General features: G+C 40.7%; 1 protein-coding gene, 1 long non-coding RNA gene and 1 other non-coding gene across 4 annotated transcripts; 2 read left to right on the top strand and 1 right to left on the bottom strand.

Annotated features, from left to right (window-relative positions):
- Nucleotides 1-6442: 6442 nt before the first annotated feature.
- Nucleotides 6443-6515, bottom strand: trnak-cuu (transfer RNA lysine (anticodon CUU)). The gene has a single exon. It is a non-coding gene; the product is annotated as a tRNA-Lys (tRNA).
- Nucleotides 6516-31976: 25461 nt separating this feature from the next.
- Nucleotides 31977-46150, top strand: LOC127442993 (uncharacterized). Its single transcript, XR_007897573.1, has 4 exons — nt 31977-32078; nt 41567-41822; nt 42101-45252; nt 45370-46150. It is a non-coding gene; the product is annotated as an uncharacterized LOC127442993 (long non-coding RNA).
- A 4863-nt stretch (nt 46151-51013) lies between these two features.
- Nucleotides 51014-66827, top strand: LOC127442921 (gastrula zinc finger protein XlCGF8.2DB-like). 2 transcript variants are annotated; one of them, XM_051701313.1, is made up of 3 exons: nt 51014-51136; nt 56879-57120; nt 57374-66827. In XM_051701313.1, exons 2-3 carry the CDS (start codon nt 57036-57038, stop codon nt 58459-58461), a joined length of 1173 nt encoding a protein of 390 aa, XP_051557273.1. In that variant the 5' UTR covers nt 51014-51136; nt 56879-57035; the 3' UTR covers nt 58462-66827. The 2 variants fall into 2 exon arrangements, with proteins under 2 accessions (XP_051557273.1, XP_051557274.1); XM_051701314.1 differs by lacking the exon at nt 51014-51136 and having other exon boundaries at nt 57037-57169.
- Nucleotides 66828-72089: the final 5262 nt, after the last annotated feature.

The raw sequence follows: 72089 nt of genomic DNA, 5'->3' as shown, positions 1-72089 counted from the left end.
GAGGGATGCGCACAAAATGGCGGACGTGACTCTCGTGGAGAGTATGTCACACAAGACTTCCGGCCAGAGAATATGGCCGTGAATGTGGGCGGAGGGAAACCAGTCAATGGCGTCTAGTAGTTTACCGCGTGTATCCGTTTGTACGATAGCTTAGGGACAAAGCTGAGCTTTATCACGAAGCTATCTACTAGCCAAAAATGTGTGCGAGAATGTTTGTGAGGGGTCGCGTGTGTGTGTGGTTAGTACGAGAGAGAGAGAGAATTAAGTGACGGCCCCAAAACCGGTTTCGCGATCATGGGAGAGAAAGCAGCTGTTAGTTTATCACTCAGAGACGCAGTGGACGGCTCGTAAACCGTCCCGCGGTCTTTGGTTCTTTAATGGATAAACTCAGTGTGCCAGTCTCACCCGTGATGGCGGAAATGCACAACAGACTAATGTGGTTGGACTACAGAACAGCAGATCTCATTCGTGATAATTAATACCTTGAGTATTAGCCGCAATGAGCGGACTCGGTGGTCCGTAAACTGCACAAGCAATAACCTTGATACACAAGAATAAATTTGTAGTCTGTTTTGGACTCCCTTTGTTTGATTTTGGCACGGTTTTTATCAGTAAGATTTATGACTTGGTATGTGGGCCTGAGTTAGGTTTTACGACTGTGTTAGGCCTGCCTTTGTCTTCTATCTGAATACATGAGGCCCAACAATTATAATAATTAGAAGAAGAAGAATCAAATAAAAAAACTTTAAATAAAATGCAAATACACATCATTTTAACAATAATGTGAGGAAAAATGTGTAGAATAATAATAACAATAATATATACTGTATAAATATAACAATATTACGCAAGAAAAATAATCAATCAAAAGAACTTTGATGCAGTTTAGTCAGGTGTTTCCCCTTCTAATCTTCAGTGTGTGCTCTCTTCTTGCCATAGCCCCGTGTCTGCAGAGCTGCCCTCCACTCTGCAAATGGTTCTGTATCTGTCTCCTCACAGTGCCAGTTTCCAAAATACTGGAGATGAGATGGTGGTTTCCTTTCATTGTTGCACTTCTTGCAAAGGATGACATCAGTCTTAAGTAAATATTTCCTTTTTAGTGATCCCTTCTGCTCCCTTTCCTGCTATAAGAATGGGGATTGTGCATGCCCTCAAAGGTTGCAGCAGCTGCTCTGTCCGCATTCCACCTGGACAATCCATCCAACAAGCATGCCTGGAAAAATGTATCGCTGGCCAGAGTGCCTGAAATTACATTGACAGAACACAATGTTACTTTAAATCCATAATTTAACAACTTTAAATGCTGTCTGTTGGACAAAACAATGCATTTACCTGGAATGAACCAGTTCAGGTGCAAGTGAAAAGATTCAAGTGAAGTGGAACCTCTGGCACACCTGTATGTTGGCAACATATGCCCTCCCTTCTTCAGTGTCCCAGTCTGCACATAGAGCTGTACACCAGCAGGATCCTGAATGCAGGCCACACGTTTACTCTGAGATTTCCATATCTCAGCAGAATTAATGAGAGGCACACCCATAGTGTCACATCCCCTCTCACCTTCGAAGGACTGGATGAGTTGGGTGATGAGATGGACAGTCTCACTTGTTCCATGTGTGCTTCTTTTGCAGTGAAGGGCCAGTTCATTCTTGCTGATGCGACGTTAAACTTTTTTCGCATGAGCTGTGATTCAAGCTCTGCACGCTTTGCCTCTTTAAGCCTGTTCAAGTCCTCGTGGTCCCAAAAGAAAATACAACGGCTGAGGCGAGTCATAAAACTTGCATGCAGCTGATGTGAATCTGTTGTGCAACCCACAGCAATCCTTCTCATCAAGTGCCAGATGTCTAGTCTGACCTCCATGTTCCTCCACTCCTCAAACATCCTTCTGAGGTAAGTGGACCCGCAGCAGTCTCGGTCGACATACAGCAGTGCAGGCGGAGGCACTCCAGCATCCTTGTACCTTTTAATGATACCACTAACCATTAAGGCCAATCCGAAGCCTTCACTGGCTGTAAGCACAGACATTATGACCTGCCCGTGCTCATTGCCGACACTGCTGACCCAGGTAGCAGTTCCGGCACTGTGACCAGCAAGCTTCCGTGCAACTTTCTTGGTGGAGTCCATCTTTAGCACACATCCAAATTGTGAGGTTATGCTGGCTTTGATCTCTTCCAGTCTTTGGAGCACATCCTGAGCATACACCTGCATCAGCCACCAGTGCTTGGGTACAGGAAGCATAGCAGGTGGATCTTGGAAAGTCACAGGCTTCACAAGTCCTGAGGTGACTGCATTGCGAAAAGTCTGGCAATCTGTCAGATACTGAGTAGTCTTTTGCAGCCACATCTCAGAGTGCTGCTCCTCCAACATCTTCTGTATTTGACTGCTACTGTTCCTCAGACCTCTCTGATGCATAAGTCGGACCACTGTCATGTCACATGCCAGCTTTAATGTAAGGATGCAAGGGAACTGGAGCCTGTGACTAATGTCAAGCTGTGACATTATGTCAAAGTTCCAGCTAATCACTCTCCTCTTACATTTCCTGCATGACAGATACTCAGAGGCCATGAAGTAAGATGTTTTAACATCAATGACCTGTCTGATTTTCTGATGCAGTCCGGCTGATGTAAGCTCCTCTTTCACACAGTCTGAATGTGGACATGTCGCCATAGCTTTCGTGGCATCCAGAGAAATGTAACGTTCTGTCCCTGGTACTGCAGTTATGGCAAAGGGACACTGGGGAGGGTACAGCCACATCCAGTCCACCTTGGTGAAGTCCATTTCTGGCTGGTTTTGTGCTGACCACTTAAACAAAGCCTTCGATATCCAAAGCTGATCATCAGGTGGCAATGTGTGAGTCTAGCCCACAGGAAGGCTAATTTTTTTTTACCTGTGCAAAACAAAAATACAAACAATAAATACATAAATTACTATTGCGTTTTACAAACACATGAAATAAAACCTCCAAACAAAATATCATTCAAATGTTTGTGTGATTACTGGACACTTTGGATTCCACCAAGTCCACCAGTTCTACCAGTTCACGGTCCTCTTGCTCAGAGGCCAAATCAGTGGTTCTTTCCACAACTGGCACAGTTGGTTGAGGTGCCTTTCTAGTTCTTCCAATAAAAGCTGAAGAATACAGACACCACAATTGAAACATTTAATTAAATCTGCACAATATTTACTTTACACTACTCAAATGGTGTGTTAAAAAAAAACTATTGATACTTCAAAAGACTGCTTACTTGGTTGGGCCACTGGTGATGTAAACAGCGTTCGGATTGTTTTGTCAAGGCTCTGTGGATTGCGTGTTTTGCCAACAAGAAGGGAACGGACAGAAGACACGGAAGGTGAGGACTGTGTGAAGCTGGAGGATTCTTTTGAGATGGGGATTTGCTGGGAGCTTTTAGAAACTATATTCTTGGTCTTAACACAAATGGCCTCACATCCTTCTTGGAAATCCTCGATGTACTCAGCAAAGGCTGCTTTATTGGCCTGGTGGTTTTTGGAGTCTTTCACTTCTGATGGTTACCTCGTCATACTTGCCACCAGGTATCCAGCATAACCCAGTGCATTTTCAGCAACCCACTTGAAGTTCTGGCCTCTGAAGACTCCAAACTGCAAACTGCAAACTGCTAATTTTCTGGAGACAGAGCCTGAGAAGGCTGGCACCCCATCAACTTTGAAAACAAATTTGTATATATACACTTGAATATGTGGCTGTCAGATTATACAAGGCCCCCTTAATAGGGCCCTGTGACTATGAGGGCCCCCAGCCCACTTATAGGAACCTAATTTGAAATTTAAATTTTCTGACTGTTATTTCATACTTTAGGCTTTATATGTTTAAGCTTTATGCTTTGTATAAAAGGGCTGTCGAACAAAAACATTTATTATATTATTCATTTCTGTAAGTGCATTTCTCCCCAATATTACAAAAAATAACTGGGCTTAGGTGGTTTGGAAAAGAAGATATTTATATTTTATTTTGTGTGGTATAAAATACTGTCCTAGAAACGTAAAGTTTGTCGAGACAAACTATGTTGGTTTGACAAAACCTGGTCTGAAATTTTAAAGTAGTTTTAAATGCTTAAAGTTGGATATGTGTATAGGTCTTACAGTAAAAGAAAGAAAGAAAGGATCTTAAAGCAGATTAAAGGGCTTGTAAGTTACACATAACCTAATACAGTAACCTAATGAAGCTTACGTAATGAAGGTCAAACAATTTTTATAGTGTTGGCAAGCAAGCAAACAAAAAACAAATCCATGTAAATGTTCCTTATTATTTGTTTTGTGTATATACAGAAAATTTATTTTGGGGCAATAAATTACGTATTACATCCTAAAGGCTACTTTAAAAGTACAATACACATATACATGCATTTATCTACTGTATATATATATATATATATATATATATATATATATATATATATATATATATATGTATATATATAGAGAGAGAGAGAGAGCGAGAGAGAGAGAAAGAGAGAGAGAGAGAGGAAAAACTTACCTCAGTTTCTATGGCATCCCAACACAAAGGATTTTTAGTAATAATCTCGAATCAGAAGAAACACAGAAGAAACACTTGTGCACTTCTGCTGATTGGTCAATTCCTCTTTGCAATTAGGTAGCGACGCATGCCACATTGGTCAATTCCTCAAAGAATCCAAGTAGCGGTACGGGCCATGATTGGTCAATTCCTTGTTGCAACCAGGTAGTGACACGCGCTTGATTGGTTAATTCTTTGAATATTCTTGGTAGCGATGCAGGCCGTGATTGGGCAATTTCTGGATATCACTACCAGAAATGAGCTCTACTGACAGGTTGATGGGGGAGCTAGCCAGACCTACTTCTTCTCTCTCTGTGTGATGTCATTTATTTGTAAATCTTCAAAGTACATGCCTGAAATTAATCCTTCCATTTCACAGGTGTCTGACAATAGGATCTTCCAAAGAAAGGTTGGGTTTTAGACTAGGGCTGGGCTAAGATTTACTTTTATTTGTTTTCCTGGCATTTGTCTTTCCACAATTCTGTACACTGTGTGATGACACATTTGAGGATTTGTCAAGTCAATCCTGTGAACTCCAAAATGGAGTTCTACCAAAATGTCAGAACATTGGTATAAGTAAAGAAATGCAAATGCATTAGCATGAGATTTGCTTCCACTTTGTTGGTTTCGCTGCTCCATCTGCTATAATGTGATGTCCCTGTGCTCAGGCTATGACTTTTGGGGCAGTTAAAAGCTCTCCTCGTCCCTGGGTAGGGTTGCACCACCAACCTTTCGGTTAACAGCCGAACATGCTAACCGATTGCACCACAGAAACACATGAGTTGCAATCTTCTGGATTATGATGTGACATCAGTGGCATGTGTCTCATACTTGACGGGTTTGAAAGGAGACTTGGAGAGACAGATTGGTTAGTGGGGATTGGTAAACACATAAACAGCAGCACCTTAGCACTGTGCTTATTTTTAGAGATACTTCTTTGGAAGCAGATAGCTGGAGACCTGTTACCTTTTCTGAATTTCTGAATAAGTACCCAGAAATATTTCCATTCTAGAGTGTTTGCTTGGCTGGGAGAATACATTTGCACTAGTCCCACATACCTGTGACAATAGATAATAGTCATGCCCAAAGTGGAGCTCGAACCCATGAACCTGAGATCAAAAGTCTTGTGCTCTACTGCCGGTTCTCTCTTGGCATATATGCCATTTTTTTGTAAATCTTCAAAGTACATGCCTGAAATTAATCCTCCCAATTCACAGGTGTCTGAGAATAGGATCTTCCAAAGAAAGGTTGTGGTTAAGACTAGGGATGGGCTAAGAGTTACATTATTTGTTTTTCCGGCATTTGTCTTTACACACTTCTGTACAATGTGTGATGACCCATCTGAGGATTTGTCAAGTCAGTCCTGTGAATTGTTCAACCAAAATGTCAGAACATTGGTATGAGTAAAGAAACGCATATGCATGAGGTTTTCTTCCACTTTGTTGGTTACGCTACTCCACCTGCTATAATGTGTCTCTGTGCTCAGGTTATACCTTTTGTGGCAATTAAAATCTCTCTTAGCCCCTGGGTGGCTTGAACCACCAGCCTTTTGGTTAACAACTGACTGTGCTAACTGATTGTGCCACAGAGACACACAAGGGACACCTCTTGGATTATGATGTGTCAATCAATGGCATGTGTCTCATATGTGATGCGGGTTTGAAAGTAGACTTGGAGAGACAGATCGGTTAGTGGGGCTTGTTAAACACATAAACAGCAGAACATTAACACTGAGCTTATTTTTAAGAGATACTTCTTTGGAAGCAGATACTTGGAGACCTGTTACATGTTCTGAAATTCTAAATAAGGTTCCAGAAGATCAGAGAGTGTTTGCATGGCTGGGAGAATACATCTGCACTAGTCCCACATACCTGTGACAAGAGCTAAGAGTCATGCCCACTGTGGGGCTTGAACCCACAACCCTGAGATTAAGAATCTCATGCTCTATCATCTGAGCTAGCAAGGCCTACAACAGGTCATTTTTTTTAAATCTTCAGATTACATGCTTGAAATTAATCCTCCCAATTCACAGGTGTCTGATAATAGGATCTTCCAAAGAAAAGTTGGGGTTAAGACTAGTGCTGGGCTAAGAGTTACTTTTATTTGTTTTTCCAGTACTTGTCTTTCCTGAATCGGGACATGCATCAGGTTCTGAACCAACAAGTAGGTTGAGTGGTGGCTCAACTCGAGCAGGGGTGTGCCGTAGACGGTCAGATTGAGTTCCCAGAAGCGGGGTAAGTGTTGGAAGAACGCCTGTGGGCCAGGTATCTTCTGTCCTTTAGAGATCACCAGGCAGATGGGAACACCTGCTGTTCGCTCGGGGATAGTCATATCTACCTCACTAGCAATCTGGCATGCCTGGGGAATGGTCTGGCCTTCTGGTCTGAGACAGTGCAGTTCTGAACTGCACTGTCTCAGACCAGAAGGCCCTCCAGCGGGTGGTGAAAACTGGTGGCAAAAACTGCCCAATACATCACTGGTGTTCAGCTACCCTCCAGCAAAGATATTCACCACAAATGCTGCCTAAGGAGGGTGAGAAGCATTATCAAAGACACCTCTCACACCAACCATGGTCTGTTTACTCCTCTCCCATCTGGGAGACGCTATAGGAGTCTTCGCTGTCACACCAGCAGACTCAAGAACAGTTTCTTTCTCTCAGCTGTCAGCCTACTGAACTCTAAATTCAGGTGCTGAACACTACATCCCACTCGGACCACTTAATACTTGTAAAATGTTAAAAAAAACAAAAATAAAAATAAAAAACCTGTACTGTACGATAACCTGTTTCCACACTGTACATTTACAATGTTTCTTGCCTCTTGATATTCGCTGTACATTGTACATTTACAATGTTGCCTCCTGATATTCTTGCATATTTTTTTGCACATTCCCTTGCACATTTCTTTGCACATAAGTTCTACCTCTTGATACCGTTTGCACTGTTATGGTCACCGGCCACACACACACACACACATATATATATATATATTTACATATACCTCATTCTGTACAATGCACCTTCAGTGTTTATACTTCTTCATTTGCACCTTTTACTGTATTCATAGACACTTGCATTGAGCTGGTCTCTGCTTCTCTACCTCTTAACTTTGCACTCTATAAAAAATATTTATTGTATATACTCATATATTATATACATATTGCTATTTGCACTTCTGGTTAGATGCTAACTGCATTTCATTGGCTCTGTACCTGTACTCTGCACAATGACAATAAAGTTGATTCTAATCTAATCTAATCTAATATCATGAGTTCTACCTCAGTGGTCAGAGAATTCCAAGTGGCCTCGGTGTGTCAACCTGAGCCCACATGTTTCCACGACAGCAGTCAATGAGCAGAGCTTGTTGGTTCAGTAGGTCCTGGCCAATTAATAGTGGCTTATTAATGGGACATATGTAAATGGGGTGTATCGGCATCAACCCTTGAAAGGTAATGTCGATCCATGCCCGTTTTGTGATAGACAACCTATCTTGCATGTAGCTTGTGATGCTTACATTGCAGGTCTCTAGCCACCTCTGCGAAGGAGTTGGAACCCATCAGACTTATTTCAGAACCAGTGTCGAGTAGTGTGTGGGAGCTGATGCACCCCCCTACCACTACTGATGTGTATATGCATTGGGCGTTGCCCTTATGGCCCAGATTGCCCAGGAAGGTCAGAAAAGGAGGGTGTGGTGTGTTAGGAGTGACTGTTGTGGGGAGCAACTTTACCTCCCCTGTTCCCCTTTCCCAACCTACAAAGAAAACACTGGCACTAACAGGAGGGGGTACATAGTCTAGTCATGCTGACAGGGGGGTCAGTGCCGTGTTCCTTTGAGGAGTTCGGCAGCCCTGGTGAATGATGGAGCACATCAAGCTGCGTTACTGCCTCCATCAGGCATCTCCTGATTATACCCTCTATTTCCTGTCTCAAACCTTGTCCTCTGGGGGGGGGGTTTGAAACCTTGTCTTCCCACTCACTTTCTTGTTTGGGTTTCCGTTCGAACTGTACCTTTCCTTTCGGCCGGCGGCGTTTTGCTGTTTTGGCCCGGTGTGACCCTGGGGGTGTGTCTGGTCACCACCCCCCTGGTCCTGTTGCCCACCCTGCTAGCGAGGTGGTTGGCACCCCTGGGGTCCTGTTCTAATGTGAGGCATCTCGTTGCCTTCAAGTGCTAGGTCGGCATTTTCTGATGCTCGGATCCTTGATCTTAGATGGGCAGCTTTGAGCTGCCTGTGCAGGGTTTCATTTACCTCCTGCATCTGGGCATTATCATCCTGTGCCTGGACTCTCTCAGCTTGGGTGCACCTAACTTCTTGGCACAGGCTGAGATTTTCCCTCTGCACCGCTTGGTAGCTGTTCTGCACCTGGGTGAGCTGGGCCTGGTGCTCTGCGGTTTGCAGTTGGGTTTTGCGGTGATGAAGAAGGAAAATTTGGCCCACGAGTTCTGGGATTGTGCGCTCTGGCTTCCCGACCGGGTTGTTGACATAATCAAATAGTTCCTGCAATGCTTCATCACAATGACTAACATTGTAGCCGTTGAGGTTATTTTTGTCCTCTATGGAGAGACGGAGGACAGCGGCATCCACATCTTGCAGTGCTGGATCGTCTGACCTCTGAGGTGCTTCAGCTCTGGCCACGTGGGGTGATTGGTGACTCATTTTACCGGGGCAGTAAAAATGCTCGGGACACAGTGGCTCTGATAGCTTGTTGTGTTACAGTTGCTATAATGCTGACATGAACACACAGGTGAGAGGCTTCGACCTGTGGCTTACTGATATGCAATGTGCGAATTTCACTTAACCTCTCCTTGGTGGACATTAATTAGGTGACCTGACACATCTCTGTAACAACCAGGCGAAAGCATTAGGAGTTAAATAACAACAACAGCAGGCTTGGAGCAGACTATCGTAAACTTACCAACCCCTAAGAGCACTTTCACACCACACTGGCTTATGCTTGGCAGGTCATGAGAGAAGTCAATTGTCAAACAGAACCAAACTTTGAACTAATGATTCAAGTTATTACTTTGGATTCTTATGCATACACTCTGTGACAAAACTGGCACATGGATTCCTCACACGGAGCACCAATAATGTTGGGTGCTTCGTTCAGGAATGTGTTTGGTTGTTAGCAATAATTAATAATTATCAAAGATAATTATTATTAAAATCAATAGAACATTGATTAGAATCAACATTAGCTTTTTAATACTTTAAATCAACAATCATCAAAGATAATTATCAATTATCAAAATCAATAGAATATTAATTATTATCAAAGATACTTATCAATTATTAAAATCAATAGAACATTGATTATAATTAACATTATCTTATTAATCCTTCAAATGAACAATCATCAAAGATAACTATCAATTATCAAAATCAATAGAATATTAATAAGGATTAATATTGCTGGGGCACCGCCCTGGAATTTGGGACTAATAACCAGACAGTATAGCAGTCTCAATATTGGATTGTTCTCTTAGGAAAGTCGATGTCCGGAGAACATCGACATTCAAAAGGAAAAAATGACGGCTTGAATCGGAGCAATGACATCCCCTGCCAGCCCTTGACACAGGTGCATGCTGAACAATACCAAAACACACAGATTTCAGGCCAGATAATGTGGCCGCGAATGTGGGCGGAGAGACTGGTTAATGGCGTCTGCCCGTTTAACACATGTCTCTGCTGGTACTATAACTTAGGGAAAAAGCTGGGCTCTATCGCCAAGTTATCTGCTTGCCAAATGTATGTGCGGGTATGTTTGTGAGGGGTCATGTGTGTGTAGTTAGTACGAGAGAGAGAGAACAGAGTAACGGCACCGAAGCTGGTTTTAGCGAACGTGGGAAAGAAGGCAACTGTTACTCAGAGATGGGGTGAATGGCTCGTAATCCATCTGCCGCGGTCGTTGGTTCTTTAATGGATAAACTCAGTGTGCCGGTCTCACCCGCAATTGTGGAAATGCACAAACAACCCAACGGGGTTGGACGACAACACAGCAAATCTCATTCGTGGTAACAATAAGTTACATTAATACCTTGAGTATTATTAGCATCAATGAGCGACTCGGCGGTCCGTAAGCTGTAAGCTACTAGCAATAGCCTTGATACACAAGAATAGCACACTATAATAATCTATCTCTGCCTAGACGTTAACCTCTTACTTGAGTCCCATGAGGACACGTGTAGAAAGTGTGTTCGTCCATCGTTTGACTTCCTTGAAGCTCGGGTGATGACGAGAGTCAATTTCCTCACTCTGTTGGGGGGCGGTACGGTGGCTAATTCTCAGGGGGTTGGCGGAGATATCAGCGAAGTCGACTCGTTTGAAGAAGAGAAATCTTCTTTCTTGGCTTCTGCAGGCAAATGAGCGAGACGCGGATTGCTCTACATTCTCCTTCAGATCTGTTTGCGTGCTCGGTGGAACACAGAGAAATCTCAGCTCATCCATCGAGATGGAGATTGTTTGGCCAAAGTTCAGGTACGTACATTACTTCCTTGGGCAGCGAGGCTACACCTGGGAGCAGCAAGGCTGCAGTTGGATGTGGCAAATACTGTCACTGGAAGCAACGCCCAGAAGGATCTCCAAGGTTTTATACTCTCGAAGGTCTTTCAACAGCACCGGTAGCACAGAGTAGTATTGATTCAATATGATACCCACGTGCCGACGCGGCATTTGTCGGCTGCTCACATTTGCGCTTATGTCTGGGTGTGCTGTAGAGTGCGCTCATGTCGAGTTGCTACTTATCTATTTTCCTGGAATCGTCCCGTTTTTTGGCAGTCTGTCCTGGAAAAATAAAATTCCATTCACAAGATTTTCCTGATGCTTTCACCCATATGAGCACTTGTTTATGTGCACTCTATTCAAGAAGAAGACACTGATCAAATGTATCCTCCCAAACTGCTCTTTCATATGCAGCAAACTTCTTTAGAAGTCAGATTCATTTTAGTGCATCGATTCGTTTGGACGATTCATGTTTATGAAGCTCTCCTAAACCGTCCTCTCCCTCTCATATGAAGTATTGGGAAGTTTGATTCATTTTAGCGAATCGGTTTGTTTGGAGGATTCATGTAAATGAACCATATTAAAGGGTTCATGAAATGCTCATTTTTATAGTTTTATTATCTTCCCTGAGGTCCTCTGTTAATATTAGTAGTTTTTTTTTGCATTAAAACATTCATAATTTAGTAATAAATTATCATATTCAACTCTGTCTTTGGCCCTCTGTCTGAAACACTTGGTTTTGGGCTAAGCGCCTCCTTAAAACTTCAACGTAAACGCCCACTGTTATGATTGGCTAACATTGTGCAGCCCCTCAAATACAGCCATATTTGAAACTCAGTCGGAAGAGAATGAACCAGCTCAACAACATTATAAATCTAAATATCAGGGTTTACATATAAAGCACACCCAACACATGCATCTAAATATATTAAACTGTTCATCTCAAGCACAACAGTTAACACTCACACCCCGTCTACACAGGACGCGAGAGTTGCGTCACGTCAAAAGCAATAGAACCCATTATAATCAATGATGCTGTCTACCATGGAAGCTTCCATTGCAAAATGGAACAGGACGTCTGTTTACTGTTGGTGCAACACGACGCGCTGACAGTAAACAGATGTCCCGGTTCCATTTTGCACTGCAGGCGGTGGCGCTACTACTGCCAACAACACAAATAAACAGTTTAGAAAGTTCGAAAGATCGTGTCCATGATGCATTTGTGCTCAGCTGAATGACAGAGAGAATCTCCTCTTCAGAGTTGTAACTTGACACCGCATATTTTAAAAGTAGCCCGAGATATGAATCAAGCGGTCAAAGACGTCTGTCTGTGCATGTTTATGTAGAAAAACGTTTAAATCCAGACAGGCACATGAAGGTAAGTCCATTTTGGATGAATCTCCCATGACAGGCCCCATCTCTCTCCTCTTCACTTGTGTGACTGACTGAGCACCAGTGGGCAGGAACAAGGGTGCAATGACTGAAAAATAGGCATTCCATATGCAGATGGCTTTTGTCTTTGTGACATCACACGTTCCACAAATTCCAAATGAGAAGTTTTTACTGCTTGGTTTAAATAAATGCTCTTTTACTATTAAGGAGGAAGTTTACAGTTCTGAAACTTACAGTATGTTTTTATAGTACAGTGACCTCTTATATGCCAAAAGATCAAGGAAAGTTGTATTCCTCATGTCATGACCCCTTTAAAGGATGATTCATTTGAGTTTTACGCAGAATACCCTACTCGTAATTTCAACCAAAAAAAAATCACTCGTTATTTGTTGCTGAATATTAAGTTAAATGCTGTTGTTCACCACTGTTTTCAATAAATGTATTTACATAAATATGTTTACATTTATTTACACTGGTGTATCTGTTCAAATGCTGCTTAATATTGATAATTATGTTTTGTAAAAAAGGTAATACTTAGTGTAGTTAGGCCCTATTTTTAGTAGCTTGTAGTGTATTAACAATTTTTTTAAAAATTGCTCAGCGACAGAATAAGCAAATATGTTGTATTTATACATAATACAATTATTGATATTATATATATATATATATATATATATATATATATATATATATATATATATATATATATATTCATTGTACATTGCACCTCAGGTCCCTAGATGGGCTTTTTTCCTTAGAAAAAAATACAATAAAATAAAAATAAATAAATAAAATTAAAAAACAAAAGTAAAACAAACATTTGAAAATTGAAAAGAAAATATTAACTATAAAAGTTAATATTTACTGTATCCAATATTACCTATATAAGACTGAATTATATGGCTTTAAAAATACCAACATGAATGGGTCGGATTTTAATTTGTAGTACTTTTACTTTTTGATACTTAAGTATTTTTAAAACCAGGTACTTTTTACTTTTACTTAAGTAGTATTTTAATGGATGACTTTTACTTAAGGAATACATTTGTGTGGTATCTGTACTTTACTTAAGTATGTAAATTGAGAACTTTTTTCACCACTGCCTGCATGTCTGATTTACCTCCGTGGAACAAAACAACTTTCCTTCTCTGCAGACGAGCACAGGGGTGGACAATGAGGATATTTAATTTCAAAGAAGATAAAAACAGTGAGCCTAATAGCCGAAAGACATTCCTGGGTAAAACGGGACATCTGGTAACCCCACTTTGAGAACCTAAAAAAGAGATTTATTTTTTTGGGGTTTGATGTCACATTTTTTAATGCTATACACATATCTGACACAACATTAAAACCACCTCCCTAATATTGTGTAGGTCCCCCTCGTGCCACCAAAACAGCGTCAACCCGCATCACAGAATAGCATTCTGAGATGCTATTCTTCTCACCACAATTGTACAGAGTGGTTATCTGAGTTACAGTAGACTTTGTCAGTTCGAACCAGTCTGGCCATTCTCTGTTGACCTCTTTCATCAACAAGGTGTTTCCATCCGCAGAACTGCCGCTCACTGGATGTTTTTTGTTTTTGGCACCATTCTGAGTAAATTCTAGAGACTGTTGTGCGTGAAAGTCCCAGGAGATCAGCAGTTACAGAAATACTCAAACCAGCCCGTCTGGCACCAACAATCATCCATGCAATTATCTAATCAGCCAATCATGTAGCAGCAGTGCAGTGCATAAAATCAGGCAGATACGGGTCAGAAGCTTCAGTTAATGTTCACATCAGCCATCAGAATGGGGATCTGTTGGGTTCAGATGGGCTGGTATGAGTATTTCTGTAACTGCTGATCTCCTGGGATTTTCACACACAACAGTCTCTAGAATTTACTCAGAATGGTGCCAAAAACAAAAAACATCCGGTGAGCGGCAGTTCTGTGGATGGAAATGCCTTGTTGATGAGAGAGGTCAACAGAGAATGGCCAGACTGATTCAAACTGACAATGTCTATGGTAACTCAGATAACCGCTCTGTACAATTGTGAAGAGAAGAACAGCATCTCAGAATGCTATACTGAGATGCGAGTTGGCGCTGTTTTGGTGGCATGAGGGGGACCTACACAATGTTAGGCAGGTGGTTTTAACAGGGGCGGGTTTACGATTTCTGAGGCCCCAAGCAACCGACCAAGCTGGGGCCCCATTTTGAAAATTTTTGCTAAAAAAATGACATAAAATTTATTTTAAATTATAATTTTAAATTCATCCTATCAATCACTGTAGCCAAGTACATTCAAAATGTTTAATTAAATAAAAATCTAGTTAAAGATAATTAATGCATGTTTTCCAGTTTTTCCAAAATACAGTAATAAAAAAATCAATATTTACCTACATAAATTTATACAAAACAATTTTTTTGAACAGGGTATGCAAAACGTCATGGTTACTTGCGTAACCTCCATTCCCTGATGGAAAAAACGAGACGTTGTGTCGATGTAGTGACACTAGGGGTCACTCTTGGGAGCCCGAGACACCTCTGGTCTTTGATAAAAAGGCCAATGAAAATTGGCGAGTGGTATTTGCATGCCACTCCCCCGGACATACAGGTATAAAAGGAGCTGGTATGCAACCACTCATTCAGGTTTTATGCTGAGGAGCCGAGACAAGGTCCGGCCATTTCAGCGGGTAGTTCAGCGTTGTGGCAGGAGGGACACAACATCTCGTTCCCTCCATCAGGGAACGAAGGTTACGCAAGTAACCATGATGTTCCCTATCTGTCACTCACTCGACGTTGTGTCGATGTAGTGACACTAGGAGTCCCTATACGAAATGCCACAACTGGCTGAACTGTGTTACGTGAACTGGCGGTGTGTGACGGGCACACCACTGTGTGCCTCGTAGCCAGCACAACAGGCCGACACATAACCTCCCCAACATAGTTATGAGTGTCGAACGGCCCTTTGGGGACAAGTCAACTACCCAAAAGATAGAGACAGGCTAACCCAGTCGTGGCCTCTTTTCCCCTTCTTTTTTTTCCACTCCCTAAAAAAGAAGGGGGATTATCCAACTGGGCCGCCAGGTCTAGTTGGGGGGTGTCCATCCCAAGGGGAGGACACCGCGGAGACCACACCTCGCCCAAAGAGAGGGGGGGATATTTAAGTGGAAAAATGTCACATGGTCTTGACGACCAAGTGGAGAGTCTCATGGAAGATCCTACCCAACAGTGGAGGAGTAACTGCAAACATGAAGACTGAGGAATTAGCGAAAGATATACATTGCATGGGGTTTACCTTACAGGGAACCGCCACATGCAGAGCACCTACCCCAGAACAGGGCTCTTAGTAAGCACGTGTACTGGGCCAGCAGCAGGTCTCTCCAAAAACTCGACTGCCACAGGGCTCGGAGGAAGTCAACCAGGGAACATAGTTTGTGAACACTACTGGGAATTAATGGCGCACGTCTTCAGCTCAAAAGAGGTGGAAGGCGCCATGTGCAAGCGATACACCTGGCCGGCTATCCTGGGCTTATCCACTTGTATTGTGTGCCACTACCTGGGACGAAACCGGTTCCACCCGGAGGTTGTAGAACCTTGCAAAGGTGTTGGGTGTTGCCCAGCCTGCTGCTCTGCAAATGTCTGTTAGAGAGGCACCCCTGGCCAGGGCCCAGGAGGCCACTACACCCCTGGTAGAATGGGCTTGTAGCCCTACCGGGGGCGGCATGTCCTGTGCGTGATATGCCATAGCTATGGCGTCAATGAGCCAGTGGGCGATCCTCTGCATGGAGACAGCGCTTCCTTTCCGCTGTGCACCAAAGCAGACAAAGAGCTACTCAGAGATCCTAAAGTTCTGCATGCGATCCAGATAGATGCGTAAAGCGCTCACTGGACACAGCAACGATAAGGCTGGGTCTGCCTCCTCCTGGGGCAGTGCTCGCAGGTTCACCACCTGATCCCTAAAAGGGGTTGTGGGAACCTTGGGCACATAGCCCGGTCGGGGTCTCAGGATCATGTGAGAGTAGCCCAGACCGAACTCCAGGCACGTTTCGCTGACAGAGAACGCTTGTAGGTCTCCTACCCTCTTGATGGAAGTGAGCACAGTCAGGAGGGCAGTCTTCAAGGAGAGTGCCTTAAGCTCAGCTGACTGCAAAGGCTCAAAGGGGGCACTCTGTAGACCCTGAAGAACTACAGAGAGGTCCCATGAGGGAAAGAGGCGCGTTCTGGAGGGATTCAGCCTCCTGGCACCTCTCAGGAAACTGATGATCAGGTCGTGCTTCCCTAAGGACTTACCGTCGACTGCGTCGTGGTGTGCTGCTATGGCGGCAATGTACCCCTTCAAGGTGGAAGGTGACAGCCGCCCTTCCAACCTCTCCTGCAGGAAGGAAAGCACTCATCCGACTGCGCATCCTGGGGGTCTTCCCGTCGGGAAGAACACCACTTAGCGAACAGACGCCACTTAAAGGCATACAGGTGCCTCGTAGAGGGGGCCCTAGCCTGAGTGATCATGTCTACCACTGCAGGTGGTAGACCACTTAGGTCTTCCGCGTCCCATCCAGGGGCAAGACATGGAGATTCCAGAGGTCGTGGGTGCCAGATGGTGCCCTGTCCCTGAGAAAGAAGGTCCTTCCTCAGGGGAATTCGCCAGGGGGCTGTTGTGAGGAGCGTGAGGTCCGAGAACCATGTCTGGGTGGGCCAGTAGGGTGCTACCAGGACGACCTGCTCCTCATCCTCCCTGACCTTGCACAGGGTCTGTGCAAGTAGGCTCACTGGGGGAAATGCATATTTGCACAGGCCAGGGGGCCAGCTGTGTGCCAGCACGTCTATGCCGAGGGGGGCCTCGGTCAGGGTGTACCAGAGCAGGCAGTGGGAGGATTCTTGGGAGGCAAACAGGTCCACCTGTGCCTGTCCGAATCGACTCCAAATCAGCTGGACCACCTGAGGGTGGAGTCTCCACTCTCCCCTGAGGGTAACCTGCCGTGACAGTGCATCCACTGTAGTGTTGAGGTTGCCCTGGATGTGAGTGGCTCGCAGCGACTTGAAGTGCTGCTGACTCCAGAGGAGGAGACGGCGGGCGAGTTGTTACATACAACGAGAGCGCAGATCGCCTTGACGGTTGACATAAGCTACTGTTGCCGTGTTGTCTGTCCGAACTAACACATGCTTGCCCTGGATCAACGGCCGAAATCTCCACACGGTGAGCAGAATTGCCAACAACTTGAGGCAGTTGATGTGCCAATGCAGTCGTGGGCCCGTCCACAAGCCGGCGGCTGCATGCCCGTTGGAAACAGCTCCCCAGCCTGTTTTGGAGGCGTCCGTCATGACCACGACACACCTGGAGACCAGTTCTAGGGGAACACCTGCCCGTAGAAACGAGAGGTCGGTCCAAGAGCTGAAAAGATGGTGACAGACCGGCGTGATGACCATGCGATGTGTCCCATGGCGCCATGCCCATCTCGGGACTCGAGTCTGAAGCCAGTGCTGAAACGGTCTCATATGCATCAACCTGAGCGGGGTGGCTACCGCTGAGGATGCCATATGCCCCAGGAGCCTCTGAAAAAGTTTCAGTGGAACCACTGTTTTCTGTTTGAATGCCTTCAAACAGACCAGCACTGACTGGGCGCGCTCGTTCGTGAGGCGTGCTGTCAAAGAGACTGAGTCCAACTCCAAACCGAGGAAAGAGATGCTCTGAACCGGGAGGAGCTTGCTCTTTTCCCAGTTGCCCCGAAGCCTTAGTCGAATGAGGTGTGAGAGCACCAAGTCCCTGTGTGTACACAACATGTCCCGAGAGTGAGATAGTTGAGAATGCGAATGCCCACTTCCCTTAACGGGGCAAGGGCTGCCTCTGCGACCTTCGTGAAGACGCGAGGAGACAGGGACAGGCCGAAAGGGAGGACCTTGTACTGATACACCTGACCCTCGAATGCAAACCGCAGGAAGGGTCTGTGTCGAGGTAGGATCGAGATGTGGAAGTACGCGTCCTTCAGGTCTACCGCCGCGAACCAATCTTGATGCTGGACGCTCGCCAGAATGCGTTTTTGCGTCAGCATCTTGAACAGGAGTCTGTGTAAAGCCCGGTTCAGTACTCGCAGGTCCAGGATTGGCCGCAACCCACTGCCTTTTTTCAGTACGATGAAGTAGGGGCTGTAAAACCCCAGAGAAGAAGGAAACTGCTCTTTTGATGAACTGTTGGGTACCGCAGCCACTTGGGCATGCGGCGAAATCAAACAAAAAGGCAACAAAAGATTCTCCACCCGGCCCTCCACTGGGGGATGGAGTGGTCTTCTTACCAGCTCCAGGTGAGTGGGGTTCTTCGACCCTGGGTCGCCCGTCTCAGGGGCGCTTTGACGACCTCCGTGGGTTCTTAGCGGCTGACTGTGAGATGGGTGGTATCTGCTTCCTGCGGTGGGCTCCACAGGGGGACGCCCTTGGCGAAGAGCAGACAGAGTGCAGGATCTTGAGCCGCGCCAGTTCCCTCATGGGACCTCTCTGTAGTTCTTCAGGGTCTACAGAGAGCCTCCTTTGAGCCTTTGCGTCTGCTGCTTCACTGTCGATAACTGTTGGGCAAAGTCCTCGACGGTGTCGCCGAATAGGCCAGCCGGGCAGCAAGGAACTGTGTCTTGTCGGCCTCACCCATCTCCACCAGGTTGAGCCAAAGGTGGCGCTCCTGGACCACTAATGTGGCCATCGTCTGCCCAAGAGACCGCACCGTGACCTTCGTCACTCGGAGAGCGAGGTCGGTCGCCGAGCGCAGTTCCTGCATCAGATCTGTGGCGGAACTACCCTCGTGCAGTTCTTTTAGTGCCTTGGCTTGGTGGACCTGCAGGAGAGCCATGGCGTGCAGGGCAGAGGCGACTTGTCCAGCAGCACTGTAGGCTTTAGCCATCAGGGACGACGTGAAGCTTGGACGGGAGCTTTGGGTGTCCGTGCCAGGTGGCGGCGCTCTGCGGGCATAGGTGCACCGCGAGCGCCTTATCCACTGGGGGAATCGCCGTATAGCCCCTGGCCGCCCCGCCATCAAGGGTAGTGAGGGCAGGGGAACTGAGGAATCGGGGCCGGGCAGTAAAAGGTGCCCCCCACGATTTCGTCAGCTCCTCGTGCACTTCTGGGAAGAAAGGCACTGGAGCGGGGCGTGGCTGCTTTGAGCTGAATGAGTGGTTGCATACTAGCTCCTTTTATACCCGTATGTCCGGGGGAGTGGCAACAAATACCACTCGCCAATTTTCATTGGCCTTTTATCAAAAACCAGAGGTGTCTCGGGCTCCCAAGGGTGACACCTAGTGTCACTACATTGACACAACATCGAGTGGGTGACAGATAGGGAACCTACTACTTCACCCAGTAACATTTTGGAATTCAGTTGTTATTTATTAATTTTATAAACCAACAATTATTTATTGTTGTCCAGTTTGCCATTATAATATGATATAGTGTTTTTATTACTTTGAGGATTTGTTCTATACAACAGTAATATATTCCTGTCTTATTTACTTTACTTTCACCTTGAGCTTATATTCTGACGCTGAGGCTGTATTTTATGTAAGCATTGTAGGCAACATTCATAAATAACAATAAAAATACAAAGCACAGCGGCCCCACAGCACATTAGAGCAGAAAAAAAAAAAAAATTGCCGTTTATCAAGCGCTGAAATTTGCTTGTTGCAGAACAATCTGGAATAATTGTAACAGTCCCCTCTTTGCAATCTGAACTTGTTCAGAACATTAAATCTTTGTGACACGTGTGCTAAAAAAAACTGTCTAGACATAGTTCAACGACTGATACAGAACACAGGTGTCTCGGCATGCATTTTTGAAACTTGAAGCTCTTATTAACATGACACAGTGTCTAAAAAATGTGCCAATCCTCCGTGAGACACTGAAGAAACAGCGAGATGCGGTGCAGCAGGTATGGACGTTCATCCAGCACATTTACACAGGAAAACAATGGCAAAACAGAGCAGAAACAGGAAAAACACGTTTGTTGTGAACAGCCCCTAACTCATCCGTTTGCGCATATCGCGCATATAGCGCGTGCGCGCAACAATTTTGGATGTCCTATATTTTTTTTCATAAATTACAAACCCGAACCCTACTTAAAAACACTCAGCTGTCCCGACCCCAGTGGCTTCTAACGTGAACCGCTCCAAGAGCGCTGACAACAGCGTATTTGCGCGTGTTCCCAGAACAAAATGTCACCCCTCAAGCATTTTTTGCAGAGCTTTCCTACCGGGGTGGGGGCCCCACCGACATCCGGGGCCCCATGCAATTGCGTGGTTTGCGTGGTGGTTAAAACCGCTACTGGGTTTTAATGTTGGGCTGATTGGTGTAAAGTTAAATCAAAATGACTGAAAAGAAACATTAAAACTGCACTTTGTATTTTTTCCTCAAAAGGAATCACTAAAAAAATTATTTGCAGTTTTTAAATATATCGTGGCTGACAGTGAATAGTGATTTTCTACAATTGCATTCTTGCATTTGAATAATTTGAATAATTCTGCATCCAAGCCCCTAGGTGTCAAAGTCAAGTCCAAAACAACAGGAACAAAAGCTGTGTGCACCCTTAAAATAGCTTGATACTGTGCTGAAACTCTTGTCATCTACAGAAAGATATGAATTGTATAGATTTGCAAATCACATCCTTTAATCCATTGTTGTGAACAAACTGAAAGAATGTGTGAGGAGAGAGCGTGATGAATAATTTTTGAGGATGCACCTTATGCTTTTTTATATAGATAAAGAAGAAACACCGATTAAAATATAAAGTGCAAAAGAGACAGATGTACTTTTCACTTCACGTTATTAACAAAAGGTGGCTAACTAAATTAAAACAATTAAAAAAGAAAATATTTGTAAACATAACAGAACATATTATTTAAGTCATTAAGTCTAAGTCTAATTTATTAGAATTTCTGAATGCAGAATTGATTAACATCACCTGATATACGCTGATGAGCCAAAACATTATGTGGGGCTTTACTGGTTGTTTAGATCAGTGTTACTATCAGAAATAATTAATAATTATTTCTGTAGTTATTAATCAATATTTAAATTAATTAATTGGATCTAACTCATTAAAACCTCATATGGGACTCCAGTAAATGTAGTGTGCTACGTTTAGGTGCAAGTTTGGTTATTAGTAAATAATTTATAATTATCAAAGATAATTATTAATTATTAAAATCAATAGAACATCAATAAGGATTAACATTTATGGGGCACCACCCTGGAATTAGGGACTAATAACCGAATATTAAAACAGTCTCAATATTAGATTGTTTTCTTAGGAAAATCGACATCCGAAGAATATCGATTTTTGGGAAAAAAAACAATGAATGAAGGTTTGAATCCGAGCACTGACATCCCGTCAGCATGACACAGGCATATGCAAAACAAACCAAAACACTTCTCTTTGTAATATAAACAAAGTTTATTTATGCAGTAATATCAATTAATAATTAATACAATGCAGTCAATAAACTTCTGACTTACAACTACAAACTAAACAGTGATATGATTAGATATGGAAATAAAATAATCCTATAACACATAAGGTGTGTGTGTGTGTGTGTGTGTGTGTGTGTGTGTGTGTGTGTGTGTCAGTGTGGTTAGTGAGAGAGAGAGAGAGAGAGAGAGATTATTAAGTGACAGCCCGAAAGCTGAGTTCGCGATAGCTGGAGATAAAGCAGCTGTGTTCATCACTCAGAGAATCGGTTTTACGAGCGGGGCTCGTAAACGTCCTGCGTTATTTGACTCTAATGGATGAACTCAGTTTCTGTCTCACCCGCGATGGCAAAAATGCACAACAATCCAATTTGGTTGGACCACAATACAGCAAACAAATTCTGTGATAATTAATACCGTGAGTATTAATAATGAGCGGACATGGCGATCCGTAAACTGTACAAGCAAAAACCTTGAAACACAAGAATAACACGCTATAATATTCTATCTCTGCCCAGACGTAACCTCTTACTTGAATCGCATGAGGACACAGGTAGAATGTGTTTTCCTCCGTCCTTTAACTTTGACCCGGTTCCTTGAGGCTCGTGTGATGACGGGAGGCCGTTTCCTCGCACTGTCGGCGGGCGGTACAGCTGTTGATTGTCGGCGGGCTGGCGGAGAACTCAGAAATGTCGACTTGATTGAAGATGGAAGAGAAACCTTTAATCTCTTCACTTCTGTAGGCCAACGGATGAAGATGCGAATTGCTTGGCGGTCTCCTTCGGATCCGTTAGAGTGTTCGGTTGAACACAGAGTAATCTCAACTCATCCAGCGAGATGGAGATTGTATGGCTACAGTTTCAAGTCAGACATTACTTCCTTAAGCCACGAGGTTGCACCGGAGAGCAGCAAAAAGCTACGTCCGTATTCGGTGAACGAAGTCGCTGGAAGCAATTCTGGAAGCATTTCAGAATTATTTGAAGTCCTGATGATGTCATGTTTGAGGGACGTTCTGTGGTGTGCCTCATCCAATAGGAGTTGAGAGCTCGATCCTTTAGAGGGCAAGGCTTCATGGATCTGTAGTCTGTTTTGGACTCCCTTTGTTTGATTTTGGCGCGATTTTTATCAGTAAAATTTACGACTTAGAAGGTGGGGGCTTGAGTTATGTTTTTATGACTGTTAGGCCTGCCTTTGTCTTCTATCTGAACACATGAGGCCCAACAATTATGACCACATTCCTAATATTCCTCCACGTGCTTCCAAAACAGCACCGACCCACTGAAGGTATGGACTCTACAAGACCCCTGAAGGTGTCCTGTATACCACAGGACACCTTCAGGGGTCTTGTAGAGTCCATTCAAATAACCAAGTCATTAGCAGCAGATCCTTCAAGTTCTGCAAGTAGCGAGGTGGAGCCACCATGGATCAGACTTCCCACAGATTGCACATCCCACAGATGCTCAATCGGACTGAGATCTGGGGAATTTGGGGGCCAGAGCAACACCTTGAACTCTTCATCATGTTCCTCAAACCATTCCCAAACAATGTGTGTAGTGTGGCAGGATGCATTATCTTGCTGAAAGAGGCCACTGCCATCAGGGAATACCATTGCCATGAAGGAGTGTACCTGGTCTGCAATGATGTTTAGGTAGGTGACACATGTCACATTAACGTTCCACATGAATGGCCGAACCCAGGGTTTCCCAACAGAACATTGCCCAGAGCATCACACTTCCTCCACCGGCTTGTCGTCTTCCCACAGTGTATCCTGGTGCCATCACTTCCCCAGGTAAACGGCACACACGTACACGGCCATCCACATGATGTAAAAGAAAATGGGAATCATCGGACAAGGCGACCTTCTTCCGCTGCTCCAAGGTCCAATTCCTACGCTCATGTGCACATTGTAGGCACTTTCGATGGTGGACAGGGGTCATCATGGGCACTCTGACCAGTCTGCGGCTACGCAGCCCCATACGCAGCAGGGTGCGATGCACTGTGTTTTGTAACACATTCCTCCCGTAACCAACGTTAACATTTTCTGTGACTTGTGCCACAATAGACCTAATGTTGGTTCGGACCAGACGGGAGAGCTTTTGTTGACTTCGTGTATCAATAAGCCTTGGGCACCCAACACCCTGTCGCCGGTTTGTGGTTTGTCCCTCCTCGGACCACTGTCGGTAGGTACTCACCACTGCTGACCCGAAGTACCCCACAAGCCTTCCCGTTTCAGACATGCTCTGACCTAGTCATCTGGCCATAAAAATTTGACCCTTGTCAAAGTCGATCAGGTCTTTACTCCTGCCCATTTCTCCTGCATTCAACACATTGACTACGAGAACTGATTGTTCACTTACCATCGAATCTAACCAGACCTTGACATGTGGCCTTGTTAGGAGATGATCAACATTATATGCTTCACCTGTGAGTGGTCATAATGTTTTAGCTAATAAGAGTGACATTAGCTGGGTTTCCATCCAACAATTTTTATGCACATTTTTAAATTGCATTATTTTAAAAGCTTGATATGTGAATAAACTAAAAATACGTTTAAAATGTTATGCGCTAGGCAGAGGTTGATTTTCTAGAGTTTTGCATTAGTTAAAATGTGTATTAAGGTGCATTAAGGTGATGGAAACAGTTTCGCAAAATGATAGCGTGTTTTGTCCAGCTTGAGCACTGCCTGGTATACAGAGACTGGCGGCATATGGGCATAGCAGCCAATTCAGCCCCTATTATATCAGATATTACATTATTCTGCAGTGTCTCCCAGCAGCATTTTATTAAACAAGGTACAATTGCTCCAATTCTGCAAATAAAACTCTCCCTGAAGCAATTCAGCTTCATTCAGCTGCTCCCTCAAGATAAACTGCATGATGTAGTGGATGGAAATGTGCAACAATTAGTATTTTCTTTAGTCTATGTTTTAAGAAATGCACTTTAAAAATGTGAAACATTGCAGTGGAAACCCAGCTAGTAACAATTAGGGTGACATTAAAGCTGAAGTATGCAACTTTTCCAATGTTAAATTACTTTCTCTTATCCCAGCTAAATATGCAGAGACAACTACTAGTAAGCCATTTTTAGGTTTTATTGTAAAATTGTTAACACTGTGTCTTTGTGGCGCTATAAAATTTCCATTGACTTTACCAGTTTGGGGCAGGATTATCTCTTTGTTTGATCAATAGCAAGCAAGGGGCATATTCAGAAAGCTGTTTCTAAAACAAAGTTTTTATTTGCAATTCCGTCCGGTGGTGCTAGTGGCACAGAAATCACATCCTTCAGCTTTAAATTTAACTTCTACTAATAAAGAGAGAGAGAGAGAAAGAGATGTTCACCAAATACAGGTCAGTGATAACTATTTGGCCATAGAAAAAGGCAAACACCAACAAACATGGCTTTCAAAGGAAGAATGAGTCTATGACACTGGTGAGGTTAAGAAAGAGACACACTTTTTCCTTCACTGTGAGAAATATACAGAGGTGATAGGGAAATACTTTAAACTCTCAAACCTCATGCCACAGTTTTCCAGTTCAGCAGAAATTGATAAAATACAGGTCCTACTGGGGAGTACAATTACTCATCTGTTGCAGCATAATTCATTTTTGAGCTGCACACCCTCAGAAACCAATCATTGCTTTGATCAACATAATCAAGGAGTATTAATGTACATGTTACTGGGAAACAAAGATGGGTAGAGTAGCCAAAAACTTTACTCAAGTAAAAGTACAATTACTTTAAACAAATAATTACTCAAGTAGAAATAAAAGTAATAATGTTAAAAATTACTCGAGTAAGAGTAAGAAAGTATCCAATAAAAAGAATACTCAAGTTGTAAATAACTAGTTACATTCACATATAGCATAATGGATGTTTACTCTCCTATATTTCAGTACATGATACACATTTATCATGCATTACAGAATGAGTATTATTAATAATAATAATAATAGTAATAATACTATTATTAATATTATTGTTAATAATGGAAATTGTCATCATTCACCACCATGTTGGTCCAAACACTTATGACTTCTTTTTTCAATGCATCAAATTGAAGAGATAGTTCACCAAAAAATTAAAATGCTCTCATTTTCTCACCCTCATACCATCCCAGATGTGTATGACTTTCTTTCTTCTGCAGAACACAAATCAAGATTTTTAGAAGAATATTTCAGCTCTGTTGGTCCATACAATGCAAGAGAATGGTGACCAGAACTTTAAAGCCCCAAAAGGCACATAGACGCAGCATAAAAGTAATTCATATGACTCCAGTGATTTTCAGAAGCAGTATGATAGATGTGGGTTAGAAACAGATAAATATCTATAACTTTATAATATATATAAAGTCTTATTTTTTACTATTAATTCTCCTCCCTGTCCAGTAGATGGTGATATGCACAAATAATTGAATCACCAAAAACACAAGAAGAAGAATGTGGAAGTGAAGGTAGAGATTTATTAGCAAAAAAGGATTTAAATATTGATCTGTTTCTCACCCACACTTATCATATCTCTTCTGAAAACATAGATTGAACCAGTGTCATTTGAATTCCTTTAATGCTGCCTTTATGTGCTTTCTGAGCTTCAAAGTTTTGGTACTCATTCACCTGCATTCAATGAACCAACAGAGCTGAGATATTCTTCTAAAAATCATTGTGTTCAGCAGAAGAAGAAAAAAATATACACATCTGGGATGGCATGAGGGTGAGTAAATGATGCAAGAATTTTCAATTTTGGGAAAATTATTCCAATAAGGAGATGTCATATTTGGAAGGGAATGGTGACTGAGACTGTCAGTCCCTAACATTCTGTCTTGGGTTCCACAGAATACAGAAAGTTTCACAGGGTTGGAAGAACATGAGGGCGGGGAAATTATGATATAATATTCATTTAAGGCTGAACTATCACTTTAAGGATGCTTCTCAGATTTGGACAAATCTGTCAATTAGAAGAGAAGTTTGGAAACCTAAACCTCTAGTAATTATTACGGTGAAAAACGTGAACAACGTCACACAGCCCCAAATTATATATAATGTTTAATTATACACTGAAGCAAGATCATGCTTTATTCATGCCTTCTGTCATTATTTCACGTATTTCACTTTTTACGTCCTGTGTGAATTTAGTTCAGTGTAGGTCCAGCATTGTCAGTGTCGAAAGAATTTAGATAATTAGTTCTGTACACTAAGGGTAAATTGCACCTTATCTCTGTGTTTGGAAGTTTGTTATCCATAAAACAAAGCTGCCCACATCTGTCAAGTGCTGTTCATGCGCCAACCTTGCACATGCAGAAATGGTCACAATCGTGATTTGCACTTAACGTGAATGTTTATAAGGATTTATACAGTAGGCACTGTGTGGCAGCGGGGGCGTGGTCGAGCGTCCGTCTGGAGAGAGAGAAAGCAGTAAGGGCGCTGACACCTGATCTAAATTATGTCTAACACCTGTCTCTAATTCCAGTGAGCAAGGGGAGAGCATCATACAAGCGGTTATGCTACCAGCAGACAGGGAGAGAGAGTCTGGCACAAGAAAGCCCACGGTGCTCAAGAAGCTGTTGCGTTTACCCTATTGTGTTTGTGAAGCTAATGTGTTTAAGTGACTACGTACCTGTGAAACTGATGAGTTTGTGAAGTTGTAAAGTATTGAAGTGGCCAATTAAAAAGTCTTACTTGAGCTTGGAACCCGCTTCCTTGTGTCCTCCTTCCCTTCTGCTGTGAAGTTGTGTTACACTGGGCCGAAACCCAGGACATTGAAGTATGCCCCATGGAGTCCTCGCAGTTGGCAGAGATTCTCAAGTCACTTGCCGGGCCTACACCAGACCCACTAACAATCCCTGCTTGAGCTTTGCCAACACCAAGATTGCCGGTTCTTCGAGATCCTAAGAGCTCAAGCAGAGGACCGGCATGCAATCCGGAGCCTCCTCAGCCAGGAGAGAGCCCTGGCCGCGTCCCCGGACAACCACAGCCCCCTGCCCTGACCCACGCTTTTGAAGATGGGGGTGGAAGACAATCCCAAAGCCTTCCTCAATGTGTTCGAGCGAACCGCCGACATCTGGGGCTGGCCGCGTGACAAATGGGCGGCCAGGCTCCTCCCGTTGTTGTCCGGGGAAGCCCAGCTTGCCGCTCAACAACTGCCGGCGGCTAAACTCCTGGCTTATGAAGACCTGAAGAAGTCCATCCTGCAGTGGGTTGGCCGCAGTCCAGAGCAGTATCGCCAGCTGAACAAAACATAGAGTGGGGGCCACATTTGGTTAGTTCCTGCCTTATTGGGCATTAAGTCAATTTGCACCAGTGTTTACCATCCACAGACAGATGGCCTGGTGGAGCAATATAATAAAACCCTTAAAAATATGATTCGTAATTTCGTGCATGAGGATGCTAGTAATTGGGACAAATGGCTCGATCCCCTGTTATTCGCAGTACGAGAGGTCCCGCAAGCCTCCACTGGGTTTTCCCCATTCGAGCTGCTGTATGGGCGGCGCCCACGTGGCATGATTTACGTCATACGTAAAGCTTGGGAGGAGGGACCTTCAAACAGTAAGAATGAAATTCAATACGTTCTTGATCTTAGAGCAAAACTCCACACCTTGGGGCAACTAACCTTGGGGAGAATTTGCTCCAAGCTCAAGAATGACAAAGATGACTGTACAACAGGGGAACTCGGCTACGGGAATTTGCACCGGGAAATAAGGTACTCGTATTACTCCCCACATCGAGCTCCAAATTACTCGTCAAGTGGCAAGGACCCTTTGAGGTCACATGACGAGTGGGGATCTCGATTATGAGGTAAAGCGAACTGATAAAGGGGGCGCACGTCAAATTTATCACCTCAAGCCCCTGAAATTGTGGAGGGAGGTGGCCCCTGTGACATTGGCTACGGTAGTTCCAGAGAGGGTGGAGCTCGGGCTGGAGGTAAACACAAAACACAATCACGTCACCCCGGTCACTTGTGGAGACCACCTCTCACCGTACCAACTCGCAGAGGTTGCCAAACTACAACAAGAATTCACAGATCTGTTTTCCCTTCTACCGGGTCACACAAACCTCATCCAGCACCACAGCGAGACCGAGCCGGGGATGGTGGTACGTACCTGTCCCTACCGATTGCCCAAACATAAAAAAAATAGTCTGAGAAGAATTGGATGCAATGCTCAATATGGGAGTAATAGAGGAATTCCACAGCGACTTGTCCAGCCGGTTGTTCTAGTTCCTGAGAGCGACGGGTCTGTCCGGTTCTGTGTGGATTATAGAAAAGTCAACGCTGTGTCTAAATTTGATGCCTACCCAAAGCCTCATATTGATGTGTTGCTCGATCGGTTAGGCACTGCTCATTTTTACTCGACACTGGATTTGACAAAGGGTTATTGGCAGATCCCCTTGACACCAATTTCCCATGGAAAAAGTGCTTTCTTCACACCGTTCGGATTACACCAATTTGTAACACTTCCATTCGGTTTGTTTGGGCCTCCGGCCACGTTTCAGAGCCTCATGGACCGAATCCTCAGACTGCATTCGGCTTACGCCACTGCCTATTTGGATGACATCATCATTTATAGCAATGATTGGCAGCGGCATATGCAGCATCTGAGGGCAGTTCTGAGGTCGCTGCGACAGGTGGGGCTCACAGCAAACCCTAAGAAGTGCGTGATTGGGCGGATGGAGGTACAGTATCTGGGGTTCCACTTGGGCCACAGGCAGGTGTGTCCCCAAATTGACAAGACGGTGGTGATTGAGACCCAAGACCAAAAAGGGGGTGAGACAGTTCCTCGGGCTGGCTGGCTATTATAGGAGATTTGTGCCTAACTATTCGGATGTCACCAGCCCGCTGGCTGATCTCACTAAAAAGGGAGCTCCAGACCCAGTCCCGTGGACAGAGCAGTACCAACAGGCATTTACACAGGTTAAAGCCGCACTTTGCGGGGGGGCGCTTTTACATGCACCTAATTTCTCTCTCCCTTTTGTGTTGCAGACGGACGCTTCAGACAAGAGGCTGGGGGCCGTACTCTCGCAGGTGGTGGAGGGGGAGGAGTGCCCAGTGCTGTACATAAGCCGCAAGCTCTCTTTGAGGGAAACAAAGTACAGCACCATGGAAAAGGAGTGTCTGGCCATCAAATGGCTAGTCCTCACTCTCCGCTACTACCTGCTAGGGCGGGCCTTCACCCTCTGCTCAGATCACGCCCCACTCCAATGGCTCCACCACATGAAGGATACCAACGCACGGATCACCTGGTGGTATCTGGCTCTCCAGCCCTTTAAATTCAAGGTGGTCCACAGACCGGGGGTGCAGATGGCTGTCACCGACTTCCTTTCCAGAAATTGGGGGGGGGGGGAGTGGTAGACAGGCCGGATGGCTCCCTGGCCTGAGTCGGGCGGTGGGGATATGTGGAAGTGGGGGTGTGGTCGAGCATCCGTCTGGAGAGAGAGCAAGCGGTAAGGGCGCTGACACCTGAGCTAAATTATGTCTAACACCTGTTTCTAATTCCAGTAAGCATGGGGAGAGTGGCATATAAGTGGCCACGCTACCAGCAGACAGGGAGAGAGAGTCTGGCACAAGAAAGCCCACGGTGCTCGAGAAGCTGTTGTGCTTACCCTATTGTGTTTGTGAAGCTAATGTGTTTAAGTGACTACGTGCCTGTGAAACTGTAAAGTATTGAAGTGGCCGATTAAAAAGTCTTACCTGAGCCTGGAACCCGCTTCCCTGTGTCCTCCTTCCCTTCTGCTGTGAAGTCATGTTACACACTGATATGTTGCAGCGCTGATATAAAAATGTAAACTTAGAAACTGAGGTCATAAGAGCTCATAGTTAGAGATTCACGCTGAAAATGAATGAGTATCACCATGACACAGACAAGCCCACACTGTCACAATTTCTAAAAATAACCTCACCATGTTTTCTTAAATTGGAGCTGCAATTTTAATCTTGAAATATATCTTTGTCTTGGTGTAAAATGAAGGCATTTCATGGTGTGAAAAAATGTTTGTTTTGTATGCTTGCTGCTGTAGTGTTGAACGCGACTTGAGTGACAGCGTGCAGCTATGAAGTTCCGCTGTCGTAAGAGTTCCATTCAAAAATCTCAAGAAATTGTGCATTTATTAACACTTTAATTAAAACTAAAATTAAAATTAATGTAACGACAAGAACGCTACCCATTGTAATGAAGTAAAAGTAAAGAAATTTCATCAGAAATTTACTTGAGTAAGAGTGAAAAGTATCTACCATAAAACATACTCATAAAGTAAATTTTTTCCAAAAAGTTACTCAAGTAAATGTAATGGCATTACTACCCACCTCTTCTGGGAAAAGTATTACTACTATCGAGCTTTTGAAAAATGTTGTTCAGTTAGTGGTCTCGCTACGTTTAGTTATTTGCACCTCAACACTGCTCATAATAAAGTAAATAAAGTTGAATATTTTTGTAAGTTTTGCTTCATTTATGTGAATAGACTGATAGAAACATCAGGGACATCACTGTTAATAGAGCTGCTGATAAGGATCTTTATTTCAGGCCAGTGTTTCCTTATTTTTCACCTAATTCATTATGGTGATTTCTAAACCTCTCATGTAAATTGCCAGATTAAGCACTTTACATAAAGCAGAAAGAAAATAATTGAAATATCTGGGTTTTCCCTGGGTCAAAAATGTTGGTAAGAGGTTGTACTAAATTAATAAATTTGAATATGAATATTTAAGAAATATTGTACATAATATTTTACATAATGTAGTCCATCTCTTGACTATCATATGCGATATGCAATCACCATAGACAACAACTGCATTGAATTTACGCAATGGACGAGCAAACAATTTTAGCTGTGAGTTTCTTCATAACTTCACTCTCTCAGAATATAAAGTGTAGCAAAAAGAAATGTCTTGGCAATTACATTTTCACATATTCCCTTATGCCTTCTTTGCCTGTGGAATTTCTCAGTTAAAGGGTAAACATGACCGCACCTTTAAGACATTTTGGTTTTAAAGCCTTGTTCCAGTTTCAAGCTTGTAAATGTTTTTTTTTTTTTTTTTTTTTTTTTTTTTCTTCTCATGAGTGTAATACTCATCCCTTCCTCCAGAGGGAGTATTTCACAGAGTTGTGTAGAAATGTGAACTAGAAGAAGAGTGAAGTACATGCATAAGGAAGTATTGTTGTATGCGCATGCTGATTTTGCCAATCCATCTAAAGTCCTGGTTAAGTATCGTTCTTTTGTTCAGCACTTATGTAAGTAGATGGTTTAACTATGCTCATATAGGTACTTTTATTTGTTTTATTTAGTGTTTGTTTCTCCAGATATTGTAACTATGCTGGGGAATGGAAATTTGTTTGCAGGATTGTTTGAAACAGCTTTTGATTTATGGAAGCCCAGGAGTGCCATTTAAGAAAGAATGAAGGAATAAATTATCAATCTATTAATTTGAAAATAAAAATGTGAAGAAATAAACCAATTTATAAATGGACAAATAAATAGACACATTTAAATTAATGTTTTAAAATTTACTTATATTTAGCAATAAAACAGCACATTAGTAAATAATTTTTAAATGCACCTTTTAAATTGTATTTTAAAAAGCATTTGGCAATTGCTTCATTCATTTGCCAGTTGCTTTTCTTTATTGTTTGACTTTTTCCATTTGTCAGTCCATACCTGCTGAAGCCTAGGAATGTAAATTAAAAAAGAATGAAGGAATAAATTATAAATCTATTAATTTGAAAATAAAAAATAAGTCAATTTATAAATGGACAAACAAAAAGACACATTTAAATGTGTTTATTTAATTCATGTTTAATAATATTATTATATTTGACAATTAAATTGTGCATTAATAAATCATATTCATTTCAGGTTTAAAATGTCATTAAATGTAGCAATAAATGAGTACATTGAGTCTTTTAAATGCACTTTTTATTGCACTTTATAAGCACCTTTTAAATTGCATTTTAAATAGGTATTTGGCAATTGCTTTTCTTAATTCATTTGCCAATTGCTTTTCTTTCTCCAATTGAGAATAGAGTTAAAAAAATGCCATTGGACTGTTGACTTGTGGGAGCAACCAATGAACTTTTGACTCAGTTATAAGACACATTCGCTCCTACGTGCCACTCGAAGAGGATGTAAGATGGCCTGTCATTGGACAACGGTACGAGCAATTTACATGATATTATTGGATCTGCGAATCCCACACATAAGAACGGATGCGAAGCATATCAGAAGTTAATGGTGACTCGTTCACTGTTGCTGTGAAATGCCGAGCACGGCCCTACTTGAGCATGCACAGTGATATGTGTCCAGGATGGGAGCTGGTACTCGTGATGCTGTCAACTGAATCAGCCTCCTGACCTGAGCCCCGAACTGAAAGCATGCGACGGAGGTGAGCAAAGGCAACGGCTCGAGTCGCTGGAGAAAGCCGATGGACTTTCCAGAATTTGTACTGAAGAAAATGCACATCCCCTTTCAGACATTCATTTTAAAAACACTGTATGATCATCTTTATATATTTATAGATTTTCCACACCAGCCTGCTGTGTATATCTGTTTATAATGGCACTAATAAAGTTTGTGCTTAATCTTTTGTTGTGCTCGTCTTCATAAAGATGTTTATTGACTGACAGTAGCTATACACACAGTAAACACACAATGTACACTTTCTTTTATCACTTTCCTCTTTTACAATTGTAGTCTGGGTCTTATTGATTTAACATTTGGATGTGAGTTTTGAATGGGTTTACATTTTAATTGTACCTGAATCGATTATGTTATATACAATTAAATATATTTAATTGACACAGAGAATGGCATTTAACATGTCAAAAAAAGCAATAACCAACAAATGTTTTACCCCTTCACTGTTAGAATTATGTGAAATGAAACCATGTCACTTAACATAACTTTTACTGGAAGAAAAAAAAAGACCTTCTGGTCGTGTAAACGAAAGGAAACACTTTATTAAGCTTTATGAACAGAAACAGTTTAGCAAATTTTCACTGTGTCCCAGTGCTTATGGTCGATGATCTCACAGTGCAGTGCACAGAAGGTACAGTATATGGGCTTTGTTCATAAATATGGCAGAGAGAGCAGTCATACAGTAATGAAACAGGTGAATAATTGTAAGGTCAGGCAGAGCAGAGAAGCAATTGCTTTAGGATCTGGCGGTATTCTTCATCGGCTCGGTACCTTTAAGCGGTGAAGCAGGGTGAGGCAAATGGTGGTTGTTGCACGTGTTTCAGTTCGGGAGGCTTGTTCTGCTGACAGCATCATGATTACCAGCTCCCATCCTGGACACACATCACTGTGCATGCTCCGGTAGGGCATGTATACTGCTCGTAACATTGTCCAGTGAGAGGCCATCTTACATCCTCTTCAAGTGGCAAGAGAGGGTGTGTCTTATAACTGAGTTAACAGTCCAATGGCATTTTTTAAACTGTTCTCAATTGGAAAAAGAAAAGGAAAAGCAAAATGAAAAAGAAAAGCCATTGGCAAATGGATGAGGAAAAGTAATTGGCAAATACCTTTTTAAAATGCAATTTAAAAGGTGCATTTAAAAGACTTATTAATGTACTCATTTATTGCTACATTTAATGACATTTTATACATGAAATAAATATGATTTATTAATGCACAATTTTATTGTTAAATATAATGACATTATTACATTAATTAAATAAACACATTTAAATGTGTCTTTTTATTTTTCCATTTATAAATGGACTTATTCAAGTTTTTATTTTCAAATTAATAGATTAATCATTTATTCCTTCATTCTTTTTAAATGGCACTCCTGAGCTTCCATGGTGATTAGGGATGTAACCGATTAACCGGCATTAACAATTTGTTCGAATAATATTATTGGTTAAAAATAAAACCGAGAGGTTAATTAAAGAAACAACAGGGTGGTAATTTGATGGGTTTATCAAAGGGGCTCTAAAATAATTATTACGTAGGGCATGTTATGTACACATGAGGGTGCTGTTAATGTAAAGTAATGTCATCCTCTCAGTTTAAAAGACTATGACTGGAGTGGTGGTGGTGTAGTGGACTAAAGCACTGAACTGGTAAGTGGAAGGTTGTTGGTTCAATCCCCACAGCCACCACCACTGTGTCCTTGAGCAAGGCACTTAACTCCAGGTTGCTCCAGGGGGATTGTCCCTGTAATCAGGGCACTGTAAGTCGCTTTGGATAAAAGCATCTGCCAAATGCATAAATGTAAATGTAAAGACTTTAAAGTTTATTAGTAGCGTTATTGTATAATGTTGTGTACTTTGAGGCATTTAAAATGAAATAAAAATTGAACCTGCTTGTAAGGTCTCCTCGAGCATTTAAGTAAAGCTGCTAATTTAAATTACTACACAATAATAATTTAATTTAGTTACACAAGTTACTAACAAAAAGTGGCCAAATAAATTAAAACTATTTAAATATCGAAAATACTTGTAAATATATTACAATACAATTAAATTAAGTGTGCAGTTAAAAGTTCTGATAGCAGAATTGAATAATATCACACGTATAATTAGGGTGATGTTAAATTGAACTTGTAAAATTATGCTAAATATAAATAATATAGTTAATAAAACAAGAAAACACCCTAATTTATATGACTTTTTTATCCAAGTTGAAATATAGTGATATAGAGCAGCAATAAACTAAATATTTTACTTTACAAAAGAAGACAGTGACATCTGGCAAAGATGAAATCACAAAAATCCCCAGTTCCCCAATATAAGTAAATCATTTATTTTAACTTGGGTATTTACATGAGCTGTCTGAAGAAGAAAAAAACTATAAATTTAAATTATCTGGATATCCCTGTGCAACATATGAGAGAGAAAGGATGATTTAGGTGATGATTCCTCTCTATTTCATGCCAGTAGTTACTTTTTTACCCCCACCAGCATCTTTTGTAAACTTTTAATTTTGAGGTGCCATGCAACAGTTTTCCTCAAATAAACCAGTCTGAGTAGTGCAAAATGAGTTGTGAAGTGTAGTCGGAATTATCAGCAGACAATACATTGACTGAAACTTCTTTGACATCTGGATCATAATGGCTACGTTCACATGCGTATTACAAACCCAGACATGTTCATTATTATCAGCAAGTGATGGAAGACCAGATGGATAAAGTAATTTGCTGTCGTATGGTGGAATTTAAATACCATTGAATCAAGACATCATAAAATTCGAAGGACAGCAGGAAAAACTGCATTATAAACATATACAGTTGTGCTCAAAAGTTTGCATACCCTGGCAGAAATTGTGAAATTTTGGCATTGATTTTGAAAATATGACTGATCATGCAAAAAAACTGTCCTTTATTTAAAGGTAGTGATCATATGAAGCCATTTATTATCACATAGTTGTTTGGCTCCTTTTTAAATCATAATGATAACAGAAATCACCCAAATGGCCCTGATCAAAAGTTGACATACCCTTGAATGTTTGGCCTTGTTACAGACACACAAGGTGACACGCACAGGTTTAAATGGCAATTAAAGGTTAATTTCCCACACCTGCCGCTTTTTAAATTGCAATTAGTGTCTGTGTATAGTCAGTGAGTTTGTTAGCTCTCACGTGGATGCACTGAGCAGGCTAGATACTGAGCCATGGGGAGCAGAAAAGAACTGTCAAAAGACCTGCGTAACAAGGTAATGGAACTATATAAAGATGGAAAAGGATATAAAAAGATATACAAAACCTTGAAAATGCCAGTCAGTACTGTTCAGTCACTTATTAAGAAGTGGAAAATTCGGGGATCTCTTGATACCAAGCCAAGGTCAGGTAGACCAAGAAAGATTTCAGCCACAACTGCCAGAAGAATTGTTCGGGATACAAAGAAAAACCCACAGGTAACCTCAGGAGTTATACAGGCTGCTCTGGAAAAAGACAGTGTGGTTGTTTCAAGGAGCACAATACGACGATACTTGAACAAAAATGAGCTGCATGGTCGAAAGAAGCCTTTACTGCACCAATGCCACAAAAAAAGCCCGGTTACAATATGCCCAACAACACCTTGACATGCCTTGCTGTAATTTGGAGTGACGAGACCAAAATAGAGCTTTATGGTCACAACCATAAGCACTATGTTTGGGGAGGGGTCAACAAGGCCTATAGTGAAAAGAATACCATCCCCATTGTGAAGCATGGTGGTGGCTCACTGATGTTTTGGAGGTGTGTGAGCTCTAAAGGAACAGGGAATCTTGTGAAAATTGATGGCAAGATGAATGCAGCATGTTATCAGAAAATACTGGCAGACAATTTGCATTCTTCTGCATGAAAGCTGCGCATGGGTCGCTCTTGGACTTTCCAGCACGACAATGACCCTAAGCACAAGGCACAAGTTGACCCTCCAGTGGTTACAGCAGAAAAAGGTGAAGGTTCTGGAGTGGCCATCACAGTCTCCTGACCTTAATATCATCAAGCCACTCTGGGGAGATCTCAAACGTGCGGTTCATGCAAGACGACCAAAGACTTTGCATGACCTGGAGGCATTTTGCCAAGATGAATGGGCAGCTATACCACCTGCAAGAATCTAGGGCCTAATAGACAACTATTACAAAAGACTGCACGCTGTCATTGATGCTAAAGGGGGGCAATACACAGTATTAAGAACTAAGGGTATGCAGACTTTTGAACAGAGGACATTTCATTTTTTTCTTTGTTGCCATGTTTTGTTTTATGATTGTGCCATTCTGTTATAACCTACAGTTGAATATGAATCCCATAAGAAATAAATGAAATGTGTTTTGCCTGCTCACTCATGTTTTCTTTAAAATTGGTACATATATTACCAATTCTCCAAGGGTATGCAAACCTTTGAGCACAACTATATATTGTAACAGTCATATGCCTGTCACAGTGTATGTTCATATTTTTGTCATGGTGTTGTATTCATCCCTGCTACCAGGAGTCACTGTTAGTACCCTGGGTAAGATTTGTATATATAGAGGAAGTAGAAGAGGAAGAGGCAGATCAGTTTGTATTCCTCATGGTGTATAAAGGTTCCACAGCTAAATCCTTGATGGAGAAACTTTCTCAAACTTTTTTTGTGATTTACTGCTCAAATAAAGGATTCATTTTCTGAGAAAGATGCTACAACTAAGAAAGCTATTACCTTTGTTCAACAATGTGATCCTCGGTGCATCTTTGCAACTGCTAAGAGACTGTTCAGGAATTACTACAACTAACTAGTCATCTAGACCATCTTTGTTCATCTTATCAAATAGGACTGTTTCAGATTTGAATCTCTTTCATCATTGTTTATTCATCTGCCAATCTCATGTTGTTTATGTTCATATTTGGTATTGTTTTTGCCGTATAATTTTTTTCTCTCTTTGAATGTTTTATTCCGAAAAATGGCGTGGTTGATTTACTTTATGGAACCTTGTGTTATAATTACACTTTATCATTTTGAATACATGTATGGAAAGAACGACACTTGCTCTCGTGTATTCATTGACTTTATTTTACTTTCATACACTACATATCCTTTGGATAATAGCAATAATGAGTCCCCCTTTATCTCTTACGTAACACCTTAGTTCGAAGTAGCTGAGGCAGGTTATAATATCTAAGGTTAGAGTTGTTATCTGTAATTATTTCAGATTTCCATTGTCTTGCTTGCATTCGAGTTTTGATACAGTTTGAGAATTATAGAAACATGAGTGACATGAACAAAGAGCTGTTTTACATTGGCTAAATCTACATCTGCATGTTTTCATGCTCATATTTAACTATGTGAACTTCAAATCAACTGCTGAACCCAACCGTTCAAGCCTATAAATTATTTACTTGGAACTGAATGCATTAACTAAAAAAAGATATGACTAGAAATAAAAATAAAAAAAATTCCCAATTTGGAATGCCCAATTCCCATTGCGCTCTAAGTCCTCAAGTAGTGACTTGCCTCAATCCGGGTGGCAGAGGATGAATCTCAGTTGCCTCTGTGTCTGAGACCGTCAATCCACATATCTTATCACGTGGCTTGCTGAGCGCGTTACCGCGGAGACGTAGCACGTGTGGAGGCCCACGCTATTCTCCACGCGCCCCACGAGAGCGAGAACCACACATTATAGTGACCACGAGGAGGTTACCCCATGTGACTCTGCCCTCCCTAGCAACCGGGCCAATTTGGTTGTTTAGGAGACCTGGCTGGATTCACTCAGCACGCCCTGGATTCGAACTCGTGACTCCAAGGCTGGTAGTCAGCATCAGTACTCGCTTAGCTACCCAGGCCCCAGAAATATTTTTTTTAAACCACAACATATTATGCTTTATATCAAGCGTGCAAGTGACGAATGTTGAGTTAGATTGATGTAAAAAAAAAATCACATTACAAAATCAGATACGTATACGATTTGATTCCACATATGTAAGGCTACGTTCACACTGCAAGCCTTGGTGCTCAATTTGGATTTATTGATCAGATCCAATTTTTTCGTTTGGCTGTTCACATTTTTTAAATGTGGCCAATATCAGATTCCAGTGTGAACTGGTCATGGTCCTGAACTGACCCGCATGTGCAAAAGAACAATAACAAATACATCACACGCAGCACGCTGTCATACGGAAGTAAGCATGGAGGCTAGTGAAGTCAGTGTTTACGTGTTTATTTATAAGGTGATGTGCAGCGGAAGCCAGCGAATTCATGAGCAGGTGATAAGGAGGATGAGGAGAAAGAGAGCAAAATTTTCGCTATGCTCTCAAACACAGGTTACAATATGACCCCTCAAGGTTTGCTTGAATAGAGCTGTCACCCCAAATACTTATGAGTTGTAACACCTCACTGTCCCTCCACTGACTATTTTCGCAGCTGTCTTCCATATTCACAAAGTGACCAAAGAACTACTGGTATGTAAAATCTTTAGTTACTCCCGCCAGCGTAGCATTGTGACAAATGTCGAGAGTGACGTGAAAGTCGCATGAATTCCAATATGACTGTTCAGACTGAGGTTGCATTGAAAAAATCAGACCCGTATCTGATTTAGGACCACATGGAAGTGGCCCAAATCAGAATCAAAAAGATCAGATTCCATGTGGTTTGTGCTGTTCACACTGTTATGAAAAAAGCAGATCAGAGACATATATGAGCAAAAAAATCTGATTTGGGCCACTTTTGCCTGCAGTCTGAACGTAGCCAAAGTGGCTAAAATCGGATTTGAAAATATCAGATTAAAAGCACTTTTGGCTGTTCTGGTCATCCAATTAACAGATCTGCATCACATGTGAGTGAATAAATCAAATTTAGGCCACATTTAGATGCGGTGTGAACCGGTGCCCTGAGTGCAAGGCTCTGCATTTCTGGCCACTCTCCTTTGACTTTGGCTTAAAGGGTCATGAAATACTTTTTATTTTTTTTATTTTATTTTTTTTATTTATTGTTTCTTGAGGTTAGCTTATAATGTTATCAAAGTTTTTTGCACAAAAAACAGTCAAATATTTTTAAAACATGATCATTTTCAGATACCGATGAGCTCAAGTTAAGGATGGTGACTGGTTTTAATGGAGCAACCCTTGCTTTTCTCATGGTGAAAGCACAATGTTTGTAACCTCTCTGGTTCTCAATGAGCAAATGTGAAATGTGCCTTTTTCACTGGCATCTGCAAAATGAAGTTGTGATGTGTTAGAGGGGTCATATCATAATCAAGTGCCACTAAGCAGGACCCCTAAAGCCTTGAGGGCTGCACTCTTAATTTTAGTAATTGTCATAAGATTTATTTAATTTTATAGTAGAATTTAATATTGAGAGTTAATTTTTAAAGTATAACAGATAAATTAGGGGTGTAACAGGTAAATTTTCTCATGGTTTAGTTTACATTTTCAAAGAGACACTTTCCCCTACATTCAATGCAAAATAGAAAACAGTCGTGATCACTTTTTACAAAAATGAACCATAGTTTTACTATAGTAATATTGTAGTTACCATGATTGTAATAACCATGGTCTTTCTGCAGAAACCATGGATTTACTAATATTGTAGTAACCAAAAATATGCATATTTTATATTTAATAGCCTACATATGATCTATATTCCATCTATTCATTTTCGGTGTGTTTTGTACTCTTTAATCTGGTGAGAACTGGCTTGAACTCTTAAAGGGATAGCTGACCCAAAAATGAAAATTCTGTCATAACTTACCTAATGTTTTGCAAAACCGTATGACTTTCTTTCATCCGACCACAAAAGGAGATGTTAGGCATAAGGTTATTCTCAAATGTTAGTCTCAGTCACCATTCACTTTCATTGTATTGGTAAAAGATGAATGAAAGTGAATATTGACTGGGACTAACATTCTGCCTAACATCTCCTTTTGTGTTCCATTTGAATTTCTCACATCTATGGGCTTTGAACAACATGAGGTTGGGTAACCATTTGGTTATTTGGGTGAACTACTCTTTTAACTACCTTTTTAAGTATTTGTTGAAGGTGTTTGCCAAGAACAACAATATAAATGTAAATCGGTAAACGATTGTTATTCAATATCTGTACATACCCTTACCTTGCACATATATTGTCTCACTGTCATGTTCTTTGTGCACTTGCTTGTTTCTCCTATCACCAAAAAAAAAAAAAAAAAAAAATCGATTTTGTGTCTTGCCATGTGTTTGTTTAATGTCTGGATTCATGTTTCTTTTGCAAATTATCATTATTAAATTAATGTCATTTCCTACATAAAAGGGATATTGTATAAATTAAGGAATCTGGTCCTTTTTTCAGATCTGCTCCTCCACATCGCACAGAGATTGGGATTCACCCCTGCAGTGAAACCACTTCTACAGCGATTTACCAATAAATACTGTGATTATTTCCATCAACCTACCAGTGAAAAAAGGGGAAAAAAAAAATCAAAGTCTTACCAAGGAACTCCACTGGCATACTATTGCAAAAATGAATTTTGTTAAAGAGGAGAGTGAAGACATGAGTGATCCAGAGACACACCAAATAAAAAATGAAGAAAATAAGGAACAAAGAGGTTGGTGTCCATTCTTGATTCTTCATGTTTGTTTTGAGGAACATTGAGGTAACAAAGCTTCAGGCAGTTTGCTTGATCTGGCAGCTGTAGTTTGAGAATTATAGACACAGTAAAATTACAGCTAAACAAATGTATATGAAAATTACAGAACTAACCTTCAGCATATCAGATATCGCATAAAAGTAGATTCTTGGCCTTTGTCGCTTATTGACATTAAATAGGGGTTCATTTGATTGTGTATTTTTCACATTTGTCTCAATTTACTTTGTTCATTTTAGACTTAAAAGAAGAAAATCAAGAACTGAATGACGTGGAGGAAAATCAGTATCAAAAATGTGATAATTTAATGACTAGAGAAGAATATTATAGTGGCTCAAAGACTGAAAAATATTTCTCACAGAAAAGAACTCAAAGAATAACAGCAAAAAATTCTTTCACTTGCTCTCACTGTGGAAAGTGTTTTGCACGAAAAGGAAACTTTAATGCTCACTTAAAACTTCACTCTGGAGGGAAGCCTTTCACATGCCTTCAATGTGGAAACAGCTTCATATATAAAAGAAACCTTACGACTCACATGAAAATCCACTCTGGAGAGAAGCCCTTCACCTGCCATCAGTGTGGAAAGAGTTTTACATATAAAGGAGATTTTAAGCGACATGCGAGAATTCACACTGGAGAGAAACCTTTCACCTGCCATCAATGTGGAAAGAGTTTCACAGAAGGAAGAAATCTCACACTTCATCTACGCTATCATTCTGGATTAAAGCCATTTAATTGTGATCAGTGCAACAAGGCATATACGCGTGCATCACAGCTAAAGCTACACATGACAAGTCATGCAAATGAAAAGCCGTACGTGTGTTCTTTTTGTGGAAAGAGTTTCATTACATCAACAAACCTGAAAACACATGAGAGAGTGCATACTGGAGAGAAACCATACCACTGCACTTCATGTGGGAAGAGTTTCAACCACTCAAGTAATCTACGGACTCATCTAAAAAAGCATTGTCCAAATGTGTCAAAGTGAGCTAAGTTAATTTCGGGGGCAACAATTTTGTTGTTTGTAGCTGTCAAAATTAATGTGTTAACGCATGCGATTAATTTAAATTGTTTAACACGTTAATTTTTCTTAATCACAATGCATTTACCAATTTTCACGTTAGATACTGACATTTTATTCAGCTCTGAGTTTTAAACACTGGTTGGAGTAGAACAAAACCTTTGCGATTGTGTCCGGTGCAGACAATACACTGATGTACACACCACAAACAAACGCACAACAGCCATTCTGTGTCAATGATTAAGTGATGGAGATGGGACCTCTTGCAAAACAAACACAGATGGGACTTATAATACTAGTAAAATAAAGTACTTAACGTCCTTTGTTAGTCAGAATTTTACCACAGAAGAACGTTAAGTCTTATAAGCCAAACACATAATATGGCACTGATGATGGACTGCTGTGGCCAATTCTCCCATTAAGGATCTGTCGATGCTCTGATCAAAGTTCATATAATTTTAACTTTGTACCCATTGCCACTAAGCTTTTGAAGCGTCAGCTATTGATTACTGGGCAACTTGGATAAAGTCTCATTATGTAGGCAGTGCAATAGCTAAACGCAAAACAAGACATCGGCCGTGTTCCGAATATCTTACTACCATACTATTGTTATTTCTGCTATCCACAGTTTTCTTGAGCAACCACTGGGTAGCGCCATGATGATTCTAACTGCCTGTTTTGTGTTTCTGGTCTCGAGACACAATGTAAATACTAGCGATTCAGACGGAGAACAACCATTTAAGTGTTATTTGGAGTACAAATTAATTTTACCCTCAACTTGTGCAGTTGTTGGCTGTCATAACTCAATGTTATGTGATATAGTTAATGATATCAACTTAACTCACCTCGGACCATCGCTTCATGACATCTACATACTCGGGTGAGGCACAGTCTATAAAAAAAAAGCTAATCTCGACTCTCGAAGTATCGGTGCAATAGATTCACGTTTTTTTGACAACTTCTACAAATATAATACTTTACCTGCTAAGAATAAACACTGATGCGGTTGAAAACACTGGAGACCGGAAATTGAAAACAGGCAAACCGTGGAACACTTCCATGTTCAGGAAAAAGGTGGATACATAGATATGACAGAAGCAGTAAGATTAATATGGGTAGGATGCCATTGCGAACACAGCCACTGTCTGCAGTGCTTTTTTATGTGGAGTTCAAAGCAGTGCTTGATGCCCTGACGCGAATCATGTGCATTCCATATCCAAAGTGGACTGCCACAGCTAGCCTGCTGATTAATATTGTTGAGGATAAGGGTTTAAGAGAATTAATGTGAATTGCAATGAATACGCAACCTATGAAGACTAGTTCTTTCAATTAGACAAACTCCCACTTAGACTTTGGGAAATGTTTAATGTTACTTGAATTGGTGCTATTTTAGTGCATTTCTTTCTTTATACTGTTTGATTTGAAAATGTTAATACAGCATTATTGTTACATTTTGTTTTGTTTTCTTTCCTAAGATGGAAAGAATGCATTTAGACAGTAAAAGCATACATAGTTAAATTTGAGCACTTTCGATATCTGTGATTAATCGTGATTTTTAACTATGAAAAATTATGCAATTAATCGTGTTAAAAAAATTATCGACTGACAACACTAGTTGTAAGGACCCCCTGCAAAAAATAAGAAACATTTCCACTGCTTTCACCTCATCCCGTCTTATCTTAGTGCCAGCCAGGGATCTCTGTGTGGATGAGTCTCTGATGAAGTGGAAGGGTAGGCTGACATTTCGCCAGTTTATACCAGCTAAACGGCACAGATTTGTGGTCGTTTTTTTGTGTTGTGTGATTTTCTCACCGGTTACGTACAGGACATGATCATATACACATGACCCCCCACCAACATCCAGCACTTCGAGGGCCTTGAGATCTCTGGATCAGTTGTAATGTCTACTGGTGCCATACCTGAGAAAGGGTCACATTGTGTACATGGACATCTGGTACTGTAGTCCCACACTGTTCCAGCACCTCTTGTCTCTGGACACAGGAACTTGTGGGACTGTATGAGCTAACAGGAGGGGGATGCCAACATTCACCTGCAAGATGACAAAGGGCCAGGTTGATTTAAAAAAAATTGAACTCAATTGGCAGGACAAGAGGGATGTTCACATCCTTACCCCACAGTATATCCATCCATGATGTCAGCCACAGGGAAGGTTGATCACATCACTGGTGAAAGAACGATGAAGCCTCTCTGTGTGCTAGAATACAACAAAAAGATGGAGGCAGTGGACAAGGCTGATGATAGGCTTTCTTGAGTGTGCCAGAAAGACCACTGAGTGGTATGCGAAAGTCTTCTTTCACCTTCTTGACACTGCTGTACTGAACAGCCACATTGTCCACCATCAACTTTAAGGTGAGAAATCTGCACATCAATAAAAAATAAAAAAAGAGTTCACCCAAAAATAAAATTTTCTAATTTTTCTCTTATCTCATAATTTACACGTCTCAAATTTATTTGACTTTCTTCCAGGGAACACAAACAAAGATATTTTGATGGAGTTATGATGTGAATATATCCATACAAACTCTGAAGCTCCAAAATGTACATAAAGGCAGCATAAAAGAAATGCACATGACTCCAGTGGATTAATCCATTCAGTCTTCTGAAGCGAACCAGTCAGTTTTGGGAGAGAACAGACCAAAATGTAACTCCTTTTTCACTGTACATCTGGCCATTGCAGTCTTTAGGCCTGATCATGATTTCAAGCTCGCTTACGCTTCCTAGCGATAGATGCATGCACAGAGCTAGGAAGTGTAATGCAGCTTGAAATCATTATCGCCAAGGAGACGCTGATGTCAGGGTTTATAGTCAGAAAGGACTTGTGTGTTGCCCCCTGTTTTGAAAAGTACCACACTGAAGAATTACTGACTTTACTGTGAAATAAAATAAGTAAATGTTTAGTTAGTAATCGTTATTGTTATGATATTTGTATTAGTTAATGTTATACTTGATTTGTTATTCATTGTAAAAAAAAGTTTTTTTTCATCATTTGTAAGTGGTTTATTAACTTTGAAATGTGTGCATTGTAGGCCTTGCCCACCGCTAGTGCGATGTAATTGAATTTTATGACTGTTACTTAATAGTTGTTATGGTTAATGTTATTTGTATTTATTATTTGTACTGTTATTCAATGTAATTGTGATAATTCTGAATGGTTTAAGTGTTATTTTTAGTTGATTGATTGTCTATAAATAAATGTATAAACACATAAATAGCATATATGTAATACATTTTTTATTTTTTAAATAAATTCTCCAAGCCATCGCTCTGCCCATCCTACCTGCACTCACACATATAATTAACACATTTCTATTTACTGGCACTTTTCTCACCGCATTTAATCAGGCTCAAGTAACTCCACTACTTAACCTGCATTTAACCCCACACAAGTAGAAAATTAAAGACCAGTCTCTCTCCTATTCATAGCGAAAACACTCGAAAGGGTAGTTTTCAATCAGATCTCTGCCTATCTCTCATAGAACAAGCTGCAGGATAACAATCAGTCAGGCTTCAAAAGTGGACATTCCACCGAGACTGCCCTGTTGTCCATCACTGAGACAGGAGAGAGCCGGATCCAGATCATCCGTCCTTATTCTGCTGGACCTATCCGCAGCCTTTGACACAGTCAACCATCAGATCCTACAGTCCACCCTCTCTACTCTGGGCATCACAGGAACTGTGCTTGGATGGTTCAGGTCCTATCTCTCAGGTAGGTCTTTCAATGTATCCTGGAGAGGTGAGGTGTCCGAGTCCCATCAGCAACTGGGGTACCTCAGGGATCAGTGAATGGACCACTTCTCTTTTCTATATACACAACATCACTGGGACTCATTATTCAAGCACAAGGATTCTCTTACCACAGCTACGCCAGTGACACACAGCTCTACTTGTCTTTCCAGACCAACGACCCAATGGTGACGGCTGGAATCTTGGCCTGTTTGGCAGACATCTCGGCTTGGATGAAGGAACACCACCTGCAACTCAACATAGCAAAAACTGAGCTTCTTGTCTTTCCTGCCAACCCCGCTGTTGAGAACAACCTCACCATTCTGCTGGGTTAATTTACAATAAAACCATCAAAAATGGTCACAAATCTAGGGGTAACCATCGACAACCAACTCAATTTCACAGACTACTTCTCAAAGACAGTACGATCATGTAGATTTACACTACAACAGGAAAGAAGACCCTTCCTCTCTGAACATGCCACACAACTCCTTGTTCAGTCACTTGTCATAACTAGACTGGACTACTGTAACACTCTCATTGCAGCAGCTGTATTGCTCAACAGATTGAAGCCACATCACTCCTCTTTAGGCTTCTATTTTTGATGGTGGGCGGGCAATACAAAATTTTGAAGTGCAAAAAAACTTCACAACAGTTTTTCATAATGTTTTTCGTTGTAAAAATTGCAAAAATTATCTAATATTTCTCAGTTTTTCACATAAGAATGACTGAGTAACCATGGTAACAGGGCTTTGTGTTCCCCCACGAGTGGGCGGGGCCTCTTTGCTGAATGTATCTTTTCACAGTAAACCGCCAAATCATTTTAGCACTGACTCTCTTTACAACTTTACTCTCTTAGAATATAAAGTGCATAATAAAAAAGAGGCTGCTTGGCAATTAGATAATTATTTCACAAAGCTTCAAATTCATCCACGCCTTTTTCAAAAGGTAAATGTGTCCGCACCTTAATACATATAATATCCCATTTCCATGGTATTAAGATGCGTTTTAGGTGATCACAAAAACCACATACGTATGTGGGCAAAAACGCAAGTGACCAGATCGCATTTGAGGTGTAATCCCTCCTGTATGCATACCGGCAGCAGTGAAGCACCGCCCCTCACCTGTCAATCAACCGCTGTGCTAAAACGAGTTTAACTTGCCGATTATTACAAGTGGTTTTAAAAGGAAATAACCGTCCGATCTAAAAATAAAAAAAAGCATACAAAAACATACACAGTCACGAGACCTTCACGGATCTTCTTAAGTGTGTCTGATATCAACACAGATGACAAGTACACTATATTGCCAAAAGTATTCGCTCACCTACCTTTAGACGCATATGAACTTAAGTGACATCCCATTCTTAATCCATAGGGTTTAATATGACGTCAGCCCACCCTTTGCAGCTATAACAGCTTCAACTATTCTGGGAAGGCTTTCCACAAGGTTTAGGAGTGCGTTTATGGGAATTTTTGACCATTCTTCCAGAAGCGCATTTGTGAGGTCAGACACTGATGTTGGACGAGAAGGCCTGGCTCACAGTCTTCACTCAAATTCATCCCAAAGGTGCTCTATCGGGTTGAGGTCAGGACTCTGTGCAGGCCACTCAAGTTCTTCCACACCAAACTCGCTCATCCATGTCTTTATGGACCTTGCTTTGTGCATTGGTGTGCAGTCATGTTGGAACAGGAAGGGGCCATCCCCAAACTGTTCCCACAAAGTTGGGAGCATGGAATTGTCCAAAATCTCTTGGTATGCTGAAGCATTCAGAGTTCCTTTCACTGGAACTAAGGGGCCAAGCCCAGCTCCTGAAAAACAACCCCACACCATAATCCCTCCTCCACCAAACTTCACAGTTGGCACAATGCAGTCAGACAAGTACCGTTCTCCTGGCAACCACCAAACCCAGACTCGTCCATCAGATTGCCAGATGGAGAAGCGTGATTTGTCACTCCAGAGAACGCGTCTCCACTGCTCTAGAGTCCAGTGGCGGCGTGTTTTACACCACTGCATCTGACGCTTTGCATTGTACTTGGTGATGTATGGCTTGGATGCAGCTGCTCGGCCATGGAAACCCATTCCATGAAGCTCTCTACGCACTGTTCTTGAGCTAATCTGAAGGCCACATGAACTTTGGAGGTCTGTAGCGATTGACTCTGCAGAAAGTTGGCGACCTCTGCGCACTATGCGCCTCAGCATCCGCTGACCCCGCTCTGTCATTTTACGTGGCCTACCACTTCGTGGCTGAGTTGCTGTCATTCCCAATCGCTTTCACTTTGTTATAATACCACTGACAGTTGACTGTGGAATATTTAGTAGCGAGGAAATTTCACGACTGGACTTGTTGCACAGGTGGCATCCTATCACAGTACCACGCTGGAATTCACTGAGCTCCTGAGAGCGGCCCATTCTTTCACAAATGTTTGTAGAAGCAGTCTGCATGCCTAGGTGCTTCATTTTATACACCTGTGGCCATGGAAGTGACTGGAACACCTGAATTCAATTATTTGGATGGGTGAGCGAATACTTTTGGCAATATAGTGTATGAACACCTGAAGCTCCTTTAATACAGGTAATCCACTAAAATAACTAATAATTGTAGTAATGCTTGGATTTTCAACCGCAACTGGGAGAAACTTTCAGAATCAGAATGAGCTTTTTTTCCAAGTGTACTCATGTACACAAGGAATTTTTTTTGGTGATCAGAGAAACAAGCAAGTGCACACAGAACATTACAGTGAGAGACAGAATATAAAACAAAAGAGTATAAATAGACATACAAAAAATCGGACATATAACATAGAATGGCGTATGTACATGCGCAAGTAATAAAATATGTGCAAGGTAGGGGTATGTACAGTTATTGAATTAAAAATGAGTGAATTTACATATGTACATGAGATATTTATTTACATTATTGCACTATGGGGAGTCCTGAAGGCAGATTAGTTGTTCATGTGGCCTGAGGGTAAAAACTGTTCTTGTGCTTGGTTTTCTTGGTGCTGAGTGCTCTGTAGCACTGGCCAGAGGGCAACAGTTCAAAGAGGGAGTGGGCAGGATGTGTGGGGTCCAGAGTGATTCTACCTGCACGTTTCCTCACTCTGGAGACGTACAGATCTTTGAGGGTGGGCAGGGGGGCACCAATGATCCTCAGCAGTCCTGACTGTCCGTTGTAGTTTCATGCTGTCTTTGTCTTTTCTGAATTTGTTGTGCTTTATTATCATGCAGTAACACACTGACATAGTGATTGATGTATGTCGTCATAAAACAGAGACCCTCCCCTCCAAATCCTATCACAAGTGGTCACAGGAGACACATTTAAGCAACCAGGTGTAAACAGCGATGTGTCTCACCTGACCACATGTGATTGGATCACCCGAGATGGATCATAATACCAGGTGGAAATGGGGTCTAATTTTCAGATGCCCTGTCACAATACCCCGACTTGCGGTTTTGGACTTCCTTACTTACCCACTTGTCTTAAGTATTTCTGGTGTTTGGCCACAGTGTGCAAGTAGAGGTAAAGACTGTGAGTGTGTGTATGACTTGATCGCACGTTGGGATGTTTGTGTATTCAGAAGATTTCAGTGTGAATTGCTTGTGAAACAGTCACTATATGATTCAAGCTTTGCAAAGGAACTGTTGGCTTCCTGTCCCACAACACATTAATTTCAAAGTCCTTCTCTTCACTCACAAAGCCCTTCATTACTAGGACCCAATCATTACTCAAAACTCATCTTTTCAGGATTGCTTTTAATGTATGATTAATATTGTGTGAAATAGGTTTTACTGTATTGTTTTTATGACTATTTTTTAATTCATGTAAAGTGTCTTTGAATACCTTGAAAAGTGCTCTATAAATAAAATGTATTATTATTATGTTTTTAAAGGGCCAGGCAGCTTAAAACCAAGCGTTTCAGATGCATCTTTTTTTTTTCCCCAAACCACCTGAGTGCAAACCACTCCCCACAGTCATGACTAAACCATCAGGAATGTTTTCATTGGTCATCTCAATCATGCAGGCACTAGCTCAGACTATAGTTTAAGACTGTGAATGGATCGTATACCGACCAATGGTAAGATAAGCCTGCTGGTAATTTTCAGTAAGGGCATGGCTTGTTCTCAAGTGGTTTGGGGGGTAAAAAATAACGCGTTTTGGACAGAGGGACAGAGACAGGGTGAAAAATTATTATTTATATGAATTTTTTTGGTGCAAAAAACTTTACTAACATTCTAAGTCGACCTCAGGGAATATAATAAAATTATTAAAAAAAGAAAGAAAAAAAAGAGTATGCCATGACCCCTTTAATATTTTCCTCTTGGGTGTAATACGCATCCCTTCCTCCAGAGGGCGATAAACAGGAAGTATTTCACAGAGTTGTGTAGAAAGGTGAACTGGAAGAAGAGTGAAGCAGCAGCTGCACAAGCAAGTATTATTGTACTCATGCTGATTTTGCCAATACATCTAAAGTCCTGGTTGAGTAAAGTTCGTTTGTTCAACACATATGTAAGTTGATGTTTTAAATATGTTTGTTTAAGTACTGTTTTATTGTTTAGTGTTTGTTTCTCCGGATCTTATGAGTTACTATGCTGGGGGATGGAAATGTTTTTTTGGTTACATGATTGTTTAAAACAGCTTTTGATGTATGTTAAAGACCTTTTGACATTTTTTATTTTTAGAGGTTTTACTTGTATGGTTTGTACAGGGACTTTTTGTGTATGCCTGGCCTGTTGGAGACTCTTATTTTTAAGACTTAATTGGAATAGACAATATAGGACCTAGTCCTTGTTTTCATCATCAACATTATCATCCTTTTTTATCATCTCCTCATTGAAACTGTTTAAATCCTGCCAGCATTTGTCAGCTAAGCTTTCACATCCTATAGACTACTCTTCATGTGTCTTCCTTAAATGAAATAATTGAGACTGGACTATTTTTGAGTGCTAAATTCTGGGACTTAATTGTATTGTAATCTTCAATATGTCAATTTTGTTTCTTGTTATGTGTTTTTATTTAATATCTGGATTCATGTTTTTGTTGCAATTAAATAGTGTTGTCACAATACCAGTATTTTAGTGATACCAGTAAAATGTTACGATTTTTGATACCAATTTCGATACCACAGGAAAAAAAAAAATGTAATGTGCTATTAGACACACTCCTTAAGCCTATTAAAATGTTAACTGTCAATATAAACAAAATACATTGAAATATTTTCTTCAAGTTTTTTCATTAAGTAAACATTGCTTCAAGTTATGTTAGGTTCCTAAGGACCCTATGAAATCAGATTTTATTTTTTCCCAAAGTTCCACGTTTTCAATTTTTTTCCCCTTAAATTCCATGTTTTAAAGTTTAATTCCATTTAATCTGTTAAATTGTGTCTAATCAAATGAATCCAAACTTCAATCAAATGAAAATAGAACATTTACTTTTCAACATACCATTGCATTTTTTAATCAAATGGAGTGCTTTAGTAAAGATCCTCACATAATAATCTAATAACCAATATTGATCTTATTTTTATTAAACAAAGTACTGCACAACAGATCATCACATTACAGCTCTGGAAAAGATCAAGAGACCACTGCAAAATGATCAGTTTCTCTGGATTTACTATTTATAAATATGTGTTTTAGTAAAATGAGCATTTTGTTTTATTCTATAAAGTACTGATGACATTTCTCCCAAATTCCAAATAAAACATTGTCATTTAGAGCATTTATTTGCAGAAAACGACAACTGGTCAAAATAACAAAAAAGATGCAGTGTTTTCAGACCTCGAATAATGCAAAGAAAACAAGTTCATATTCATTTTTAAACAACACAATACTAGTGTTTTAACTTAGGAAGAGTTCAGAAATCAATATTTGGTGGAATAACCCTGATTTTCAATCACAGCTTTCATGCGTCTTGGCATGCTTTCCGGCACTCATGCTTGTAATATACTGTATAGGTTCAACGTTATAATAATAATAATACATTTTTATCAACACTAGTAATGTATTTCTGTTGTAATTTCTTAAATTTCACACGTGAAGCTTTTATTTTGAATCAAACTTTTATTTTGACATTAAGGCTTTTCCGGTTCTGTGTTTGTGATGGTAGTTTTACACTTATGGAAAAGACATTGGTTACATGACACAGTGTGATTATTGAAGTGCAAAATGCTGCGATTAATTATATAAATATTAGACTTGGGATCGATAAGATTTTCATGCATCAATAATCAGGAAATTTTCCAGTTCACATTGATGCATTGTCCTTTGTTAGTTGGCCGATGAAGGCTTTTGTTGGCAAATAATTGAAAGTCTATATATTCCATTTTAAGAGTGTAGTCCTTCATTAGACCAAGGTGATACAGGCAGAGATCCATGAGGTGCATCGCAGTTCAACCAGCAGGTCATTTCGGTGAGGTCTATCCTATGTCCAAAGTTCAAGCAGTGGCATATGATGTATCCCATGTCTTATGGTTTGAGTTGACATCAGTTCATCCCCTGAAGTCCATCGTAATAGACTGAAGTGATGTTTGGCCGGCACCAGCTGCATTAGTTGTCATCACTCAGAGACACATAGCAGTAGAGCCCGACACCAAGCAGGAATGGAGGTGGATCTGGCCGGTTCTGGTAACCTCGGGATATGAATCCTGAGGTTGAGACAGGGAAACAAATAGAATGATAGTGTAGATGGCATTAAATGTTATAGAGAATGATAAATGTTCCTAGTTCCGGCAGACCTAACTAGAGCAGCCTAATTGTATTGTAATTCTATAGTTTAGGAGATGATCTACCTCCTTTTGTGGAATTTGATATTCTAGGAACTATTAACAGGCCAGAATTTTGCAATCGTACTGAACGTGATGGAATATAGCATGGCAGAAGGTCACTTAAGTACTGTGGAGCTAGACCATTTAAAACTTTGTACGTAGTTAACAAAATGTTAAAATTTATACTAAATTTAACAGGTATGCAATGTACCGATGATAAAATAGGGCTAATATGATCATATTTATTGGTTCTAGTCAGCACTCTGGCTGCTGCATTTTGAACCAATTGAAGTTTATTTATCGAGCTTGCAGGACATCCTGCCAATAATGCATTACAATAATCTAGTCTTGAGGTCATGAATGTATGAATTAGTTTTTCGGCATCAGCAATGGAGAGCATGTGTCGTAACTTGGCAATATTTTTGAGGTGGAAGAATGCTGTTCTACAAACATTGGAAAATTGATTTTCAAAGGACAGATTGGTATAAAATATAACAAAGTTCTTTGCTATAGAAGACGATGTAACAGTACATCCATTGAGTGTCAAATTATATTTTAGCAGCTTATTTTTAGAGGTTTTTGGTCCAATAATTAGTACCTCTGTTTTTTTTTTTTTTTCGGAATTGAATAGAAGGAAATTTCTGGCCATCCAATCTTTGATTTCATTGATATTCTCTGCTAATTTGGAGAATTGTGAAATTTTGTTGGGTTTCGAAGAAATATAAAGTTGGGTATCGTTGGCATAACAGTGGAAACTCATTCCATGATTCCTGATAATATCTCCCTGGGGAAGCATATATAAGGAGAAAAGCAGAGGCCCTAAATCTGATCCCTGTGGCACTCCATACTTTTGTTTGATTTAACAATTCCTCGTTTACACAGACAAAGTGGTAGTGGTCTGCTAAACAGGACCTAAACCATGCTAATGCAAGTCCACAAATGGCAACATAATTCTCTAGCCTATTCAAGAGAATATCGTGATCTATCATGTCAAAGGCAGCACTAAGATCTAAAAGCACTAGAAGAGAAATGCAGCTGCGATCAGATGATAAGAGCAAGTCATTTGTAACTGATAAGTGCAGTCTCTGTACTGTGATGGGGCCTAAATCCTGACTAAAACTGTTCATATATACAATTTATCTGTAGAAATGAACATAGTTGGGAGGACACTACCTTTTCTGGTATTTTCAACATAAGCAGGAGATTTGAAATCGGTCTATAATTAGCCAATTTTCCAGGATCAAGCTGTGGCTTCTTAATAAGCGGTTTGATAACTGCCATTTTAAAGTTTCTTGGGAAATATCCTAAGGATAGCGAGGAGTTAATAATATTAGGAAGAGGTTCTGAGATCACAGGGAATATCTCTTTTTAAGAGCTTAGCTGGTATTGGATGTAACATACATGTTGTGGCTTTTGATGTTTCGATACATTTTGTTAGCTCTTCATGATCTATGACAGCGAAGGATTGAAGTTGCTTGTGAGGAAAATTATGAGATACTGTTTTCTGTGGTACTGTGACAGACGATTGCATAATTAAAAAAAAAAAATCTGATTATTTCAGTTTTATCAGTAAAGAAATTCATGAAGTCATTACTATTGTGCTGCGACAGAATACGTGGTTCAGTCGAGGCTTTATTCCTAACTAATTTAGCAACAGTACTGAATAAACACCTAGGATTGTTGTGGTTTTTGAGTTTGCTAAAATATGCTGACCTGGCAGCTTTTAGTGCCTGTCTGAAGCTACAGACACTATCCTTCCATGCATCGCGAAATACCTCTAATTTTGTATTCTTCCACTTGCGCTCCATTTTCCGAGCTGCTTTATTGAGAGCATGAGTGTGATCGTACTATGGTGTGGGGCTTTTTTTCTTGAATTTTCTTGAATCGAAGGGGGGCATCATGAATGCTAGAGAAGACTGTATATTTTCTGATATTACTTCAAGTTCTTTTAGACTTTTTAGCTTACTGAGTATATGAGATAAATCTGGAAGATTATTAGTGAAGCTATCTTTAGTGGTGGAAAGAATAGTTCTACCTGAACGTTAGCGTGGTGTAGATTGAGTAACATTAGCAGCATACGAGAGACAAGATAATGATCTGAGATGTCATCACTCTGCGGCAGAATTTCTGTAGTATCAATCTCAAATCCATATGACAGAATTAAATCTAGTGTATGATTATGGCGATGAGTTGGTCCTGTCACATTTTGTCTGACTCCTTGAGAGTTTAGAATATCGATAAATACTAATCCCAATGTGTCATTTTCATTATCTATGTGAATGTTGAAGTCACCAACAATCAAAGCTCTATCTACATTAACTGCTAGATCAGATAGAAAATGTGCAAATTCACCAAGGAAACCAGAGTAAGGCCTGGGTGATCTATATACTGTAGCAAGAGCAAAAGACGACAGAGATTTTTTATTTATATCTGATGTTGTCATATTAAGCATTATTAGTTCAAAAGACTTGAACTTATATCCTGTCCTGTGAGTAACAGCAAAAACTTCACTGTAAATTGCAGCTACAACAACACCTCCTCGACCCTTCAGACAAGGCTGATGTTTATAACAATAACCTGGGGGAGTGGATTCATTTAAACTAATATATTCATCCGGTTTAAGCCAGGTTTCAGTCAAACAGAGCACATCCAAACTATGATCTGTAATAATTTCATTTACAGTTAGTGCTTTTGTTGAAAGAGATCTAATGTTTAGTAGCCCTACATTTATATGATGTTTATCTTAAAAAAAAAAAAAAAAAATCTTTTTTTTTTTGTTATTTACGTTTTACCTTAATCAAATTTTTTCTAAATGATTTAGTGAGGGTTTTGTGTCTGGTAGTTCGGAGAACAGACACAGTTTCTATGTGATATCTAGGTGATACACTCTCTGTGTTGTTGTTTATGTGACCTGTTTGACGTCTCAAGGCAGAGAAATTGCATTTATGTAGTTACTCCAGTTTTTTTTTTTTTTTTTTTTTTTTACACTAACCTGCAAAATTGTCCACGTCACTTCGTTAATTCTTTAAGTACAAAAATCTTCAAAACTTTTGTATGTATGGTGAATAGATTCACAACTGCCACCTGCCGCATCAACGCACCTGAGCCTTGTCCTACGTGTGACCGGCTTCAGTAATTGTTATATCACCGCCTTGTGGTCTCCCTATTACGCTGGACTACATGAAACAGAAGACCAACTGAGAGTTTATTGGAAAGCACACAAATTAAGCTTCTAATTTAAATGTCAACTAATATCAATATATCGATGACTCAAAAACGACGTGCCTAATAAATCTATAGTCTGCAGGTGCTGTGCGCATCAGTGTATGTGCACTCTGTCTCTCATCTACTACAATAAGAACAGCACACGATGCTCATAAAAAATGTGGTGTCTTCAACATATGAGTGGCTTAACACATTCACTTTGCAGCACATGCAGACTTTATATTTATTTAATTAAATCACATCTTTTTCTTTTTTGGCAGATCTTCTCCACATTCACAAAGAGATTGTGACTCACCTGTGCAGTGAAACCACCCCCTCAGAAATTCACCAATAAATGCTCTGATTATTTCCATCATCTTAGAAGTGAAGAAAGAAAAAGGTGTAACCACTGAAGCCTACTGACATACTATTGTAAAAATGCAGTTTGTTAAAGAGGAGAGTGAAGACATGAGTGATCCAGAGTCACACAGAATGAAAAATGAAGATACTGAGGAACAAAGAGGTTTGTGTCCATTCTTGATTCTTCATAATGACTGTCGAGGAACATTAAGGTAACAAAGCTTCATACAGTTCATTAGATATGGCAGCTGTAGTTATAAAATCATAGAAACAGTAAAATTATAGTTAGAAAATAATACCAGCATCTACATGAGAATTACGAAACTAATCTTCAGCATATTAAAGATCTTAAAGAAAATAGGGGTTCATTTTATTTTGTTTTTCACATTTGTCTCCATTTATTTTTTTCATTTTAGACTTGATTGAAGTGAAAGAGGAAAGTCAAGAACTGAATGATGTGGAGGAGAAAAATCAGTGTCAAGAATTTGAGAATTTAATGACTAGAGAAGAATATTTTAGTGGCTTAAAGACTGAAATAAATTTCTCAAAGAAAATAACTCAAAAAATAAGAGTCAAAAATTATTTTACATGCCTTCAATGTGGAAATAGTTTCTTATATAAAAGAAACCTTAAGACTCACATGAAAATCCACTCTGGAGAAAAGCCCTTCACCTGCCATCAGTGTGGAAGGAGTTTTACATATAGTGGGGATCTTAAGCGACACACGAGAATTCACACCGGAGAAAAGCCTTTTGCATGCCTTCAATGTGGAAATAGTTTCTTGTATAGAAGAAACCTTAATATTCACATGAGAATACACACTGGAGAGAAGCCTTTCACATGCCATCAGTGTGGAAAGAGTTTCACAGAGAGAGGAGGGTTTAAGCGTCACATGAGAATTCACACTGGAGAGAAGCCTTTCACATGCCATCAGTGTGGAAAGAGTTTCACAGAGAGAGGAGACCTTATAAATCACCTACGACTTCACTCAGGAGAGAAGATTTTTACATGCCTTCAATGTGGAAATAGTTTCTTATATAAAAGAAACCTCAAGACTCACATGAAAATCCACTCTGGAGAGAAGCCCTTCACCTGCCTTCAGTGTGGAAAGAGTTTTACATATAAAGGAAATCTTAAGACTCACATGAGAATTCACACGGGAGAGAAGCCTTTCATATGCTCTCAGTGTGGAAAGAGTTTCACACAAACAGCCCATCTCACAATTCATCTGCGCAATCACTCTGGATTAAAGCCATTTAATTGTGATCAGTGTGGCAAGACATATACGCGTGCATCACATCTAAAAGTACACATGGCAAGTCATACAAATGAAAAGACTTGCGTGTGTTCTTTTTGTGGAAAGAGTTTCATTACATCAGCACATGTGAAAATCCATGAGAGAGTGCATACTGGAGATAAGCCATACCACTGCACTTCGTGTGGGAAGAGTTTCACCCAATTAAGTAATTTACAGACTCATTTAAAAAAGTGTTTTTCAAAGTGAGCAAAGTTAATTTCAGGTACAACAATTTCTGTGTTGTAACTAGAGCTATCAAAATTAATCCGTTAATGCATGTGATTTAATTTAAAATGTTGGTAACACTTTACAAAATGGTTCCATTTGTTAACATGAACTAACAATAAACAAACCTTTTACACAATTTATTAATATCGGTTCATGTTAATTTCAACATATACTAACATAACCTTTGATTTTAAAAATGTATATTTTAACATTAGTTCATGCACTATGAACTAACATTAACAATGAACAATTGTATTTTTAACTAACATTAAAAAATATTTATAAATGCTGTAAAAATATCTTGTTCATTGTTAGTTCATAATACCTAATGCATTAACTAATGTTAGCAAATTGAACCTTATTGTAGTGTTACCAAAAGGTTTAACACGTGAATTTTTATTAATCAAGTTTCAAGATCTTTATTGTCATCTGTGCTTTTTTGCACAATGAAATTCTTTTGTAAACTCCTCTCAAAAAACAGGGGTAACAGGGCATATATATATATATATATATATATATATATATATATATATATATATATATAACATTTTTTTTTAAAAAACAATGTAATAAAATAAAAAGCAATATAATATAAAAAAAATATGCACAATAAAAGCAATACCCACCTTTAAAAAGAGATAAATATAAATATGAAAAGAGATGCAGTGCAGGTACTGATAAAGTGACCAGTAGTGTTAAAGTGTCAGTGACTATCATTGCATTATGGAATGTGTGTATAATAGTCCAGTTGGTAAAGTGCAGTGTAGTTTAGCATGGGGAGGTCTTATCCTGATGGCACCAGTGGTAGTGGATGGCGACTATTGATCATCCTGATGGCCTGGGAATATAAGCTGTCCAGGAGTCTGGAAGATCTGGCTGCAGTATTTCAATACCGCTTGCCAGACTTCATGAGGGTGAAGAATTTATAGGCAGGATGGGTGAGATCACTGATTACATTACTAGCCCATTTGAACATTCTTTTATTGTAGATGTCCTGGAGTAAGGGGAGATTCATCCCTGTGATTTTCTGGGCTAACCGTAACACCCTCTGCAATGCCTTCCTGTCTTGTGCTATGCTGTTGCCATACCACACAGTTATGCAACAGGGTAACACACTTTCTACAGTACATCTGTAAAAGTTGTTGAGGATTTGTGATAACATACCGAACTTCCTCAGTCTCAGAAGGAAGTACATCCTCTGATTGGCCTTTTTAACCAACTGCGTTGTGTTCTTTGTCTACTTTAAGTCCTCGCAGATGTGGACACAGAGGAACTTGTAGCTTTCCACTCTCTCTGCCTCAGAGTCTCCAATCATTAGTTGCCAATGGAATCGCTCGCCCCTCCTCATGTCCCATCCATCTTCTTGGTCTTGCTGATGTTCAGTGTGAGATTGTTAGTCTCACACCATGTGACCAATTCTGACACCTCTCTCCTGTAGGCCGTCTCATCATTGCCTGTGATAAGACCAATGACTGTGGTGTTATCAGTAAACTTTATGATGACATTGTTGGGTTGGGCAGCAACACAGTCATGTGTGAAGAGAGTGTACAGCATAGGGCTGAGTACACAGCCTTTAGGTGTGCCTGTGTTCATGATGAGGGTGCTAGAGGAGTGTTTTCCGAGAGGAACATGTTGGGGTCTACCAGTGAGGAAGTTCTGTAACCAGTTACACAGTGTAGGAGGTAACCCTAGGTTGTGCAGGTTAGTTATGGGTATTGAGGGGATGATAGTATTAAATGCAGCGCTGTAGTCAATAAAAAGTAGTCTGGCATAACTGTCCTTATTTTCCAGGTGGGCTAGTATTGTGTGTATGCTAAATGAGACCGCATCCGCTGTGGATCTGTTTGTCCTGTACGCAAACTATAGTGAGTCCAGGGTTGCTGGTATAATGCTCAGGATGTGGTCCTTGACGAGGCTCTCAAAACATTTCATGAGAACCGCTGCAGTTCTGGAAACATCCCATTCAGTACATGCAAAGCAGTCTTTCAGTGTCTGTTCAGCTACCTCAGACCACACTCTGATTGTTTTCTTCACTGGGGCACACTGTTTCAGTTTCTTTTTATAAACTGGATATAAGAAGTGTGTGGTGTGGTCTGAGCATTCGAGATGAGGTCGGGGTTTAGCTTTGTAAGCTCTCTGTATCTTGGTATATACATGATCCATCGTAGCAACACATTTACCAATTTTCACATGTTTCTAACATTTTATTCAGCTCCATGTGAGTTATAAAAACTGGTTGGAGTAGGGCAAAACCTTTGCGACGTGTCCGGCGGGGACATCACACTGATGTACACACCACAAACAAACACAACAGTGATTCCATGTCAATGATCAAGTGATGGAGGTAGGACCTCTTTGTACCCGTTCCCATTGAGCCTTCGAAGCATCAAGGTCAAGGTCAACTTTATTTATAAAGCACATTTCTAATACAACTAATGTATCCCAAAGTGCTCTACAAAGATATTTTCAACAATAAGAAGCAGAAATAAAATAATACAAAAGTTAAGATAAAACCAATCCCCTTCTGAATGAGACGCAAAAGCCAGGGTATAAAAGTGACAGGGTTGATTTAAAAGCATTGAGAGTGGGAGCTGAGCTAATTCTCAATCACCTTAATGTTTTAGGCATGACCGAGGTATCTGAAGAAGGAATTTATCGGCAGATCTAAGATTCCTTACAGGCTGATGTAAAATCAGCAGATCTGATAAGAAGGGGCGTGGCCAGTTAAAGATTTAAAAACAAATAATAGAACCTTAAAATGGATCCTGTATTTGATGGGTAACCAGTGAAGAGAGGCCAGAATAGGGGTAATACTGTCTCTCTCTCTCTCTCTGGCGCCAGTCAGTAATCTTGCAGCAGCATTCTGTACCAACTGCAAATGGTATAAAGATGACTGGCTGAGGCCCAGATACACAGCATAGCAATAAGCCTAGATGATACAAAAGCATGTAGTACCATCTCCATGTCTTTAAATGAGAGCATCGGTTTTAACTTTGCAATTAACCTTAGTTGAAAAAAGCTTCTTTTCACCACCGCACTGACTTGTTTCTCAAAGTTTAGCTCAGAGTCAAAGACTACACCAAGACTTTTGCATAAGGGCGAACGGCTCTGGAGAAAGACCCCATATAGTAAAAAATTCGAGGGCCGGTGCTAAGAGAACCAAAAACAACAATTTCAGTTTTGTTCTCATTTAGATGGAGAAGGTTCCTAGCCATCCAACATTTTACATCTTCAAGACACACATTAATATTTGCAGAGGAGCCATTATCAGGATGCAGTGGAACATACAGCTGTGTATCGTTGGCATAGCAATAAGAAATATGATATTTCTTAAAAATAGAACCCAAAGGTATCATATACTATGAAAATAAAATAAGGCTTAAAATAGAACCTTGAGGCAGGCCACAGGAGAAAGGCACAGGGGGAGATGTGTGGTTACCAATTCTAACTGCCAAAGACCTGCCTGTCTGACCTGGCTGTGCCACTAATACCAACCTCCTGCTTTAAGCAGGCTAAAAGGATGCTATGATGAACTGTATCGAACAGCGCAGTTATATCAAGCAAAATTCAAATTACTGTGCTACAAGAGTCCAAAGTAAGCAAAGGTAATTTGTCACTTTAAGAAGAGTGGTTTCTTTACTATGACGGGGTCTAAACCCAGATTGGAATTTATCAAAAATATTATATTCTGCTTAAAATGAGGAAAGTGTGAAAAGACTATCTTCTCAAGAACTTTCAATAAAAAGTAATTGTAGAGAGAGGTCAAAAGTTGTTAAAGTTGGTAGGATCAAGATTTGGCTTCTTAAGAAAAGGCATAATCACTGCGTGCTTAAGGCTGGAAGGAACAACGCCAGTGCTTAAGCTATTCATAATGGCCAAAACAGATGGACCATTCAAGCCAAGCACATCTCTAAAATGCCGTGTGGGCATAATATCCCAAGGTGAAGAAGTGCGTTTCATCTTAAAAATTATATCTGTAAGCTTAGAAAGAGAGAGGGGGGTAAAAATGAGTTAACTGAGCAGAATAAGTAGGAATAGAAGGATCATAGCTCTTAATAGAAATACAGGAATGCAGAGCAGCTACCTTGCTCATAAAAAAAATCTAAAAAGATTACACAAGACTCATGGGTAGCATCTGGATATGAAGTAACACTGGGATTAATTATTTTGTCCAAAATATTAAACAGAACATTTGAGTTATGTGAGTTTTTAGAAATTAAATCTGAAAAATATTTAGTTTTCTCAGCTTTTACAGAGAGCTGATAAGCAGACAGACTGTTCTTTAAGATCTCATAGGATACTTGTAACTTGTCTTGTTTCCATTTGCATTCAGCTTTCCGGCATTCCTGCCTAAGGGCTTGTGTATGGTTATTAAACCAAGGCTGTGTCCAAGGTTTGGGAGACTTGGTTCTAAAACGGGAAATAGAGTCCAGAATATTTGTAAAGGTCTCATTAAACAACATAGAAAGCTCCTCAGTACACAAACTAATCGAAGGGGCTTCCATAATGCTAGATGCTTTAGACTCTGAAAATTCCATTGCTGTGAAAGAAGAGATGGGACAAAAATGATACCGAGGCTTGTGCTCAATCAGAGGAATATATGAAAATATTGCATTAAAAGTAACAGCCATATGATTAGACAGACAAAATTCATTGATATCAGTATTACATATTGGAAGACCAAGGGATAAAACAAGATCAAGCGTATGTCCGTGTTCATGCATAGGACCAGTAACTTGCTGTGTAAAGTCAAATTAATCAGTGAGTTGCACAAACTCCTTCACCAAATGATGGGAAGGGCAACAAACATGAATATTAAAGTCACCCACAATGAGAAGTTTATCTGCTGTAGGGATGATAGTAGAAAGAAAAGTCCCAAATTCATGAGTAAAGTCCTTTTATGATATCTAGGTGCAGTGTTTCCCATAGGATTTTGTGAGACTATGGGGGTGGACCTCCGACCCTCTCGGGGGGTCCGGGGGCATGCTCCCCTGTAAGAAAATGTTGTACATTTTAAAGTGAAATACTTCCATCTGGTGCACTTTGAGAGCAAAATTAAGAGGCTAGTGTTGTGCTCTTGTAAACAATTTTGTAGCTGACTGAACTGACTGGTGCGTGAGAGAGAGCGCAAAACACAACCTTTTATTTTATGTTATTATGAGACTGAGAAGTGCAATTATAATATGATACAGTATTATTTTTATAACTTTGAGGATTTGTTGTATGCAATAGTAATATATTTCTGTCTTATTTACTTTTTCACCTGGAGGCTGCAGTGTATTGTTCAGCATTTTATTTTATGTAAGCATCGTAGGCAACATTCATATCAGTATTGTAACGGTAAACATACAAGGCACTGTGGCCCCTCAGCACACTAGAGTAGAAGGGGGGGGACATTGCCATTTATCAAGCGCTGAAACTTTGCTTGATGCAGAATAATCTGGAATCATGTTAAACTTTGCAACCTGAACTTGTTCAGAACGTTAAATCTTTGTGACACCTGCGCTAAAAACAATCAAGATGCAGCCCCATGAATGAAACACAATGCAGGTGTCTCGACATGCGTTTTTGAAACCTGACGTTCTTTTTAACTTGACACTATCTAAAAATGTGCCGGTCCTGCGTGAGACACTGAAGAAATAGCGAGACACGGTGCAGCAGGTATGGACGATTGTCCAGTGTGTGTTTACAAAGGAAAACAATGGAAAAACGGAGCAGATGCATGCAAAAACACGTGCAGTGTGAACGGCCCGTAACACATCCGTTTGTGTGAGTGAGAGCGCATGGGCGAAACAAGTTTGGAAGTCCTGTATATTTTTTCATAAATTACAAACCCAAACTCAAAGTCCTACTTGAAAAAGTGACCCGCAACCGGCGGACCTCTAACGTGAACTGCTCTAAGAGTGCTGACAACAGTGTATTCACGTGTGTACCCAGAACAAAATGTCACCCCTCAAGTAGTTTTTGCTGAGCTTTCCTACCAGGGCAGGAGCCAATTGCATGGTTTGCGTAGTGGTTAAATCCGCTACTAATGGTGCTTCTTTCAATGAAAAATACAGCCGTTCGAGCAGCAAGCAACCACGGGAAAAGGTGAGGAAGCCAGAGAGTTGAAAAAATGCTCTCCACCGGGATTTCGTCTGCACAGATCCGGAACAAAGAAATGTAAATTAAGAAGGGATTGACGATCATAAGTCAATGCAGCAGTAGTTTTCAGAGCATAGAGGCACACCACCAACAGCAGTAAATATAAAACAAGTGGCACAAATGAGAAACGACGGCAATCCAACAACCATCCAGGTACCATATTGAATCCTAAATGTTAATGTAGTGTTGTAGTACTTGAGACCAGACCATATTTTTATGGTTTTGATCTTATGGACTCTGGAGCATTTGGACTCAGTCTTGACTCGGACTCGAACAAGTGTGGACTCTGACTTTACCCCGAAACCAGTTGAGTCCCTTCAAAAAAATATACCATGAGCGCTCTGACTTATCTGAAAAACATTTTTCTGACTGACAATTTCAGCGATATTGTATTTCCCGCATTTCTGTCAGCTGTGTTGAATCTGAATTAGTGATACCCAGTTCTCTAATGAATAGGCCCTGTGGCAGTCTGAGCAAGAGATGGACACAGTGGGTGCATTGTCAAGGCTAGGAGAGGCATTTATTTGAAATAATAATAAACAGAACATTTTCAAAAAGGGAAATAAATAATGTCCAAGATAAAAACTGTCCAAAATAAAGTGGAATCTGGCGTCCTCGTGGTGAAAGGGGGGCGTTGTGTAGGATGGGGAGTGTCCACAAGATGATCTACATGCGCTCCCTTCCATGATCTGTGGGGTGAGGGGTGCAGCTCCTTTGGCCTCTCAGCTTCCCTGGGCTGTGGCTAGTGTGAGGGGAAAGGTTGCCCTGCATCCATGCCCATCGGCCACTATGTGTGCTCCAATTGTTGAATTAGTTGCGACGCCTGGTGGGGTGCAGGTCTGGCATGCGTCTAATTCGTCTGGTACCCTCCCCACTCTGCTCCTGGATCTGCGAGGACGCCAGTGTGTGTGACCAGGAGAAAGAATTCGTCTCCCTGAGTAGAGGCGCGCTCTGCATTTTAATGGAAGCGTTGATGTGGCTCCACTCGCAAGAGATGTGCCTATTCATCTGCTGCCCAAACAAGGCTCATAAAGTTACGCCTCTCCTCGACTCCAGCCCACTCCCATTGTGAGACTGGCTGAAGAATGGTATATGTCTCATCACTGTCACGACTGCTATGTTGATCGGAACTGCACCCAAGAATTTCACACACCATTGCACTTGTGTATATGGCTGTGTGACAATAAAGTGATTTGATTTGATTTGATTTGAGAATGGCCCTAAGAGGCGGGGCGATGATGACGAGAGGGAGGGGTGGGTCGTTCCACCACAGCCCTTTTCCACTGCAGAGACTAAAGTCAGTTTTAGGTACTTTTCCCCGGGACTACTACTATTCTGCGTTTTCACAATTGAGGAACTATAGCGCCTTGTAGCCATTTTAAAGGACATTTTTAGCTTCTACTCCAGGCTTGGTACTTTTGTGGGCATGGAGGAACTGTGGGAGGTGCTGCAACCTATGATTGGTCAAAAACCTATGACGCACAAAACACTGAGAAATGCAAAAAGGCATTTGTAAACAGACTGCTAGCTGCTAGCCTGCTACTCAAATGATTGCGCTAATTTTACAATTCCCTGATTTACTTAATGGAAATAACAAAATAAATTAAATAAAAATAAATAAAAGTATTGAGAGAGATGGAAAATAAGAATTCCTGTTTTTATTTGCTTTTACAAATATACTATGTATTTACCCTGAATTATTTTTACTTATTGAACTTATATGTAACCTTACAAGTTTAAAATGTTTACCTTGTTTCATATATTTTACAATTTATGCTTGTTTGACATACTTTTACTGTAGTACCTTTGAATAACTATTAGATGGCATCAATGTATTAGTTTTGAGGGCAATGCTGAAACTGCAATAATGTAACCTTGGAGTATGCAAAGGCCTCTGTGTGTTTGTTACAGGCAGCTGTGTGTTTAAACATACAAAGAGAAAAAGTGCAGGTGTGGCATCAGTGTGTGTGTGTGTGTATATATATATATATATATATATGAAAGGTGAAAGTCACACTCTCCCAACAACATAAAGATATACATATTTGGACAGGGGGATGGACCAAACAGCCAGTGAACAAAAATGGAGCATATGAAAAGATGTTCAACAGGAGGGCACGTCCTTGGAGTGTTGTCTTTTAATAATTGTGGTGTTGGCATGTATAAGCAATTTTTATGTTCAATAAAACAACTAAAACATTTGCTTGGAGAGGTTTTTGGACACCTAGGTAGAAAAAGGCCACAATAGTTCCCAAATATGTAACTTTAGATTCTTTAGTATTATAATCTCAAAACTTTACCCTGATAAGAGTTGACATAATTAAGAATAACACACAAGATGCTTTTTGGATATTCCCTAGTTTCAACCTGATATACACTGATGAGCCAAAACATTATGACCACTCAGAGGTGAAGCGAAAAACACTGACCATCTCCTAACAAGGCCACATGTCAAGGTCTGGGTAGATTGGATGGTAAGTAAACAATCAGTTCTCATAGTCAATGTGTTAAATGCAGTAGAAATGGGCAGGAGTAAAGACCTGAGCAACTTTGACAAGGGCCAAATTGTTATGGCCAGATGACCGGGTCAGAGCATCTCTGAACAGCAAGGCTTGTGGGGTGCCCCCAGTCAGCAGTGGTGAGTACTTACCGACAGTGGTCCGAGGAGGGAGAAACCGGCGACGGTGTTGGGTGCCCAATGCTAATTGATGTGTGAGGGCAACGAAGGCTATCCCGTCTGGTCCGAACCAACAGAAGGTTTACAGTGGCACAAGTCGCAGAAAATTTTAATGATGGTTACTGGAGGAATGTGTCAAAACACACGGTGCATTGCACCCTGCTGCGTAGCCACAGACCGGACAGAGTGGCCATGATGACACCTGTCCACCTTCAAAAGCGCCTACAATGGGTGCCGGAACCAGACACTGGAGCAGTGGAAGACGGTCACCTGGTCTGATGAGTCCCGTTTTCTTTTACATCACGTGAACGGTAGTGTACGTGTGCACCGTTTACCTGGGGAAGTGATGGCACCAGGATGCACTATGGGAAATAAAAAAGCCAGTGGAGAGAGCGCGATGCTGTGGGCAATGTTCTGCTGGGTAACCCTGGGTTTGGCCATTCACGTGGACATCAATTTGACACGTGCCACCTACCTAAACATCGTTGCAGACCAGGTACACCCCTTCATGGCAGTGGTATACCCTGGTGGCAGTGGCCTCTTTCAGCAGTATAATACGCCCTGCCACAATGCACACATTGTTCGGGAATGGTTTGAGGTACATGATGAGTTCAAGGTGTTGCCCTGGCCTTCAAATTCCCCTGATCTCAATCCAATTGAGCATCTGTGGGATGTGCTGAACCAACAAGTCTGATCCATGGTGGCTCCACCTCACAATTTGCAGGACTTGAAGGATCTGCTGCTAATTTCTTTATGCCAGATACCACAGGACACCATCCTTGTAGAGTCCATGCCTCGGCGGGTTGGTGCTGTTTTGGTGACATGCGTAGGGCCAACAGCCTATTAGGCAGGTGGTCATAATGATTTGGCTTATTGGTGTATTTTATGTCAACCAACAATAATTTGTATAGTTTCTTTTTTGAGCCTACTTTTGTTGTGTTCTGTTCAAAGTTTTAAAGGTTTTCTATAAATTTACCATGTAGTTGACCATCATTGTTATTTTTGGCAGAGTTAAAAGTCATTACATTAGTTGGTAAAAACCTTTAAAATTTTTAAAATAGAACCTTCAGTGGGTAAATGCGTAACCCAGGCATTATGTCCCATGACAAATACTGAAATATTAAATGAGCTTAAGAGAATATAATAGGCTTAAACATTGAAGAATCATACAAGGTTTTGTTACCTGTGCCAAGTTAACATCTTCCAAAAAGAATGTTAATATGCAAAAGTGCATATACTTACAGTACATGCAAACTTTATGGTTGGAGTAACGTGTCAAATTATAACCTCTAGGCTATAAGTCATGTATATATAATCACATTCTAGTTATCAGGACAAACTTTAATGCATTGGTGTGACCTTCAAACCAAAACCATGAAATAATGAAACATTAATGTTTTAACAGTAATAGAACCCATGGTCACTTAAGTGTTTGCTTCTATTTAAATTATTTTCTATGTAAATAATAATAATAATAATAATAAATTGCAATTAGTAGTTCTTTAAAGATAATTTTAAATTTTATCATATATACAACAATCAGCTTCTTACATTTAATTTTTAATGTCAGTGCATTAGAACACTCCAAAAGTGTCTTTCCTTTTGCAATTTTTGAGGATGAACACATTGACCAAATTTCATAACTTTCCCGCAAGCGGTTCTATGGGTTGCCATAGACTCGAGCGGAAGAAATAGAAGAAGAAAACTAACGAAAACAATAGGGGTCTTTCGTCCCTTCGGGGCTTGACCCCTGAATATAGCTACAAGCAGCAATACTGGGGTCAAGCCAGTTATCGGCACCATGAGCAGCAAAAGAAGCTTTGTGACATGTTTTGGTTAGAGTCCGATGAACAGTGTATGAGGAGTTAGAAAAAGTAAACATTCAATCATAAAAAAACATTTAGTTTAAAAGTAACTAAAAATAGCTACTTCTTAGAATTTTTGTCCAGTATGTGGCGCTGTTCTGAAACTGCTCAGGTAGTATCTGGACATAATGGTTATCATGCAGGAAAGCGTTCAAGAGTTATAAGCCAAAATAGCCATTTTTCTATCTCCTAACCAGTAGGGAGCAGTGCACCAAAACGCTGCAGGTATCCTCAGGGCCTAATGGTGATGAGACGTACCAAATCTACGAGCAGTTCGAAAAAGTAGGTTTTCAAAATATTTAAAAATGGTGGACAGGAAATTTGCTCGATCATGACATAATAGGTATCATTGTTCTTGGCATGAACCACGGAATCTATCAAGACCAGTCACATGACAGTAGGCAAAATGAGTCAATAGCTATTAACATTTTTAGAAATAGCATTATAATTTTTGACCACAAGGTGGCGCTGTCCCGAAACTTTTTGAGTCCCTTCAAAGCATGGTGCCAAAGACACATACCGAGTTTCATAATGATCGCCAAGTCATTGGTAAAATACAGCATTTTATGACTAAATTCAAAATGACTGATGTCCAAAATGGCTGAAATAGGAACTCGCTATACCTCACTGAATCTAATGAGACCAATTTGATTAATTTATGACAAACTGTTCAGAAGTTATAAGCAAAAGTGTGCTTTTTTTCATATCTCCTGACCACTAGGTGGCACTGTTCCGAAACTGAGCAGGCACCCTCGAGTTATGGTGCCTATGACAAATAGTAAGTTTGGTCTGAATACGCTAAAGTGTTACGGAGATATACCCTCACGTCCATTTTAGCGTGCTCTTTGTCGAATTCATTGAAGCGCTATTCAAAAATGGTATGGTTTATCAAAATTCTGTGAATTGGTTTTTGTTTTTTGTTTTTTTGAGGAGAGTGCTTCTAGATGATGCAGGCCAATTTTCGTGCAAATCGGACAAACGGCCTAGGACGAGTTTGAAAAAGTAGTTTTTGAAGAAAATTCAAATGGCCGGTGTCCAAAATGGCAGACATAGGAATTTTTCATATCGTTGGACTCGCTATATCCCACTGAATCTAATGAGACCAATTTGATCCTCAGTGAAATAAGTCAACCTGGAAGTCTCTACAATGTTCTGGTGCAGATTTGTTACTTGGTTGCTAGGGTAAGCCCATCTGGTTGTTAAGCAGTTACTAGGGTGATACTTATCAAGGGTCCTTGCCATCCTGAATGAAACCAGTCAACCCAGAAGTGTCTATGATGTTCTGATGAAGAGATGTGATTTGTTACTTGGTTGCTAGGGTAACCCCATCTGGTTGCTAGGCAGTTACCAAGGTGATACTTCTCAAGCCTCCTTGCCACCCTGACTGAAATAAGTAAACCCAGAAGTCTCTACGATATTCTGTTGCAGAGATATGTGATTTGTTACTTGGCTGCTAGGGTAACCCCATCTGGTTGCTATGCATTTATCAGTGTGATACTCATCAAGGCTCCTTGCCATCCTGAGTTAAATAAGTCAACCCGGAAGTCTCTACGATATTCTGGTGCAGAGATATGTGATTTAAATTTACATATTTGGCAGATGCTTTTATCCAAAGCGACTTAAAGTGCACTTATTACAGGGACAATCCCCCCGGAGCAACCTGAGTTAAGTGCCTTGCTCAAGGACACAATGTTGGTGGCTGTGGGGATCGAACCAGCAAACTTCTGATTACCAGTTATGTGCTTTAGCCCACTACGCCACCACCACTCAGATTTGTTACTTGGTTGCTAGGGTAACCCCATCTGGTTGATAAGCAGTTACCAGGGTGATACTATTCAAGGCTCCTTGCCATCCTGAGTGGAATAAGTCAACCTATAAGTCTCAACGATGTTCTGGTGCAGAGATATTTGATTTGTTACTTGGTTGCTAGGGTCAGCCCATGTGGTTGCTAGGCAGTTGTCACTGTGAAACCAAGAAGGCTGCTTGCTGTTCTGAGTCATACAAGCCAACAATGATGTCTCTACGACATTCTGATCCTGAGATACCATCCAAGCGATTTCAAATGGAAGTCAGTGGGATTTGGTTGCTAGGGTGCTCTAAATGGTTGGTAGAGCGTGGCTAAGTAGTTTCCATGATACTTAAAGACTGATTGCTCACCCAATTCAAACAAGCCAACTCTCATGTCTGTAGCCCATTCTGATCTGAAGATATCCATCTAAGCCTTTTTGAATGGCAGTCAATGGGTTTTGGTTGCTAGAGTGCACTAAATGGTTGCTAGGTTGTATGCAGTTTCTAGGGTGTTAAAGTGATGGAGTGAAAGAATAAAAAGAGTGGAGTGATGGAAAGATAGAAAAGAGAGTGATAGATAGAAAGTATGAGTGGTAGTGTGATAGTAAGTACATTGAATCCTCTAAAGGAGTTATTACAGGGAAAAGTTTTCACACCTTGAATGGGAGTCAATTTAAAATCAGTCCTGTTCGGAAGTCTGATACGGGAATACCGGAAGTCCGATCAGTTACAAAAGAGATGGCAACCCGAGTCAGACCAGTCTGATAGTCTGTGGCGAGTTTGGTGTTTGTAGCTTGAAAGCTCTAGGAGGAGATACTGTTTAAATTTTGGTTCAGAAGAAGAAGAATAACTAGATAGTGAAGTCTGAAGACAAACTGTATGTTTGCTTGACAAAGCCTTGTCTGAAAGTTTAAAATAGTTTGAAGAATTGGAAGTTTGAAGGTCTTACAGTCAGACAGACAGAAGGAACATCATACAGATAGAAAGTCAGCTGGAAGAAGTCCTATGCAACCCTACCCCTTGCTTGTTTTTCTGAATGGCAAATTTGTTGCTAGGGTAACCCCATTTGGTTGCTAGGCAGTTACCAAGGTGATACTGAAAAGTCTCCTTTCTACCCTGAGTCAAATGAATGA

This window comes from Myxocyprinus asiaticus, chromosome 6, assembly GCF_019703515.2.
Source record: "Myxocyprinus asiaticus isolate MX2 ecotype Aquarium Trade chromosome 6, UBuf_Myxa_2, whole genome shotgun sequence".
Taxonomy (NCBI): Eukaryota; Metazoa; Chordata; class Actinopteri; order Cypriniformes; family Catostomidae; genus Myxocyprinus; species Myxocyprinus asiaticus.
This window is presented reverse-complemented; position numbering and strand designations above follow the sequence as displayed.

What these genes read in the sequence shown, in the direction of transcription:
- LOC127442921 (XM_051701313.1), top strand. Translation starts at nt 57,036, where the DNA reads ATGCAGTTTGTTAAAGAGGAGAGTGAAGACATGAGTGATCCAGAGTCA. An exon ending in AGATACTGAGGAACAAAGAG is followed by an intron (nt 57,121 to 57,373) that starts GTTTGTGTCCAT and finishes TTTTCATTTTAG; the next exon opens with ACTTGATTGAAGTGAAAGAG.